At 38.3% G+C, this 72,089-nt stretch overlaps 1 protein-coding gene and 1 pseudogene across 1 annotated transcript; one reads left to right on the top strand and one right to left on the bottom strand.

Moving 5' to 3' along the window:
* Window positions 1–31,057: 31,057 nt before the first annotated feature.
* HNRNPLL (heterogeneous nuclear ribonucleoprotein L-like) lies at window positions 31,058–58,661 on the bottom strand. The gene is made up of 12 exons (XM_008575294.1): window positions 57,512–58,661; window positions 52,325–52,562; window positions 50,368–50,453; window positions 48,885–48,981; window positions 48,726–48,798; window positions 44,234–44,305; window positions 39,306–39,523; window positions 36,507–36,628; window positions 35,897–36,098; window positions 34,985–35,042; window positions 34,796–34,894; window positions 31,058–31,791 (listed from the first exon to the last, which is right to left on the bottom strand). Exons 2-12 carry the CDS (start codon window positions 52,553–52,555, stop codon window positions 31,736–31,738), a joined length of 1,314 nt encoding a protein of 437 aa, XP_008573516.1. The 5' UTR covers window positions 52,556–52,562; window positions 57,512–58,661; the 3' UTR covers window positions 31,058–31,735.
* A 3,285-nt stretch (window positions 58,662–61,946) lies between these two features.
* Window positions 61,947–63,708, top strand: LOC103592538 (annotated as a pseudogene).
* Window positions 63,709–72,089: the final 8,381 nt, after the last annotated feature.

Raw genomic sequence — 72,089 nt, 5'->3', positions numbered from 1 at the left:
CACTCGGTAGTGAACACAGTAGTGGGGAGAGCGCACACAATAGATCGGGCCACCCGCTGCCTCTTCTGCAATAGTGCGCCCTCTTCTGGCAGGCTCCAGATGGTGACCACTGGGGTCCGAGGAGTGGAGCAGCACAAGGCTGGCCTGAGGACAGACCTGGCCAGGTGCTAAATGACCTCCGGACCACCTCCTCCAGGAAGACCTCCGGTTACAGGGCACACTCAGCTCCTGGCTAAGGATCCCCCAAACAGATACCAAACTCACAGGTCTAGCTGCCTGCCCCCAAACAAAAGCAAACCAGTCAAATGTTGGTGAGAACAAAAGCTGGCTTTTATTCAGGAACACCAGTGACCTGAGGAGAGAGGTTAGGCTGGTCCACCTCCCACAGTAAACCTGAAGGAGACTGCCCAGGCTCAAGCCATCTCAAGGACTAAGGTTTACTGAGGGATTTTTTAAGAGGGGGATGAAGGAATAGAATGTGGGAAGTGAAAAGGAGGAGAGAAGGAGACAGGAGCTACGAGGGGTCCATGTCTACGGCTCAAGTACAAGGTCTCACCAAGGCCTCGTCTCATCTGTTCTGTTCTCATCTTTGCTGTTATCTCAGGACCCAGCAAGATTTTGACGTGGCTGGTGCCCAAGGTCAGCTTCCAGTCATGTGGCCTTGATCACTTCTCAAAACTCTACAAGTCTCAAAGAAAGAACTGTTAGCTTTGCAAAGAACTGATTAGCTTCTCAGCCTTGTTTTCCTATTTAGCAAGCAAGATAAGAAAGTCAGGAGGTGGGAAGAAAGAGAGAAAAAAAACTGTCCTTTTAAAATCACCACCACCTGCAGCCCAGGTGGTTTTAGGTCTCAGCATGGCCTCAGTCCTGCTCACTCCAACATTCCGGGCTCCCTTGTCCAGGTTAGATGCTCTTCTTTGCCTTCTTTCCTACTGTGGTTACTATTACCCAAGGACATACTCATCACATTAAACTGAAATTCCCACTGTTTTTCTCTCCCCTGCAGGATGGTACATGTTGAGGGTGGGGTTTTTGTCTCACTCTCCTTTGTAACCCCCAGCACAGCGCCTGGCAACCGGCAGTGTTTGATAACCACTTGATAGACCAAACTGAACTGGGTCACCCAGGAGAAGGCCTGTATGTGAGAGACCCACTTAGAGGACCTAGTGCTGGAGCAGAGAGGTACAGATGGAAGGAGAGGGCGGGAGGGTAAAGAGAGCCTGGGCACTCTCCTGGTCGGCATTTCTACTTGGAGGCCACCTCACCCATCAAAACTTAGATACCACTTCATCAAAAATGTGCTTGCCTAAGCATCCTCAGAGTATGTCCTCTGCTTCATTTCACAATCATTTACTGAGAGCCCCCTGAAATACAATTCTTCTCCCCCAAAACTTCAGACTGGTAAAAGAGATAAGCCCTTGTCAAAGGACACGATCGACAGACTGAAATGCAACCTATGCAATGGGAGAAAATATTTGCAAATCATATACCTGCTAAGGGGTTAATATCAAGGATATATAAAGAACTTCTACAACTCAACAACAGCAACAACAAAAACTTGAATAGGCATTCCTTCAAAGAGGATACATATAGAAACGACCAACAAGCACATAAAAAGATGTTCAACATCACTAATCACTAGGGAAATGCAAATCTAAACCACAATGAGATATCACCTCACACCCATCAGTATGGCTGCTATCGAAAACAACAGAAAACAACAAGTGTTGGTGAGGATGTGGGGAAATAAGAACCCTTGTGCACTCTTGGTGGGAATGTTAAATGGTGCAGCTGGTATGGAAAAAAGTTTGGAGTTTCCTCAAAAAATTAAAAACAGAATTACCATATGATCCAGCAATTTCACTTATGGGTCTATATTCAAAAGAATTGAAAGTGGGATCTCAAACAGATATTTGCACACCCACATGCATAGCAGCACTAGTCACAAGGGCCAAGAGGTGGAAGCAACCAAGTGTCCATCCACAAACAAATGGGTAAATGAAACGTTGGTATATAGGCGTACTTAAAAAAAGTTCATGGAAAGATTAGTATTGTATTTTAACTCTATTTTTCCACAAACCTGTTGAAGTACTCTCATATATATACAATGGAATGTTATTCAGCCTTAAAAAAGAAGGAAATTGTGACACAGGCTACAGCATAGATGAACCTTCAGGACATTATGCTAAGTGATATAAGCCAGCATAAAAAGACAAATACTACGTGATTCCACTTACATGAAGTATCTCAGACTAGTCAAATTCATAAGAACAGAAAGTACAATGGAGGTTGTTAACAAGTGGGAGGAGGGAGAAATAAGCAATTATTAACAGGTACAGAGTTTCAGTTTTGCAAGATGAAAAAATTTTGGAGATCAGTTGCCAACAATGTGAATATACCTAATACTACTGAACTGCACACTTAGAAATGTTTAAGATCATAAGTTTCATGTTACGTATTTTTTACCACAATTTTTTAAAAAGAGAGATAAGCCAGGTGCGAAAATAATTCTATACTGTTTATTGAATAACCTCAACTAGTCAGTAGATAAAACATAATTTTTGTTTTATAATTACCTGCAACTAGCCCAGATTGATCCATCCCTCTTTTTCCCCATAGAGGGTCTCTTAAATTAAACACATCTTTGCCGTATTTCATAGCTTTCCAGTCACCTTTGATTATTTCAGATTAAAGACTCAGTCCTGTGCATGCTAAAACTTTAAGTCCCATTACCTCCCCTACCACCCGTGTAGATGGGATCTGTCTGTGACTCTAGCTTTGACTCAATCGTCTTCCTACCCATCACCACCCATCCGCCTTGGGCTAGCCCTCCAGAGTAAGTTGGAGCAGGAGGAGGAAGAGAGGGAGAGGCAAAGGGCAGGTGTTTCCTGACTTAGCAGAATGAGGCTGCACGAAGCCATCTTTCACACCTGCAGGAGCTGAGAACTCAGAGCAGCAGTTCTGGGCCCTCTCCGCCTGACAGTATATCCCTTCCCCACCTTCCTCCCATGATCTTGCTCCACACCCCAAAGGCAGACCAAAAAGGCCAAGTCTAAGTGAACAACTATTGGGGAGCACAACTCCCCTCTTGCAAACACCTCTGGGTTTTTTCTTATGATTCTCTTAGATCTCCAGCCCATTCCTTGGCTTCAAGGGGGGGCATGAATAAGCCCTCTCCCAAAAACCAGTCCACCCTCTCCTTTGTCTGTCCTCTTATATCTACTGATAGAGGTGGGGAAAGAGTATAGATTGGTGGTCATGGGGGCAGTTCTGACTCCCTCTATAAAAGGAGAGGAGCTTGGCCCAACTTCTGGAGGCTTTCTGGTGGCCCTCTGGATGCAGAGACGTTTGGTCCTCACCATTAGACCCTTGCTCCACCTAGTGGTGTCATAGGCAGTCAGCGGAGGGATAGATCACTTTCAACTTTCAATAATAGAGGAAACTTTTGCGAGGAGGAAACACTTGAACTGGGCCTCAAAGGACAGGTCAGATTTGACAAGATGGAGATTAAAGGGCAGGTGAGAGGGAGAGGGAAGTAGAGGCAAGGCCCAGAGACAAGAAGTTGCAGGACATAGAGCTAGTCCTGTTTAGCAGCAACAGACATGAATGAAGGGAGGTCACAGAAATGAGGTGGGAACAGGCCCAAACATGCCCGGAATTCTATTTCACATTGCATTGGGCTCAGTCTGAGCTCAGTCAGTTCCATAATGCCTTGAGAAGGGCAAAGATGGCCGTGCAGCCATTCTCAGGACCCGTGTTCAGGTTAGCAACGGCAGATGAGCCTTAGAGTGCTGATGTTAAGGGACGCCCCAACCCCTACTGACCTTAACATATGCATTCTGCTTCTGTACAAATCGCTTGCTAAAATAAATGGGGGAATAAACAGAGTAGCATGGCCAACGCCATTTTAGGTGGCTCTGCCATTTTAGCCTGGAAAGTCCCTATGGGGAATCCAGGGTGGGGAGGGGCTACAGGGCTACCCACAAAATTAGCTTATGTATCGCTGGCTTGCTTGCATTGGCTAGATTGTGTCAGGTGTGAGAAATTCCCGCCTAGCTAAAAATAAAAGCTGCAACAGGTTTCAACTCGGGCTCGATTGGCCTGCGTAGCCCTGGCTGCCAGAAATAAACTTTTTTCCCTTTCCTATGACCTGGTTCTCGTGGGCAAATTTCTTTTACCCGTCGGACGTTGGCCATAACACTGAGGTTCACTGGTACTGGAGAGAAGCTGTTTGGAACAGCTGTCAGTCTTGAAAGCAGAGCACATTTATGACTTACATTTTTCTTTGTCTCAAGACATAAATTAGCAAAATCCATCTGCAGCCGATCCCATTTTCCTGTGGGTTTCATGCAGAAGTACCAGCTGTTTCCCTGGGCACTCAGATCACTCCTCACAACTCATTCTAACCAGAATGATACTTCCCAAAATGCACTGGGTATCAGCCCAAACCCCCTGGAATTCCAATGACTGCACAGCCCAGTCATGGTTAGCCTCCAGGAAACAGGGAGCCACAGTTTAGCTCTGGCCACTCAGTCACTGCTAATGGATTGGATGTCCCCCCAAAGCTCATTGAGACTTAATCCCCCCTGTGACAGTGTTAAGAAGGTGGGAAATCCTATTATGGTAATTGAAAGGTGGGGCCTTGAAGAGGTGAGTAGATTGTGATATTATGGTAAGTGAAAGGTGGGGCCTTGAAGAGATGATTAGATTGTGAAGACCATGTGCTAGTGCGTGGATTAATCTATTGATGGTTTAATGGAGGTCATGGGCATGGTTCTGATGCTTTAAAAGGAGAGTGTGCAAGAAGCTCTGTCTGCTCGCCATTCCTGCATGTGACACCTTGCACTGCAATGAAGAAGAATCATCACCCAAGAACAAGGCCTCACGAGATGTGTGCCCTGGACTTCGGACTTCCCAGCCTCCAGAACTGTAAGCAATAAATGTTGTTTCTTTATGAATCACCCAGTTTCAGGGATTTCTGTTAGAAGCAACAGAAATGGACTAATACACTTGCCATGTGACTTTGGACAAGTCATTCAGTCTCTAAACCTCAAATTCATCAGAACAACAGGGGTGAATACTAGCTGCCTTAAATGAGGCAGGTCATGTGCATGAACATGCTTTGGTGGCACACACATGTAAGAAGTAGTGACAGCAATGTATGTGTTAACATGCTGGAAGCAGCATTTCTATTCCTCTCAAGACCCCAAGAGTATAAGTGCCTAAGGAAGCAGAAAGCCTTTATGTTCCCAGGGGGAGAAAGGCTGTGCAGGGAGGACATGATAAATAATACTGCCAACTTAAAATAAACATCAGTGTCACAAAAACTCTGCTTCCCGACCCCTGATGTTTTGGGTCCGCCCTTTCTCTGTTCCACCTCCCTGCTCTTTCTCTTTATTTCTATGGCACCTATCACCATGGTATCAAGGTACTCAAATCAACCCATTAAGTTTAAAACAGAACCATATGTGGGAAGACACATTCCTCTTCCAAAGCCTTATTTCTGAAGCTGAGCTTGGAGGAGGAGTGACAAGGTGGAACTGACTCCTTGGATGATGGAATCTTGAGATTTTATGTGGGAGAATAAGAAGCAGGCACCAAATATCTATCAAATGCCCACAGGGTGAAACACCTTATTAGCTGCCGGGAGATTCAGAGTAATGAGTCCCTGGCTCCTTCTCCTCAAGGACTTACAGCCTCTAAGGCAATCGCAGATGCTCCAAATATACAACCAGCAGAGGGACATTAATTAAACCAGGGCTTGTCCTTGCAGGGTAGATATACACACAGCTGAGAGTTCATCTCCAAAAAAACATCAGCTCAACCCAGGAGCAAACTCTGTCTTATCTCACACCATACGGGGGCATCCCGAGCTAACAGATAAAAGTCAGCTGCATGGGAGGTGAGGACCAGTAGGACAGACAGAACTGAACAAGGTCGTTCTAAACCAAGAGAAGGGTCTTGTCCCTCATCACTGGAAGTCAGCCCCGTTGGAGCCAGAATTCACAAGTCTCGAATGACATCCAGAGAGAAGTCAGATCCTGGGTCCTCGCTCCCCTTCTGCCATTACTTCACTAGGTAATCTAAAATGATTACTTCATCTCGCCTGATAAATGGGAAGCTGAGGATCTTCCGGAGCAGTGTGAACTTGGCCCCGGCCAAGGCCCAGAGATCCTCTCCTGTCTCTGCAGTCGTGCCGCGTCCCTCCAGCACCAGGGACAGGCGCTGGTCCGCCAGCTCCGGGGTCTCAGACGAGTGGGGAAGGTCTCGAGACGCTGCCCACGATGTCGCTCCACACGCTCTGGTGGGCATCGCTCCCTCGGCAGGACCGGGCTCTGCGGGCATCACACTTGTGTTCTCTAAGCCCGAGATGGATGTTGTGATGAAAAAATAACATTATCTGAAGTAATTCCAGCTTTAATACCCTTTCTGCAAAGAGGTGAGGATACAAAGAAATTCACATATACCATATGCATAAGTACATGCATCTTCAGTACTTGGAAACGTTAAGGAGCTCGTGTTAAAAGTCCTTAGGTAACACCACCCCCTTCTCAACTTAATTCCCGCTTCAGCTCCGGACGCAGAGGGAGGCACCGTCGGGGCGGGAGCCCGCCCGGCCCGGGCCCAGCCGCCCTCTGTGGCCCGCTCCGTGGAGAGACCCTCCAGGCAAAGGCTGGAGGCCCGTCTGCCTTGGGCGTGTAACCGCGAGGACTCGAGGGCTTGGGACACCTGTGCTTCGTCCCCGCGGGAGGGCCAGGCCCGCGGGCCGCGTTCCCGCCGCGGAGGCCCGGGCGCGCGCAGTCCGAGATCCGGCGCCGGGGCTCCCGGCCAGTAGGTGGCGCCACACGCCGCCCGCGCGCCGGTCCCAGAAGGCCAGGGCTCTGCCATCAGAGCCCCGGGACCGGGGAGAACAGACCCCCAGAGCAGACCCAGCGGCCCGCCCTCCCCGCAGCAGGCTCGGGCACACCGGCTCTGTGCCCGGAATGCCCGGCCCCGGGGCCGAGGTGCACAGGCAGCTTCAGCAAAAGTGCTGGAGAGCCTCGTAAAAACCACTTTCCACCCCACCCACCACTCAAAGCAATTCAAAAATAAAAAATACACGGTGAGGCGGGTATTTGTTGCGACAATAGCACAGAACAGCAAGGATACAGACGGCAACAGAGGGCGCTGTTTAAGAAGCAGCGTGCGTTCTGGAGTCTAAATGGCCGAGTCCCAATCCTGTGGAATGACCTCCTGTGAGTTACCTTCCATATGACTCCGTTGCCTCATCGGCAAATTCAGCCGAGTTCCTCAGAATTGACGTTATGAGTTGTTCACAGGAGTTAAACGACTTGATACTCCATAGATATGTATATGTGTTTTTAAATATATAATACATGTACCTATAAAATTACATATGCATATAAAGTTATATGTATATATAATTATGTGTAAATAATATATAAAAGTATGTATATCAAATGTATATGCCTACGACATAGTAAACACCAATAACGTTAGCTATATTTTATATTTCATTATGCGACTTCTTTCATTATTAATTTTTAGAAACATTTCTTTCATTCGAACAAAAGAAAGTCACACTGTTGGGGTTTTTTTTAACTTTTTCATGGAAATTTTCAAACGTTTACGAAAATCGAGAAAAATGGTATAATAAACCCCTGTGGGACCTTCACCCAGTTTCAATCATTACCAACACATGGCCAATTCTGTTTCATCTATACCCCACGGTCCCCTCTCCTAGTCAGCTAGATTATTTTAAAGCAAATCCCAGATCACATGTAATTTCATTCATAAATACTTGACTATTACACAGTATTTTTTTCAAGCTCAACATTTATTTCACATGGCCTCTATGCACAATCTGTTATATTCATCAGTCCATAGATTTCCCGTGACATTTGAAATCTTGTCCACACCAGCATTTGTCACAGAAATTAAAACTGAATATTGAATCAGTTGTGAAAAATTGGGGGCAGCAGTCTCTTTGCCTGAAAAGTATTTTCACTTCTCAATAGATGTGTTCTCTCTAAGAAAGGAAACATTAGTTCAGCCAAGGACTCCCTTCTAGAAAGAATCTAGAGGGTGCTCTTTCCTGGGCTGAGTTATGTCATCCAGGGTAGGGGACTTCTCTTTAGAGTCCTGCCCTCAGAGCAGGGTATCACCCATTTTAAGGAGGAAACCACTTCTCCAGACACTTTAAGGTTTTAGTATTTACATCCAATACTTCAGGGGTAAATCATTGTCTGTCTAAAGTGTCCTTACACAGTACCTATGTCCCTTTCACGCTAAAAATTTAACCAAACTCTTTTTCTCGAAGAATTTTGGAACAATGTTAACATTTTTAATTATTGACTTAAGATACACAAACACACACACACACTCACACACACATCCCTGCCTGATGTTCCCTCCATTAAGAGCCCTTTGAGACAGAAGACAGAAACCAGACAAATAACGTTTTCATTCAAATTCATGTTTTTAAAATTCAGCACAACTGCTCTGTCACTACACACTGCCTGACAGACAATGCTAATGTGCTGGGAGGCAGGATCAAGCTTCTCTGGGATATTTTTGAGCTTCTTACTTCCTGGTATAATAACAGTAGCAGATAATATTTATATTGCTGTTAATAATACACTTTAACAAAAAAGACTGTATTTAATTCTCACAACCCTGTGATGTTGGTATTATACCTGTTTTACAAAGGAGGACACTAAAACTAAAATTCAACAGAGCCCAGAAATACACACACACACACACACACACACACACACACACACACACACACAATATCCAACAGGCTGAGTGGATTCTCTCACTGAATCAACAGTGCTATATTAATCTTGGTGCTATTCTCTTATTATATTCATTAATTTGGTTTTGGCACCTGGCCGGTATGGGGATCCAAACCCTTGACCTAGGTGTTATAACACTACGCTCTAACCAACTGAGCTAACTGGCCAGCTCTCTCATTATATTTATAAAGCAGGCATTTGTATTCCTCTCATTCTCAAAACAGAAAAAATTGTGATGATGTGATATCATGCAGACAGACTATCTAGGTCTATCACACAACTCCCCATATCCTCCTTTCTCTTTTAGCATGCTTAATGAGTTATCTAGCACAATTATGCTCTTGATGCTAGTGACCCTTTTTCCTGATCATTATTATCCAATGTCTGGGTTAGGATTCTGATGACAGGTTTCCAATTCCTACAGCCTATGTACCTTGGAGATGAGAACCCTAAAAGATCAATAGAGCTGAGCACTGGTTGACTCTCTCCTGAGTTCTTCCTTCTCTTAGTCCATAGGAATGCAAGCCAGAAACACAAAGTTCTAGTAGAAGATGAATCTTTTAGGGACCAGAATTCTCGCACACTTCCAGGAGAGAGGCAAGGAGGTAACCATTATGTCTATAGCTCTTGACCAATGATCTGAAGCCCAGAACAAGAACTCCTCAAAATCCTTTTCTTCCTTTAAAACCTTGATCCTTCTGGTAAAATGTAATCACCTCCTCCTTCACTTTACGTTGAGGATTTGGGAACATTTGCTATGTCCTTGCATAAGAATTGCTGATATACTCATCAGCCTCTCCACTAGATGACGAGCTCTACAAAGACAGAGATCAGCCTGTTCAGTTCCTCACTGCCCAGCCTTGTAGAAAGCAGGTGCCCAATAAATGTTGACGGATGATTCATATCACTGAGGGAACTTACTATTGCCATGACTTTGCTATCTCTTATCCCATCTGCCAAAACCAACTTACATGGTTTTGTTTTTGTTTTTTACATGATTCACAAATCCTCTGGGGTTTTGTTTGTCTCTGTAATACACATGCTTCAGATCCAAAGGTTCCTTTCTAAGTGAAGCTCTTTGAAGACGCAATGAGGTACTAATAACTGTAGAATTTAGGAATTACAGAACTGAATGGTGAGGAAAGAGTGGCTGCAAAATGAAACTCCTGACATCATCACCATCTATTTTCTCCTCCTTGGAGTCATCTGCCCTCTGGCTGTAGTGAAACGGCCTGCCCTGCTCACTTGCCTTGAAGAAAACATAAGCTGACCTTCTAAGTTCAGTGTCATCTTTCCTATTTGAAGCAGACCTTGTCTGTGTGACTGCAAAACCTTGGCAACAATCCACAAGTGGAAGATGTTATGGCCCATGGACTCATTTATTTAAAACGGGCATTCCTTAGCTGACTGCTGCACTCTGAGGGGACCTGTTTTCTCTTGCTGCCCCAACCAGCCCAGAGTTTGGCTGCATTTCTAAAAGTGTCCCTATCTTTAGGATTTCTTCTTTCTATGCTGTTGCATTAAGGCTTGCTGTATAGGTCCTGCTGCCACGGCATGTACCATTGTTCATTCTTCGTCCATGTCCAGCCAGGACAACTGTGTTGTTTTGTGAGGATGTGAAGCAATCTAGTGGTCAGTGCATGCCACATGAGCTGTATTGTCCCAGCATCTCCCAGGTCTGTCTACCTTCTCCCCACTTAGGTTCTCTTGCACACCACCATCAAGTCTCTCTCTCTACAATGCCCACTCTCCTTGGGCCCCTTCTTTTATAGAATCAACAGTGGCTGTCCACTGCCTGGGAAACTGGGAAGGAAAGAGATGGCACGTAACTTGTTGAGTATCCACTACTCTGTGTACCAGGGAGTGCTGGATGATTTTACATATTCTATTCCAGCCTGTGGGGTAAGTGATATTATCATTATTCCTCAGATGCAGGCCGGGCACCTCAGAGAGGATAATAAACTTGCTCCAAGTCATACAGCATGTAAGCTGAAGAGCTAGGACTGATCTTAAGGTCCACGTTTTTCCTCACACCATTGCCTATAGTGTTGAATACAGATTGGAAAGGCATTCTGGAACTCAAACATTTCCTCGTTTGTCCCCACCTCACCAACACGCCCTCACCTTCCAGGACTTTCCAAAAACACAGTCTGCCACAGTCAGTTCACTCTCCGAAAGGCCCTCACACACCTGGCTCATTCAGGCAATGAATAAATCCTTGCCTACCACCGAGTAGAAGAGGTGCAAATGTAAATGACTTTCTCACAACAACTGGGAAAGTCAATGGCAGTGTAAAGACTACTCTGCCTTCAGCCCCACTCCACCTGTGCATCTCAGTCACTGCCCTCTAGCCAAAACCCACCATGAACACACCTGTAGTCAAACAAAGTTGGGTTTATGGGCTTGTTGCAATGAGGGAGTTGCACAAAATGATCTTAAAATTTGTATGGAGCCACAAAAGACCCCATATAGCTAAAGCAATCTTGAACAAAAAGAACAAAGTTTGAGGCATCACACTACTTGACTTCAAAATACACTATTAAACTATACTAACTAAAACAGCATGGTGCTGGCAAAAAACAGAACTAACAATAGATCTACCTTAGGACCCAGCAATCCCACTACTGGGTATATACCCAAAGGAAATGAAATCAATGTATTGAAAAGACATCTGCACTTCCATGTTCATTGTAACACTATTCAAGTAGCCAAGAGATGGAATCAACCTAAATTACCATCAACAGATGAATGAATTTTTAAGAACAGTGGTATATATACACAATGGAATACTATTCAGCTAAAAAAAAAAAAAAAGACATAAATCCTATCATTGGCAGCAACATGGATTGAACTAGAAACCATCACGTTAAGTGAAGTAAGCCAGCTACAGGAAGACAAATAGCACATGATCTCAGTCATATGAAGAAGCTAAAAAAAAAAAAAAAGAAAGAAAGAAAGAAAGAAAAGAAAAGAAAAAGTGGTCCTCATAGCAGTAGAGTAGAATAATGGTTACCAGAGGTTGGGACAGAAGGGGAGGTGGAGAAGTGGTGGGCTAACAAGTACAAAACTGTGCTATCTCCCCTAAGTGAATCATTGTGCGGTATAGCTATGTATTGAAACAACACACTGTATCCCACAGATACGTACAAGTAAAGTTAAAAAAATTTTTTTAAGAGGTTATTGAAAAGGGTTTATTATAGGGCTTGTGTTAAGTGATTGTGGGAAGGGGAAGAAAGGTATTCCTCCTTCCGGAAGAACTGAGGTGCTGCCAGAACCTCAGGAGTCTAAGGGAACACAGCACCATTTTGTGGCTCGAGCAGAGCCCCCGCACAAACAGCGCCCCCTTCAGGGAGGGCACTGCCTCCTGCACTGCCAGGTCCCACCCTGCAGCAGCTTCTCCAGCAGGAGTCCAGCCAGGGAGAAAACATGGCAAAGGGCTGGCTCTAAAATGACCGGGTGAGTTTCAGAGGGGACCTGAAGGGACTACAGAGCAAAGTATGGTCTATATGATCCGTGTACATACATTATATTGTCCATACATTATATGATCTAAAATACATCCAGACTGTGAAGTGGAGGAAACAGAGATGCATTTCTTTGTTTTACAAAAGCACTTTAAAAAATTATAATTCACACTGATTGTAACAATTTAAACAAATTTAATTACAGAAAGTGTGTATATATTTATTTATTTATTCTCTCCTCCTCCGTCTATCCTACCCTTTTAAAGTAACTGGTATTAGCCTATTAGTGTGTATCATTCCATAATTTTTCTATGCTTCTACAAACACAGAATTATCTATTTAGGGTCTCATTTTCCCTTTTTACTAAAACATGATCAAACTTTTCATATTATTCTACCACTTGCACTTAACAGTCTGTCTTCAGCACCTTTCCATCACATATGACCGTGATTCGTTCTATTTGATGGTTGCATAGTGTTCCTTAGAACAGACAGATGTACTATAATTTATTAAATCAAGCCATTGTTAATCATGGGTTACGGCTACATCTTATCAGTTTTGTTTTGTTAATTGTTTCATCTAGGCTAGTCCTGTTTTAGTTGTAATCTCCTAAATAACACAGACCATGTCTTAAATACAAATTTCCTTCCTAGAACCTAACACGTCGCTGCCTACACACATCATGCATTTGACATGGCATGAATATCCTTTTAATTTTAGAAACGCTCATGTCTACTTCTCATTTGCTAAAAGGAAGACAGCTCTTAAGATGAGAGGCTCACATTTGGCATGTTTACTGAGCAGGAGGAGATCATTTTTTAAATATCCTGATCCCATATGGTCCGATTTTTCTCCATATGTCAACCTCCATCCCAACATATGCATCATATTTCCCACAGCAATACCCTTGTATCACTACAGAAATTATGTAAATTCTACCTCCATACCGTAAAAACATTTAAGTTTTGAGTGAAACTGACTAATCCAACACCTTCATTTTAAAGATGAATAAAATGAAGTTTGGAGGGATTAATAACTTGGCCAAAGTCATAAGAGCTGGGGCTAGGACCGATCCAGTCTCTTTACTATAGGACACAGCCTCCCCAGGATTTGGGAGTGGCTGGAACACGGCACATAGGCAATGATTTGTTTCAGGAGAATTTGTTTGAGGAGGATTTAAAAGTAGGTCATTAATTTTTCTCAAAGACTTTAAAAGGGGTAACTGATTAGTGTTGCTTACTACCGACCCCTCTGAAGAAGAAATGTTTTCCGCCAGTCCATAACTTGTGCCCAGAGGTCTGTTCTTGCTCCAGCTTGCAGTTTTCTCTGCATCCAACAGCTACTTGAATTGTGAGTGCTCCTCTTTCCTTGTGTTTCCACACAATCCTTAGCATTCCAGTATGCTCTGGCTTCGTGTTGAGGCTGCTGTGTGGTTACGTAAAGGTGAAATCCATCAGGCATATCCAGAGAAGCCCTTGTCAGGGGTAGACCTAGATTGGTAGGGCCTAAAACTTATAAAATTGAGGCCATCTTTAATGGAAAACAATACGGTAAAGGTGAAATCCATCAGGCATATCCAGAGAAGCCCTTGTCAGGGGTGGACCTAGATTGGTAGGGCCTAAAACTTATAAAATTGAGGCCATCTTTAATGGAAAACAATACAAAAATATCTTATTTTTGCCATTTATACAAAAACATATGAACACATTGATAGGTCCCCTCCCCGTGTCTTACCAGACCCTAACAAGGAGGTGTGCTGAAGCTTAACTTCCTTTAACTTCAGGGTATAATTTCCCCTGGGCCTTATATTGAGTAAAGTAGGACATATCTGAGATCCCTCACATGTAGATAGACAGAGCTGCTGTACATAAACATTCAGTTTCCCGTCAACCATCCACCTAATGTTTTCAACACCATTGGTCATTGTTTTCTGAGTTCAGGATGTTACCAGATGTTGATTCTGTCAATCCTTCTACATGATTGGCAGACATTCTTCAGTAGAATAGAGATTTTTCCTCATGGTCTGGGGCCATTTGGTTACCATAAAAAACAGTTCCTATTGGAAAGGTAAGTTAAATGTTTATTTCTTTCGCTTTTATTACCATTTTCAAATTAAGGAGCTAGTTTAATAGCCACATGAACTCAATTTCTGGGATGCATCTGTAATATCTCCATCAAAAAAGAGAGTGCTTTCTATATAAGTCTAGTGGTTATAAGAGAACTAAACAATGCCAAAAAGTTTGGCCACACTGTGCACAGATGTAATTGGCAGCCAGAAATATTCCACTGGAAACAGTCACCATGATGAGAAGTAGTGGCCTAAGCTACAGTTTTCACATCTGATCCTCATGTCACATCTTGTACTGCATTTCCTTGAGCTCAAGCAGTTCTTGAAAAACACTTAGCTTATGATAGAACACACTCTGTTGCCTCTCAGAAAAGAGCTTTTATTAAGCAGAAGAAGAGCTGTTCTAGTTAATGGACTCTCAACAAACAGGAGTACTGTACCAAGATATGAGACAATGATTCATTGTGTTCTAAGTTTGATATGTGGTTAGTATTTTTTTCAAAATGGTTAGTATTTCCAAGGGAACGTACATTGTACACTGTAGCATTTTTATTTTTCAAAGATGGTCACAACAATCTCTCTCATCCCACATGCTCTTCTAACAATGTGATTTTGACACTCCTCCCATTGGGAGGTGGGATGCCCTTGAATCTGGGCAGACTCATGGAATGGAAGTGACACTGTGTGTGGATTTGCCACAATTTATTAATTTATTCATTTGTTGACAAACATTTAGTTGTTTCCACTTTGGGGCTGATAGAGTTTGGATGTGTTGTCCCCTCCAAAACTCATGTGGAAACTTGATCCCCAATGTAGCAGTGTTGGAAACTAATTGAATCATGGGGGCAGATCCCTCAAGAATGGATTAGTGCTCTCCCTAGGTGGGGGTATTAATTAGTGAGTTCTCGCTCTATTAGTTCTCTCGAGAGCTGGTTGTTTAATAGACCCTGGCACCTCCCCTCTCTCTCTTGCTTCCTTTCACCGTGTGATCTGCTTGTACCTGCCAGCTGCCTGCCACTTCCCGCCATGAGTAGAAGCAGCCTGAGACCCGTGCCAGATGCAGCTGTCCCAGGATCATAAGCCAGATAAACCTCTGTTCTTTATAAATTATTCAGTCTCAGGTATTTCTGTCATAGCAACACAAAATGGACTAAAACAGGGGCTATTATAAATAAAGCTTCTGTGAACATTTGTGTACAGGTCATCGTATGGACATTTACTTTCTCTTCTCTAGCAGTGAATGGCTAGATCATAGGGTAGGTGTATAGTTTACCTTTTAGGAAACTGCCAAATTGTTTTTGCAAAGTGGCTGTACCATTGTACATACTACCAGAGATATGTAAGATTTTCAGTTCCTCCACATCCTTACCATCACTTAGTATGTCAATCTTCTTAATTTTAGCCATTCTAATAAGTATGTAGTGGTATCTCACTGTGGTATTCATTTCCATTTCCCTAATAATGAGTGACAACTGGTTACGCACACATAAAAATTTATATTAGATCCTTATGTTACAACACATAAAAATTTAAATTACATCCTTATGTTACATTAAAATAAATTTCCGGGCCGGCCCGGTGGCGCACTCGGTAGAGTGCGGCACTTGGGAGTGCGGCAGTGCTTCCGCCGAGGGTTCGGATCCCATATACAGACCGGTCCGCTCACTGGTTGAGCGCGGTGCGGGCACGACACTGAGGGTTGCGATCCCGTTGCCGGTTGCAGTACGTGCGCAACACTGAGGGTTGCGATCCCGTTACCAGTCACGAAAAAAGACAAAAAGGAAAAAAAATAAATAAATAAATTTCCAGGTGGACCAAAAATCTGAATTAAAAAAAAACCCATTAAAGTATAGGAAAATATTTGTAGAATCTTGGGACAGGTTTTGTCTTTCAAGTCATGATTCATAATCTATAAACCTTAAGATCTGGTTTTTATTCCAAAAATTACACCCACATACACACCATGTCGATAGGTTAACATACATACAAACAAAAGAGCTGGAGGAAGATTCTGCAGACTATGACAGTAGTGAGGAGTTGGGATTACAGTGGACTTCCATCTGTTTTGTATTTTGGACACCTTAAAATTTTGTCTCATCTTTGAAATAAAAAAAAAAACAACAAAAAATCTCTATCACATACCCTGAGGAAATACATCTACCAATACTCTCAGAAGATATTGATACTGAACAAAGCTAGGGATGTACAAAATTCAGCAATTTCTGAAGTATTAAAATTTTGTGAACCCTAGGCCCATCATTACATTGACCTTATGCTTGATTCACTTTAATTTGCTGATGGCTGTCAAAAATGGCATTCAAAATTGACCCAATATTCCAGAAATAGTCTGACCAATCTACAAAATGTAAAATATGATCAGAAAATTAATGTTTCCCTATCCTTATTTTGTTATTTTTGTTTTGGCCTCATCACGAAGTGGTTTCAGATTTAGACTATGGACAATAAAAGCCCCCAGCTGCCCAACCAGGTTTCTACTGGAAAATGAATGTGAGTGTATTAGTATCCTATTCCTGCCATAACAAATTACACAAACTTAGTGGCTTAAACAACACAAATTTATTATCATACAGTTCAGTAGATCAGAAGTCTGATCCTGGTCTCATGGCTAAAGTCAAGGTGTTGGTTCCTTTCTGGGGGCTCTAGGGGAGAACCTGTGTCCTTGATCATTCAGGATGTCGGCAGAATTTAGATCCTTGCAGTTGTAGGACTGAGATCCTCATTTCCTTTCTGGCTGTCAGCTGAAGCTGTTTTTAACTTCTAGAAACTGCCCACATTCCTTGGCTTATGGCCCCCTTCCTCCATCTTCAAAGCCAGCATCAGCAGGTTGAGTTCTCCTTATGTTTCAGATCTCTCCTTCTGTCTCCTCTCTTCTATTTCACCAAAGATATGAAAGTTCCTCACTTTTAAAGACTCATATGATTAGACTGGGTCCACCTGAATAACCCAGGATATATAGTCCCTATCTAAAGAGCTGTAACCTTTCTCACACCTGCAAAGTTTCTTTTGCCATGGAAGGTAACACTCACAGCTTCCAAGGATTAGTACGTGGACATCTTGTTGGGGGGGGCATTATTGTGGGGGGCCATAGTGGTTAAGAGTGTGTGCTTTGGAACCAAACTTCAGGAATTAGAATCCTGGTTCCACCACTTACATGGCTGAGCAATGTTGAAGTGGTTACTCTAAATTTCCCCATCTTTATAATAATGGCCTCCACCTCATCCAACCATCATAAGAATTATATAACATGTATATTTACCAGGATGCCTAACATATATAAAAGCTCAATAAATGTTAGCTATCATTATTAATATTAAACTTAAATGAGGAACCTTTTCTTATCTTGGCTAGGTTTCATCTTATTGTTTCCAACCCAGGGATGTAGCCCATCAAGATAGTTTTTTATCTTGATTCTATAGTCATCAGCATTATAACTTCCTTTTAGATTTGTGTTATATTCCCTTTGATAAGCATGCTTGCTCTTTCATCTCAGTCACAAAATTAGGCAAGGTGAAGCTGTGGCTTCGGCACCAATGGAGACAGCTGTTATCTGTGAAAACAACTTCACGTAGGAGATACTCACAATATGGGTGAGGTACTGAGAGGAAGGGGAGAGAAAATACAAAGTTCCTTGCCCTTACAGAGTTCATAGTCTAATAGCCATTTTCACAAATGAGAAAAGATTAGGGGCACTGCAATAGTACCCAAGGCCTACTCTATGCCACCCAATGTGAGTTTAAATGGATAAATGAGATAAATAAGGGAGACAGTAACATTTCTATTTTATAGATTAAAAAACTGAAGCTCAGACCATTTTAAAGTACTGGCACTCAGGCTTATAGCTAATAAAGGGCTGAGCAAAGACACCAATCCAGGATTTCTGACTCCAACTCCTACACTTCTTCCCCCTCAGCACTCTCCCTTCTAAGGATATGAAAACCAAAATGGAAAATGGTTTCCTATGCTTATCTAAAAATGGAGTGGGGTCTGCCACTGGGATACAAATTTGCCTGCCACATCTCAGAACCTGAAAAGCTCTAGAAAGTGAACAACTAAATGATGAAAGACATTTTGGGGCTTTGATGAAAGAACTACTTACTTAGAAAAAACTAAAGAATATTGGGACTCTTCAGCCAAGAAATGTTACAGGTTGAGAAAAAAAAAAAAAAAAACTTTCTAATCCGGACTGACAGAAATAATGTTAATAGTGAATGTTAACTGTAATCTAGTTGGCACCTTTCAGACCCCTGTTAAAGTACTTCTTCACAGAGCAGAAAACAAATTTATCAAACTCTGTACTTCCATAAAATAGTGCTGACCAGAAATATTCAGGCAGGCAGTCTTCATGCCCATGAGTTCCTGGAAAAATTTCTAAGTGGAATCATTAGAAATTAAATTGTTTTCCCATATGAACAGCAGTATGAGGGGTCCTGACCAAAGGGGTATCATGTCAAATATACCATAGATATGGACAACATAATAATAAAACCTAGTACTGTGACTGGAAAATTCCACATGAAGGTTAATTCGAGGTGTCAACTTGATTAAAGAATGCCAAGGAACCTGGAAAAGCTTTTTTTTTTTTTTTTAAAGATGACCGGTACGGGGATCTTAACCCTTGACTTGGTGTTGTCAGCACCACGCTCACCCAGTGAGCTAACCGGCCATCCCTATATGGGATCCGAACCCGGGGCCTTGGTGTTATCAGCACCACACTCTCCCGAGTGAGCCACGGGCCGGCCCTGGAAAAGCTATTTTTTAGGTATGTCCATGAGGGTGTTTCCAGAAGAGATCAGCATAAGAGCCTGAGTGGACTCAGTGGGAAAGTTCCACCCTCAATATGGGCAGGAACCATCCAATCCGTTGGGGGCTCAAAGAGATCAAAAAATGGGGAAAAAAGGTAAATTTCACTCTATCCGCTGGAACTGGTATACATTCTTCTCTCTTGTCCATGGACACCAGAGCTCGAGATTCGTCAGCTTTTGGGTTCCAGGAGTTACACCAACGACACCATCAGCTTCCCTGGTTCTGAGGCCTTCAGACTTGGACTGAGACACGCTGCTGGCATCCAGTTTGCAGACGGCCTATCATGGGACTTCTTTTCACAATCACATAAGCTAATTTCCCTAATAAATCCTCTTTCATATGTGTATTAGTCAGTGTTCTCCAAGACAGAATCAACAGGATATGTTATAAATATATGAGAGGGAATTTACTAGGGGAATTAGCTCACATGATTATAAAGAAAAGTCCTACGATAGGTCGTCTGCAAACTGGATGATGGCAGCGTGGCTCAGTCCAAGTCCGAAGGTCTCAGAAACAGGGAAGCTGATGGTGTCCTTAGTTTTAAGTTCTGGAACCCAAAAGCTGAAGTCTCGAGCTCTGATGTCCACAGACAGAAGAGTGTATCCCAACTCCAGCAGATAGAGAAAACTTCACCTTTTTTCTCTGTCTTTTGTTCTCTCCAGGCCCCTAGCAGATTGGATGGCTCCTGCCCACATTGAAGGTGGGGTCTTTTCCACCCAGTCCATTCAAGCTATTATGCTAATCTCTGCTGGAAACACCCTCATGGACACACCTAAAAAGATAGCTTTACCAGGTTTCTCAGCATTCCTTAATCTAATCAAGTTGACACCTAGAATTAATCTTCACAATATATTTATAACATATCCTATTGATTCTCTCTGGAGAACCCTAATACACTCCATATTCATTAAAAATAAAAGGATCTTGGGCCGGCCCGGTGGCGCACTGCGATAGTGCGCCGCTTGGGAAGTGTGGTGGCGCTCCCGCCGAGGGTTCGGATCCCACATACAGACCGGTTCCCGCTCACTGGCTGAGCGAGGCGCGGGAGCAACACCGAGGGTTGCGATCCTGTTGCCGGTCCCGGTCCGGTACGGGGGCGACACTGAGGGTTGCGATCCGTTGCCGGACATGGAAAAAAAGACAAAAAAAAAATAAAATAAAATAAAAGGATCTATACGTACCATATCCTGATTATATAAGGGATCTCCATTTACTATAAACTCTGCATAGAAATATAATTGTATATATACAATACTAAAAGGTCTATCAAAAATGTCTATTATACCTAATAGTTAAAATGAATATTAACGTCACCTTTCTTTAGAATTTAGGAGGACTTTTATTGGCATTATATGAATGAGGCAAGTCTTTTTTTAAAAAGCTGTCCACATAGATTGAAATAATTTGAATTGCCAATTGCTATTATTTTCTAGTACCTGTAAAGTATCTATAAAATCATTTGTATTGCTGAAAAAAAAATCTTAGAAGAGCAGCTGACCATGGATTCACAATGGCAATAACTGCGTTGTGGAAGCTGACATTTTCTTCCCAAGTGTCAATCCCATGGTAGTGTGAGGACCCTCTGGAATTGAAGCACCCTTACCTCTCCTGGAGATTCATAATCACCCAAAGTACTTTTCTATGTATTATTTCATAAGTAGATCAGGTATTATTATTGGTCCCATTTTGCTCAAAAAGAATCTAAGGTTTAAAAAATAACCTTAAATGATTTGCTCAAGGTCACATAGTTCATAAGTGGCAAAGCCGAGATAAGAAGCTAGGTCTTACGAAGCCTTAACCCAATGCTCTACTACACAATGCTATCTAAAAGTTTTGGGGGTTTTTTTTTTTTTTTTGACTCGACAAAAATGACCAGAAGGTAATGAGTTCTGTTTCTTTCCCTTCTTAACTCCAACAGTTTATCTTGGGATACGTATAAACTGTGCCTTAATGAAAAAATACCACTCTTTCTTGCAGTATATCTAGTCACCTTCTGCCAGCACAAAGAGATTTCTTCCAAAAATCTTTGGGAACTGGCAAGACATATACATGATCAAAGCAGGATTTTTAGTTGATATAGTATGATTATAGTCCAGATAGTATACTATAACCCAGCTCTTCCTAGCAAGGTCTCTATTTCATGGAGCTGTTTGTTTTTTTTAATTAAAACATAGATTGTACATATCTGTGGGATACCGCATTGAACATCAATACCTGTGTGTAATACATGATGCTCAAGTCAGGATAATTAGCATGGTCAACATTAAACAAATGTGATCATTTTTTGTGGCCCTTTACCAATTTCTCACTAACATTTCCTCCCCCTCCTCCTTTCTCACCTCTAGTAACTTCAGTTCTGTTCTCTCCTTTTCAAAGTTCAATGAGTTTCATTGTATCTTTTTCTAATTTGTTTATATTTTTTAGCTCGCACGTATGAGTGACGACGTGGTATTTCTCTTTCTGTGCCTGACTTATTTCACTTAACATAATTTTCTCTAAGTTCATCCATATTTCTGCAAATGGCAGAATTTCATTTTTTACGACTTTTTTACGACAGAGTAGAATTCCATTGAGTATATATACCTTATCCAGTCGTCCATCAATGTATATTTAGCTTGGTTCCAACTCTTGGCTATTGTAAATAGAGCTGCAATAAATATGGGGGTGCAGGTATCCCTTCGATATGATTTCCATTCCTTTGGGTACATACCCAGCAATAGGATTGCTGGATTGTATAGAAGTTCTATCTGTAGTTGTCTGAGGAAGCTCCATACTGTTTTCCATAATGTCTGCAGTAATTTACAGTTCCACCAACAGTGTAGAAAGGTTCCCCTTTATAGAGCTGTTTTTGGGACCAGCCCGTGGCTCACTCGGGAGAGTGCGGTGCTGATAACACCAAGACCCCGGGTTCGGATCCCATATAGCAATGGCCGGTTTGCTCACTGGGTGAGCGTGGTGCTGACAACACCAAGCCAAGGGTTAAGATCCCCTTACCGGTCATTGTTATTAAAAAAAAAAAAAAAAAAGATAGAGCTGTTTTTAAAATGCCTATGATCACTCCCTCTCACCGCTAGATGGCCTATGGCACAGTGAGATTTTCTTGTGACCACAAATGTTCAGTTTAGATTTTTCTTAAAGCCACTTGACTTCACAGGGAAAAAAATCAAAGTTCTAGCTACTGTGTTTCTTTTTTCCAAGTCTGAGTTAGGATCTGGTATACCTTGGACATTTCTTCAAGTTCAGAAAGGCTAGTCCTCAAAGAACACAGCTTTCAAGATATCCAGTTCCAATGCCTAGGTGTGCCAACTCTTTTATTCCCCTCCTCCCATCAGGGCAATCCAGTCCATATCCTGGCCCTATCCACCTTACCTACAACCTGAGTAAAACCAGGTAAGTTGGTGTCATTTGGGGATCCCATGGGATGGAAACACTGCTGCTTAACCATCTCCTCAGTTAAAATCTAATATGCTGGGATAGAAAGTTCCCAGTCCAAGCACCCTCTCTGACCTATACCTGCTTTAAGATCCTCACATGAGCACTTTTTTTCATAATGCAGGGAATTGACAGGCAGCCTGACCCTTTCCTTTATTCACTAAAACTTTTGCTACAAAAGCAAAATTACTAGGGAACAAAAATGGTAATTAAATTAACTTGATCAATTTAAGAAACCTATCTGGATAATTTAAGCAAGAATAAAACTTTTATTCAGTCAGTTTTACCTATTGTATCTAAATAGTTTCAGCAGCCCCATCCCACAAGTGGTAACTGCTGAGCTAGAAAAGAATTAGAAAAAAATACCATCAAACAGAACTGTATTCTTAAAAAAACCACACCATCTAGCCTAAACCCTACATTGTATAGAAAAGGAACTTGGCCTAGAAACTGAGTTGCCCAAGACCAACAGACTCAGTGACAAAGATTACTATAAACCAGGTCTTTCTTCACACTCTGCCTTTCCCCTGTACAGTCTTTCTTTCCCCTGTACAGTCACCTGTTGTTCATTGGAAAAGCATCACGACCCATCACACAGCTCTGGGTTACAGCTCCATCCAATGTGTCACAGTAGGTAGAGGATGGCAAGACGTTTCTCTGTGCGTTTTCAGTGTCCTTTGCTCTACCACCTATAAAGCATGTGGTCTTCAATCACACATAATAGTCCTACCTTCCTCAGAAACATAAATAAACTAACAAAAATAACAGATTTTTACTGATCCTGACACTAGTGTTTAGAGTAGAAACTGCAGAGAGCAAAGGGTTATCACACAGCAGGAGGAAGTACAACAGGCTGTGACCTATTTTAATCTTTTTGGTCAAGTGGTAGAAATTTCAGCTTAAACACTAGTGCCTTACTGAGAAATAGTGTGGCATTAAATATCAGATCATATTAGGCTTTTGTATGACAAGCTTGGATTTGTAATGGCAACAGTCCTGTAAATGTTACTTATCCTTATAACAGGCTAACAAGAAAAGCTCTACCATGATTGAGGATGTTGATATTGGCACCTATCCTATTTTCTGTTAGGCAGAAAAATCTCAGGTTTCATCATGTATCATACAGATTCATAAAACAAAGTGCATTAGCTATTTCATTCTAGATTTTTCAAAAAGACTCCTAAAACTCTATGATTTATAAATACATTACATACATAAATGTTTGTTTTTATGCATTTTTATCTATATAAATCAGTCTCCTATAGAATTCCTTTTCAAGACTTTGAAGTGGCTGTGTTAGCATATGGGTCAAAGTCTAAGTGAAAATGAGTAGACCGGATAAAATAGTTTCCTAATTTTTCAAAATAATTTGAGTACATTCATGCATATGTCCTCCTGCAGGCTGAAGCTCAGTGAGGGAAGCTCAAAACTAGTTAGTGTAGAATCCCACCAGAACCTAAACTGAGCAACTAGTGCAGTACTCCAGTTTAGGAACACAAGAAAAATTCTAGTTTTCTACTCATGGAATCATTCCTCCTCGCCCTCAAATCCTCTTTCCTAACTGTTCACTGTGCACAAGTCTCCAGTGGGCTCTCTTCCCTGGCTCCAATTCTCTTGTCCCATCACCCAGGATGATAGAATTAACCAGCCACCAAAGCAATACAACTATAAACCAGACTTAAATAGCATCTCCCGCTGGAATGGGGGTGAACTAAATCACAGATTCCCCCAACACCCTTCCTTAATGTATCTAATAAGTTACATTAAAGCCCTGAAGCACTGTATTAACCCGTTTAAACTGAAGTTTTGCTGGGCTAGACTATTATAAATTTTTATTACGGTAGTAAAATACACATAACATACAATTACCATTTAACCATCTTAAAGTGTACAATACAGTGGCATTTAGTACATCTGCAATGTGTACAACCATCACCACTATCTAGTTCCAGAACATTTTCATCACTCCATTAGCAGTAACACTCCCATTTCCCCCACCTGCAACAATTATTTACCAACACAATTAAATAGTTTGGGCTAATACAACTAATCCTTGCAGTCACTGAGAAGAACCAATTACTTCCATGACTCAAAGGGCTTTTTGTATATGAATTCTGAGGATTAACATCTGGATTCTAAGTCAAATTTAATTTTAAGTCATTATATCCCTATAGGTTTTTTGTTGTTGTTGTTAAACTTGAGCTGATAACAAAATCTGGGTCTCTCATCCCCAATTTATGGATCAACACTCCTTGACCTCACTTTCTCATTTTATAGTGGAACTCATAAAAACCAAAACAGGTTTAGATTATATTTCTTAAAAATTAGAGATTCATGGGGCCGGCCCGGTGGCGCACTGCGCTAGTGCACCGCTTGGGAAGCGCAGCGGCGCTCCCGTTGAGGGTTCGGATCCCACATGCAGGCCGGTTCCCACTCACTGGCTGAGCGAGGCGCGGGGGCAACACCGAGGGTTGCGATTCCGTTGCCGGTCCCAGTCCCGTACGGGGGCGACATGAGGGTTGCGAACCGTTGCCGGACACGGAAAAAGACACACACACACAAAAAAAAAAATTAGAGATTCACTAATCAATTTTTCAGTTCCTCTTAAGTATATAAGAAATAGTCGCCGGTCCCAGTCCCGTACGGGGGCGACATGAGGGTTGCGAACCGTTGCCGGACACGGAAAAAGACACACACACACACAAAAAAAAATTAGAGATTCACTAATCAATTTTTCAGTTCCTCTTAAGTATATAAGAAATAGTGTTTTGCCTCATATCTAGAAAGATGCCTTATATCCATTTTTCTGTTGTTTCCCTTCTAAGTCCAAATTAACCTACTGACTTTTTAACTTAGGACATCTGGCACATTGTGTGCACTTGATAGATGTTAGAAAAACAAACAAGTTAAATGTCCAAGAAGCCAAATGGTTCCAAGTGACACTTCTGAAATGGTTTTTGTAGAAACTGAAGGCTTTTTGGTTCAAACTTTCACTTTTTCTTTACACCTCTAAATTATAACATAAAAAAACTTATCTACTTTACATTCACACTTTGTGACATCATATAATCACAAAGATAAACTTTAAATGGAAATCAATGGATAATACAATTTGCTCTGAATATGTGTGCGTGTACACACCCATACACACACACACACACACACACACACATATACAGACACAGTCCAATTAAGTCAGAATCTGCCAAAATGTTAGCAACTGGTGAGTCTGGTGAAAGACACATCGATGATCCAGGATATCAATATTTCTCTAAAAGTTCCCCACGATTCTAGTTTCTACTCATGAAATCATCCCCCCACCACACAAAAAACATCTTTCCCCCAACTGTTAAGAGCCACTAATTATTACTGTGTAATACAGGCACTATCTATCTTGTCTTCTTCCCCTATTCTCCGAGAAAAAGGTATTTCAAGCATACAAAATCACATCCAAAAGTCATCTTAACAACCTAAGTTTCACAATCATAAAGTCTAATCAAGTTTCACAGCTCCAAAGCTATCCCTCTGGTATTCAGTTACCTAATAAAACTATGATAACAATCATAATCTTCCAGGCCATTTACTGCTTTATTTTCCAGGTTCTCAATAAACCGTGACTGCTACCAAGAAAGAATTAATATTGCTTCTTAATTTCTCTTGGTATTACTGGGGAGGAAAAAAAAAAAAATGGAAATAACCAAATCATCAGATTGACTCAAAGCAAACATGTCAGGCTGTTCAGTAGTTTAGCCAAACTGATTACTGTATCACAACCGCAAGGAAGGTCTAAGTTTCCAAATCAGGAATTGCCACTAATTCCATGCTTTTACTTTAGTTCAATTAAGTTTTATATAACTTAAAGGACTTAAGGTACTGCTATGTTTTGAATGTGTCCTCCAAATTTCATGTGTTGGAAACTTAACCCCCAAATTCATATGTTCATAGTGTTTGGAAGTGGGGCCGTTGGGAGGTAATTAGAATTAGATAGGGTCATCAGGGCGGGGCCTCCATGATGGGACTGGTGGCTTTATAAGAAGAGGGAAGGGAGACCTGAGCTGGCATGCTCTTCCACTACTCTCACCATGTGCTGACACAGCAAGAAGGCCCTCACCAGATGTCAACACCATGCTCTTGGACTTCCCAGCTTCCAGAACTATAAACTTCTTTTCTAAAATAAGTATCACAAAAAAAATAAGTATGTGAAGTAATGGTGAGGTTAATTAGCTTGATTTAAGCCATTCCATGGTGCATACATATCAAAACATCATGAAGTATGCCATATATATAATTTTTGCCAATTAAATTTTTAAGACCCTAAAAAGAAATTCATTAACAAATTTACAGTTGATACTTTCAATATAGGAGTGCCCTGAAATATCACACCTAAATTTAAACTTTATGCTAGCATGTATGACAAAAAAATTTTAAAAACAGTAAGATGGGCTATAGGTCTACGACTGGAAAAAGACTAAGATATTTCAAGTTTAAAATAGGGCCCTCTAACAAACAGTTCTCAGTGCTTTCTTTCATTCAATTGTGCGTTCTTCATATATTAGAATAAACTGCTAGTTAAAAGTGAGACCTAGGCAACTAGAGATCTTTAAAATATAGAGTTGTGGTTTCAAACTAAAAAGACAACTCTGAAGACAGGGGTGTACTGAGCACAAGATGATCAAATTAGACTATGCTCAAGATGGTTTCCACATGCTCAAGTCTCATGCAGGGTCCTTTTAGTACCAGGCCTAACTTTATACATGCAGACCACACTCCTTAGGGAGAACATCTCATCCATTCTTCAACAAAACCTAGGGTTCACTCTCCGAATCAACCAGGATTACCTGTTTAATGCAGAACCAGATTGCCTTGTTTAAAACAATCATTCCCGACCCAATCTGATACCTTTTTATAATGCTGATATAAAATTCCTAGATAATACCTACCTACCTATACACAGACACACACATGACCAGACACACACACACACACACACACACACACACACACAATTTGAAGAAAAAACAAAACTCTAATTGTAACATAAGGGAGAAATAAATTTATAATAAATGTATGTTGTGATACATAAATGTTCAAGTGTGGCTACAACGGAAGACAAAGTACTGAATGTGACAGCAACAAATGAAAACTGACCCTAGTGTGCTGTAATGGCAACTCCAATACCACTTCAATGACATAATTTTCCAAAATGAACTCTTGGAAACATTGCAAACAAAACAATCCATTTTCCTTGATTTATAAGGTTACATTACTACAAAATTCGGTGTACTGTATATTAAAACCACACAAAAATATGTTGTTTATATATACAGAACAGAGTTAGATTCTAGGATCAGATCGTTATAAATAGGTTCTGTACCTATATGAATATCTGATGGGATAATGGAAAGTCAAGTAGGACAAGGGATAATTCTTCTTAGTGCCAGCCCATCAAATGTTCCTGGTGTCCCCCAAACACTGAAAAAATACCCCTACAAATTATCAAAATGCCACCCTAGGATGTCGCACCTCCTTTCTTAAGAGCCATTGAGCTAAAGACAATGGAACTAAGTTAATCAGGCTCACTGAAACCTTGATTACTGCTACAAAATCAAGGGTGGAATGAAGGATGGAGAAATAACAATATCCACCATTACTAAATTCCTCATCATAATTTCAAGTGTTCCCTCAGATGAAGCAAAATTTACTAGTAAAGCAAAGTCCATTATATTTGCTCAAGTTCAAAGCATGTTACAACTGAGATCCCTAGAAAGGTGATTAGCTAAACAACAACACATTAGGGTTTAATCAACACCTGAATCCATCTGGTGGAAATGCTAGGTTTTAGGAAAAAGCAATGACATCAGGGTAAATACCCACTAGATTTAAAATCCCAAATAACTTCTTTGGCTTAAACAGGAATCATGTTTGCACGTTCACTTACTTTTTGGTTGACACTAGAAATCACCACAGTAAAAAAAAAATTCTGAAGGAATAAAACATGTGGAGGGATAGGACCTACAAACCTTAATTTTTTGTTTCATCTAATGTCACACTTGTTTTTTAAGGCTTAACTCTACGAGCAGACCAGCATACTATGATAAAAGACTTCCTACTCTTCACATGGACCCTCAATGGCATAAAAGTCTCTTGAGCCAAACAGCCATATGAGATAGGAAGGTTATTGCAGTTATCTTTCCCACAAAAACCTCTGTCACCTGCGGAACTTTTTAAGTAAAGAAAAGCTCCTTGTGAGTTAGATTCCTAATTATGGAAGAAAGTTCTATACTCAAAATTTCTTTATTCTAGAAAGAAATAGAGTATCACTAATAGCTACTAAAAAGCATTTACCTAGCAACCTATCTGACCCTGCAAATAGCAATATAAAGAAAACATGAAACATAACTGAGCACTTCTAGTCATTTTTTTCCTCTTCTCTTAGTTCTGTTCCAGAAAATATATAGTTTAGATAACCAAATCACTACCATGCTGCAAAGTCTCATATCAGCTGCAGTTGCAATTTCTTTTTATTTGGTAGGGTTACACCCTCAACAGGAGAGTGGGTATTTAAAAAGGCAGCTCATCTTCCATAATTCAGTTTGGCAGATATATTATCAAATATACAATGGGATTTGAATTTCAATATTAAAAAAAAATTCAAAGCTAGTATTATTTCTTTACAGCTCTAAAACCTGCTCTTTCACATTCTCCTAAAAGCAGAAAGATAGCACAGGGAAGAACATTGTTGTCAAGGCTAACAAAAGCAGCAGTGTTCATAAAGCAAACTCCATTAATGACAGTGATGCCCAAGTAATCTATGAAAGACATTAGTGACAGCAGCAGTACAGGGCTTACACACCAGTACACATATCAGCAAGGCCCAACTTACCAATTAGCTTACTCCTAAAGAATTTACTTTGGTGGGGAGAGAGTACTAAAGATAGAGATTATAACTGAAAGTCAGAGCACAGCCTTACAACACCAAGGTCATGGGCTCAGATCCCCATACAGGCCAGCCACCAAATCATTTTTTTTTTTCTAAAGTCAATACCACTTAAAACAAATCTGAAGTAAGCCCCGACAGTATTCATAGGTTTATTTCCTAAAATCTTAGGCACAAAAAAAATCTACAACACTGATGACCCATATTAGTTTCAGAAGAGGGGAAGGGAAGGAGACAACTATTACATAAGCCCACAAGTTATCTTTCAAGATCAAGACATTTCAATTTTGCAAAGGTAGAAAAGTATTTATAAGAGAAAAAAAGCTTTGCTTATTGTAAAGTCAGCTAAACTTAGGTATTAAATTGGCAATGAACAAGGAACATAATACATAGCCCTGTATCATACATTTATAATTCACAAATAAGTTATCCTTGGCATAACTTAATGGGTTCCATGATAGGGATCTAAAATACTTCTAGATTGGGGCTGGCCCGGTGGCGCACTGCTACAGTGCGCTGGTTGGGAAGTGCGGCGGCGCTCCCGCCGAGGGTTCGGATCCCACATACAGACAGGTTCCCGCTCACTGGCTGAGCGAGATGCGGGAGCAACACCGAGGGTTGCAATCCCGTTGCCGGTCCCGGTCCAGTACGGGCGCGACACTGAGGGTTGCGATCCGTTGCCGGTCACGAAAAAAGACAAAAAGGGAAAAAATAAAATAAAATAAAATACTTCTAGATTGAATTTAAATTTTTCTAGATTTTTAGAAGGCTAAAGAAATACTGGTCCACTGCCATCAAAATTCAAGGAGAAATAAATGTTCATGTGTGTTTAGTTTCCATCTAAATTCTCTATTCAACAGTTCTTAAATTTTTTAAAACCCATGCCTCATTCCTAAAAGGATTAATTGTTTAAACATTAAAATTCAAAATAAAGTCCTTACAGAAGATCTACATGGAACTTCTATTTGCAAATTTGTTTAGAAGTCTCAAGATCACAAAACTGCTATTGCCAACTATGGACTTCACAGTTATTCTAGGTAGGTGACACGTATTCTCTCTTCTTTTAAAGATGAAAATAAAATGGCTACATCAGTTTTCTATTATAAAAAAGCTGTGAACTTGATAAGTGTGCTATAGTCTCTTAATACCATGTTTAGTCCTTAAATTTTACTTGCCTACATATGAGATATATTATTTTCAAATAAAAAAAACAGATCCAGTGAAAGAATGTTTAATAAATGGTGCTGAGACAACCCATCTGATTAGAATAAAAATAAAATTAGATCCTTAAATCATGTACCATATAGAAAAATACATATATTACTGACGGATCCAAGAATTTTAAAAAAAAGCAAATACCCAAAATTCTACATACAATTTTAGGGGGTTCACAGACTCTCTAAAGTCCATCCATGGATCCCAGACTATTACCTAGAAGAAGAACTGTTAATCATAACTTCTATTGAAATCTCAGTGCCAAATATCAGATGTATTTTCAAGATTAAGTCACATGCAACAAATAAGAATGAACACATTAACCCATTGCTATAACTTTATAAAATCTCCAAACTGGAACTAGAAACAGAGGCATGTCAATACAAATGAACAATGACTTAAAACAAAATACACCAATTTAAATAAGTTTGAGTGCATACTGTACAAATGTATCCATATGTCTCTTAGCCTTTCAGAAATATAAAATCAGCTAAATTTGTAGTACTTAAAATTCAACATGTGCAATGTTATTCTCAAATTTGATTAAAATAATAAATATAAGTTATGTTTAATATGAGTTATGGTAACATACTTAAACATCTAAACATAATAGGAATTCTATAATATTAAAATGCAATACTTTCACCTGCATTAATCTCATACACAATGGAAAAATACTTGCAGATAATTAGCATTAAGAATGCAAATATATGTTTACTATGGAAGAAAAATTATAGTAATAAGGTTAGAAATCATATATTTGAATAATCTACAACAAAGATGTAGATAGTCTACATTAAGATACTATATCTTAAAATGAAAACAATTCAATATTTAAGTTTACAACAAATTTACTCAAGGCAAAATATGTTTACTACAGAACAGGATCTTAAAGTAAGCAAGGCAACATTAGATCAACCATTTGATTATTTTAAATGAAGTGTAGCTTTAAAATTGTAATAAAGGTGAACATAAATTCTAACATGCTCTTCTCTTCTTATAAATGGGACGATGTAGAAAAGCAAAGCTTCAATGTATAGGGATTGGAACCATCTGCAAAAATTAAAAAACAAAGTTAATAGTCTACATTTCAACAAACTTTCAAGATCACCTTGAATTGCCAGAGTAAATTATTTCACCTTTTTATAATACTAGAAGCAGGAATATGAAGAAGGAAAATTTCTATGTAAGATAAGGGGAAGATTACTTTTGTTCATATTTACTAAAACGTAAGCTCCATGAGGGCAGGGACTTTCTTCATTGCTACATTCCTACTTTTCTAAATGATATCTGGCAAACAGAAGTACTCAACATTTTTTTAGTGAATTAATTAATCATTAAAGATAAATAGTTTTAGGATTAAGCATATGTCTATCAGCAAAGCTCAATTTGCAGAAAATATTGCCAATGGTAACTCTGTATAAAAGCCAATTGAAATACAGGTTGGGAAGTGGAGCAAAACTGGGAATGTACATGAAGATATCTATAATCCCAAAATGTTCCATGAGAACTAGTATTAAATCTCTGGTCATCCATGGGGTATATAAGCTCTGAAATTACTCAAAAAATTTTGGGTAAATCTGCAAAAATATTCCTATTTTATAAGTTTTTCTTTAATTTTTAAGACCAAGCAGAAATAACTCTTAATCAGTAGCTTATATAAGAAATCAGGGGCCGGCCCAGTGGCGCACTGCAATAGTGCGCCGCTTGGGAAGCGCGGCGGCGCTCCCGCCGAGGGTTCGGATCCCACATGCAGACCGGTTCCCGCTCACTGGCTGAGCGAGGCGCGGGAACAACACCAAGGGTTGCGATCCCGTTGCCGGTCCCGGTCCGGTACGGGGGCGACACTGAGGGTTGCGATCCGTTGCCGGACACGGAAAAAGACAGAAAAAAAAAAAAAAGAAAAGAAATCAAAGCAAAAAACCAATTCTGGTATCTTCCTTTAGGGAAAAAAATTCCTAGATGGGAAAAAGCATATACATTAACAAGTATTTGCAAGACACTGCAGAGGATAAAAAAATAAATAATTGTACCTGTCTCCAACGAGTTTACAATCCATACACTATCTTGAATATACCTTACATAACTTTCAAGCCTTTTAAAACATTAAAAATTAAGCCTGACTCACTACTTAAAATTTACTTTGTGACAAAATGTAAAATGAGAGGAGATACTCCTCTTATTTATTCTTTGAGTTTATTAAGGAAATTTTTAAACATACATTAAAATATAGACTAGTTTGATGAATCCTCACATACCTAACACCCAGCTTTAATAACTGTCAACATTTAGCAGTCTTATTTCATGCATTTGGGGGCCTAGAATATTTTAAAGCAAATTCTAGATATGTTATTCCACTCATAAATCCTTCAGTGTGTATTTTTCTCTTTCTTCTTAACCACCATTTATCACCACACTCAATAAAATAATAATTTTTCTGCTACTATTTAAAAAATTAAGTTTCAGTACCCTTTAGATACAGGATCAAAATAAATTATAAAGCACAAAGTTTTAAAAGTTAAATCTGAGTGTTCTTTGTACAGGTTAAAAAAAAAAAGAGGCCATTTACCATAATAAAGACAATACACAAAGAAGGTGATAATTTCACTTTATACAAATTAAAACAATAGAATACCATCGTTCATCTATCATATTGGTAAAAATTGAAGATGTGACAACATTCAGTGTTGCTAAGAGTGTTAGGCAATGGGCATTTTCACATACTACAGATGGCAATGTAAACTAGTACAACCTTTCTAAAGGGGAATTCAGCAACATTTTACCAAAATGTAAAGCTTTATGCCCTTACTATTAGGATCCATTAAAAAGCGCAACTATAAGGATGTTTACATTATACATTAAAGTATACTTAAAAAGTATAACTATAGGGCCGGCCCGGTGGCGCACTGCTACAGTGCGCCGCTTGGGAGCGCAGCGGCACTCCCGCCGAGGGTTTGGATCCCACATACAGACCGGTTCCCGCTCACTGGCTGAGCGAGGTGCGGGTGCAACACTGAGGGTTGCGATCCCGTTGCCAGTCCTGGTCCGGTACGGGCGCGACACTGAGGGTTGTGATCCGTTGCCGGACACGAAAAAAGACAAAAAGGAAAAAAAAAAAAAAAAGTATAACTATAAGGATGTTTATTGCAAAAATAGAAAAGAGCAAACAGAAACAACCAGAATGCTCATCAGTGCAGAGATGGGTAAATAAAACTGTGGTACATCTCTGTTAGGAATAGCTACTTTGAAAATGCTCTAAAAAGAAAAAAAGAAAAAAGATAAAGAAGTATGCATAGAAGAACCATTCTAAGTTTTAAAAATGTATGCACACAAACATAGAGGGAAGAAAGTAGGAGACAAAAAAGGTTAAAGGTTGTAGAAAGCTTTAACTTTTCACTTTGTACCTTTATGTACTTTTTTGAATTTTCTAACCATACACACATTTATTGCTTTCCTCTAAAATGATCAACAAGGATTGTGGAATCCAGACTCCAAGATGACCCCAATGATCCCTACTTTCCTGGTATTCACATCCATGTATTGTTCCTTCTTACACTGTACTACAGTTGGTCTGTGTGACCAAAAGAATACAATGTAAGTGATGGTGTATCACTTCCAATATTAGGTTATAAAAAACACTGTTGCTCTTATTTCTACCACAAAAACACCAATGTGGCTTAACTGGGCCTGCAAACAACCACAAGTGAGCTAGGAAGGGGATTTTCCAGCCCCAGTCAAGCCTTGAGATGACTGCAACCTCATGAGAGATCCAGAGCCAGAACCACCCAGCTGAATTGCCTCCAAATTACTGACCTTCGAATACAGTAAGATAATAAAGGTTTGCTGTTTTAAGATGCTAAATTTTATGATAATTTGTTACACGCAACAGATTACTAATACAGGGATTAATGTGGGTTGTAGAATTATATGCAGTTTTTTTTCTTTATTTTTCTCTGTATTTAAAAAAAACTAATAAGCATTACTTTAAAATTATTGTCAGTGTTTCTGAAGGTAACTCCCACTGAATAATTATGACACAAATAAAACATTTACTTACTTGGGACTCTTATCTGGTAGTGATTAAGTGCTGTAAGGGCTTCTACTGCATCAGTTTTGCATTCCCATTCTAATAGCCCAGAAAGTGTTTTGGCAGAAGCTAAAACAAAACAAAGACACACAAACCCAGTTGTTATTTGCTTGTCATCCATTTAATAAGATAACTTTAAAAGAGGGAATGTTCACTTACGTTTTGCATCAAACACTTTATATTTGATGAATGTAAGAACTTCATGGTCATTACACAACTGCCAAAGAAAGGTGAAATTTCATTAAAACTATGGCCAAAATAATATTCCCACCTTTTTTTTTTTTTTTTTTTTTTTTTGGTAAAAAGTAAACTTAATGGCAGCATTTGAGTCTGGTATGAATGAATTAAATCAAATGTTTTAGTTTACTATCAAGCTATATGAGGAAAATCAATTAAAAATAGTAAAATTCTGGGCCGGCCGGCCCGTGGCTCACTTGGGAGAGTGTGGTGCTGATAACACCAAGGCCACAGGTTTGGATTCTATATAGAGATGGCTGGTTAGCTCGATGGCTGAGCGTGGTGCTGACAACACCAAGCCAAGGGTTAAGATCCCCTTACCAGTCATCTTTAAAAAAAATAAAAAATAGTAAAATTCTATAATCTATGTAGATAACTTAGTGCTATACAATAAAACCACAGATTTTTAACAAAAATATATATTCTCAGGGCTGACCAGGATTTATTTAGTACCTAAGGTAAGGGAGTAGTGTTCTAGAAAATCAGTTTTTTCCTGAAACATTTCCTACAGTTAGGTAAAAAGGGATACATAAAATTTTGTTATGAGTGAGATTTAAGGGGGTGGTAAAATAGCTTTCTGAATATAGGAGTAAGGGTATCATTCTAATTCCAACTCTCAAAAGGACTGAACCATAAACCAACAAAAGACCACTGAAGAATGGAGGCCAGCAAAGTACAATGGTCAAAGAAATAACTACAAAGGACCAAACAAATAACAAAATACTAATAACATCAAAAGCAGAAGACAAAGCGAGACAACTTCAAAATGAGGCTAAAATTATTTTATAATAGGAAATGGCAACACTCTACACACATTTACATTTCAATGCCTACCTTTGTGAAGGTCTCTTCTGTGACACACAATGGAACATTATAATAATGCAGCACACAAGAGGGTGGCTGGATTATATTCTTAGACGCTTGGCCAGCACTTGTAAAGCGATTATTTTTGCTCATTGCAAAATCTTTGTAGCTACTTGTGCCATCCTCCAGCTCAAATATTTGACTTGGAACAACTGAATGTTGTTTAGACACACTGAAGATTGGAAAGGAAAAACATACAGAACATACCTTGTTAGATAAAAAGCAGCAAATAGTCTCAAATGCTAACATATTTTGCTTAATGATCAATCCCTCTTATAGTTTAGGCATCGATTAGAAAATCTGTTCAATACATTCTCATATCAGAAAATGTTAACATAAATATTTGCCCATTTTAACATGCAGTTTTATAACCATGAAACTAAAAATAGGTACAGATAAGCAAAATCTGAATTTCATTAGGACCTTAAAACTTGCGTAAAATGACAATTCTACAGATACCTAGTTTCAGATGTGCCCTCAGTTACATTAAAATATTCTGAAGTTGAAATTAATGTCTCTAATAAAAAAGACAATGATTTTGAAATACTTTTAGAATTTATCATTTGAGATAAATAATTACCAAACATTAAGTCTTTTCCCAAATAATTTGACATTATTAAGGTGTGTGACAGCTCTTTCTACAGCATATTCATCACCCATTTCTACCAGTGCTGTGCCAGGAATGGTCTTCATAAATTTTACCTGTAAATACAAAATCAAAAAAAGTTCACCATTTAATTCCCTTTCACAGTAGCAAAATTTTTGAAAAACAGTATGATCTAAGTGGTGTTAAAGTCAAAAACAAAAGATTACACCTAGAATCTTAACTTCATTCTGCTGTGTTATGAGATACCCTTAATACTTACCAAAATTCAATAAAGTTAAAAAGGAAGACTATAATTCTATTGTATAGCACATTGAAGAAGAGCACAGACTTATCCTGGCTCTGTTACTTATTAACCATGTGATTTGGGGACAATTTACTTAACTTCTCTGAGACATGGACCATCCCTATAAAATGGAGATAATGATAACATCTGGCAGGACTCATCAATAGTTATTCATTCAACAAATATTTAATAGATATCTAATATATTTTGATAAGCACTGTGCTAGATACTGGGGATTTAATGGTGAACATAACTGACATTATCTTCTTGAATCTTATATTCTAGTAGGTAGGTCAGAAATTTAAAAGTAAACAAATAATAATTATGAACTGTACAGAGTTCTGTTAAGGCAATAAACAAGATGCTGTGTAAGAAATAATACAAAATCACCTTGAAATAGTATGGTCAGTAGGAAGGCTTGTGCAACATAGGGGCAATTTAAAAAATAAATACAAGTTTTCATGACATCTTGGGCAGAGGCCATACTTATCCTCTCATATTATGCTAATTTTAATATGTAATGCTGTAAGAGTTAGATGGGATAAAGTATGATAATCATTCAGCACAGTGCCCAGCCCTTGGAAAGTCCATAAATAGCTATTAAGTACCACTAACATACATGACACCTCATACTTCTTTCTTATCTGTCAATCTCAAAGAAATACTGAGAAAGTATTTGCACAACAAATGCAACATGGCATTTATTTCCATCGCTTAAACTATCAATTTTAATGGAATATCCTAGCATTTTTATATTACACTTGTACTTGAACAAAACTCAGTTGTAGCAAGATTTTTCAGCTTTCTGTGAAATCACTTGTCTTCTTGTGGGCAAAATTTCTCTCTCTCTTGACTAAATCCAATAACATACTAAAAGTCTAATAGTAACTAAATATATTTGCTAAACATATAGTTCTTATACTGGGGTAAATCTCTAAAAAGAAGTTAGGAAAAATGAACTATATAGAGATCTTTAAAGATTATGATGGCTTGAATTTAATGTATCATAATGTATCATCATAAATGTTTAAAAACTTTTGAGAAGATATGGAATGAAAGGGATTAGAATTAGTCAAATAACATACAGAAAACTTAAGTTTTATTAGAAAAAGTGATTTGATTTTCTAAATCATGAGACAATTAGTTCATAACGCAAAAGACAAAGAGCTACTAAAGATGTTGATTAAACTGCCTAATTCTGGTTGTCTACATATGTGAAAAGCACAAACAGAAAAGTAACACTATGTAAAGAAAGTTAAAATATACATTAAAGCCCATTTAGTTATCAAACATGGAGTTCCTAAAGCTTTAACTAAATACCTGGGTCTAAATAATTATGAGAAAAAACCCTGAAATTCTTTTCCTAATGTTGCTAAATCTATCCCAGGGCTAGTTATATAAACAGAAATATCTCATTATCACATCCCCAATCAAATGTGGAGTTTTCTTTCTTTTTTCTTTTAGTGTGATCAAATAGTTAAGCAAACATGTTTCAGAATTCAGAAGAGTTGTTTCCTCAGATTAAGCAGGCTTAAGAATTAATGAGCTAAGAACTAAGAATACCAACTTTTCAAACAATGCCCCCCCCCACTTGTGACTCACATGCTTGTACTTTCATATTGTTGTGAAAAGAATACTAAAATCACTTAAAATAACAGGGTAAAATAACATTACTCCCGTATTGAAATTCAAATTAGTGAGTATATCAAACATAAGTAATTTGACTCCCATTCATTTCCCCAGTTAAATTTTCTATGATTCTTCCAAATATAAGTTAGTACCTACTTTATGTCAGGCACTTTTCTAAGTATTTGTGAGATATCAATGAACAAAATGTCACAGATTTGGAGAAAAACACAGTGTTACTAGGTGAAAATAAAGTTGTAACTCTTAAAGGCCTTCAATTTTAGTTTTGCTACTTTTTGGAGTTTAAGCCTCTAGACAGAAAGATTTGAACACACTGATTTATCAAAGTGGGTCAGTTTCAAATACCGATTGAGCTTAAAAGCACATCGTTCCTCAGACAATACTAGAATCTAGAACACTAGCATTTGGGAGGCAAGTATATAAATCCTAGAACTCTCCTAAAATTCACAACTTCTGACCAAGCCCTGAGACATGATCATGTATACCTCACTCCATGAAGGTAAAGTCTTTCAAATTCTACAGTTCAACATGTCAAATGCTAGAATCTCTTTGAAATAATCAAAAATATAGGCTTTATGTCTATAATACTCTAGCAGTTGATTAAACTACTACTTAGAACTGCTTTTTATATTACTTTTAAATTTTTTTAATATCAACAACCTTCACTTATCACTCACCAACAAAAAATTTCTGGAGTTCCTACATATGGATTTTTAGCTTATGTGTGTCACTACCAAAAGAATCTGGATGTTCCTAATACAGGGAGCAGACACATATTTGCAGTCTTTTCAGAATTACTACTAGATAGCCTAACAAAAGAAACTAATAAAAGTGAAACTTACCTTTTCAATATTTCCATATAAGCAGAATAGGTTGAAGACTCTTGAACAATTCATTTTTAGTTGATGTAATCCACTAACCATTACAACTGAACCAGATGGATTTCCTCCATGCATGTAAGAGGAAGAAGCCTGTGGTAATGGATAGGCAACAAGCTCAGGTGTATCTCGAGAGCCCATTCTGTAACGACTTGGTAAAGGCAATAATGGGCCATGAGATCCTATAGAAATGATCAAAATAAATAAATAAATAAAACACATACTTGTACATATAGTTCCATTTGTAAATGCTTTAGTAGATACACTTCACCACATGAAAAATAAACTCTTAATATTAGCTAGTTTGATGTATAGCCAAAGAAAACTCAAATGTATGAATATTTAAATATAACCTGTGGGAAATTAATAAAATCTATATTTATTTATACTAGATCCAATATACATTGGCCTGTACCTGCATAAACCAGGCTATAAGTTTGTATTTTTAAAAACTAGTAGTTTAACAAGAAAGTATATAAGATTTGGGGGACCAGTGTAAAACTTTGGGCCACTGCATATAAATTACACTTCAAATTTTTTTTAAAAACCTCCTGCCAATGTCATTTAGAGAAGTAATAAATAATATAATAAAATATACAGTGAAATCTAGAAAGCTATCTCTATACAGATATAACAAAATATATATATATATCTTTAGTTCCACCAAAAAAGATGTCTCCTTAAAAATATTTTACTATAGGGCCGGCCCGGTGGCGCACTGGATAGTGCGCCGCTTGGGAAGCGCGGCGGCGCTCCCGTCCGAGGGTTCGGATCCCACGTACAGACCGGCTCCCGCTCACTGGCTGAGTGAGGCGCGGGAGCAACGCCAAGGCTTGCGATCCCGTCGCCGGTCCCCGGTCCGGTACGGGGGCAACACTGAGGGTTGCGATCCGTTGCCGGACACGGAAAAAAGACAAAAAAATATATATATATTTTACTATAATGTACTTTGGGGTTAGTATTTTATTCCCCTAATTATAATTCAGGAAACTAAAACCCTAGGTTTAGTTAATACCTCATCTACACACAGGTGTCTTATTATTCTGCCACCAGAAAGAAATGACTGAGTATCTAAAAGTGTTGTCACAGAAACACACACACTTACATCTCTTACATAGAGAATCCTAATTAAGAATCAACTTGCTAAGTTTACAGTAAATCTAAACAACTTTATCTAGTTTTCCCCCCATAACAGATTAGATGTAACAAGAAAAATAAAGCTAGAATGTGGAATGGAAAGAAATGAAATGATACTAAAAGTAGACCTAGGGCACATTTACAGCAATAAAAAGAGGCAGAAGAATTCAGAAGCAGCAACTGAGATGAAGACATGTACCTCAGAAACATAAACCCTACTCATCTCAGGTGCTCCTGAGTTAGTGATTACAGAAACATAGTCTGGGGCACATGCAAAGGTCCTCTTGATGTGCAATTAAATAAAAAAAAAACCAAAAAAACCCAAAACCCAATTCTTTTCCTTGTTTCTCAAAAAGTAAAGAGTATGTAATGCCACTGACTTTCATTTTTATGTAGGACTAAGGGACAACTGTCATCTACTAAGTGAGGTACTAAGAGCTTATAAGTTTATGTATTCATAATATGCTATTAGAAATTATGGCAGACTTCAATTTTCAGTATTCTAAATACAGTTGCCACTCATAACAACAGAGTAACACTAGCACTGAGCACATGCAAACAGTGTGAATCTCTGCAATTTTAGGAAGAAATACTTTATTAATGCATCATCAGTGTTGCCGTAAGTTGGTGTGTTTTTCAATTGCTCTTCTCACTGATAATTGGTAGTTTATCAAAACAATCAATATAGCTCATTGTGAGTTGTTAGTAACTATACATATGTTGGCCTCTAATTTAGACTGTTATGCATACACCAATGTTCAAAGAACAATCATTCTTATCCCTACTGCAAAAGTACAAATACATATTATACTGCCTCCCCATCACTACCATTTGCTTATACAGTAATGATACTTCACTATTATCACTAAGTTTTCATTTTCATGCGAAGTGGAAAGACATGTGGTAGGCAGATGGGCAGTGGCAACTCACTCTGCTTAAGTTGGCTAAGGTCCAAAAATGTTGAGCTCCACTGCCCCAGGTAACAATGAAAATTAGGACAAGAGAATAAGTGATGTTTGTAATTATGACTTTGAGCTATCAGGATTAAATTGTTATCTATACTATTTAAATTGTTAGCTATACTATTTAAGATTTTAAAAATTAAGTCTTTTAAAAGCTTTCTATACTAAATAGTTAATACAAGAAGTTTTGGTGTGTAAAAAACTAATGCTTCATATAGTTGAAAAATTCACTTATATGGGAAAAAGCTACGTAAATGGCACTATTAACATTTTGAAGGCATCTCCCTTCTTTAAAACTTTAAAATCCTTGGCCCAGGAACTATAACCCAAAATGCTAGCAATTAATACACATACTTTTCTTGGGCTCACAGCAAATAAATCTCTATTTTCATTTTTTCCCCAAGTATGAGAGCTTCTACCAGTTCACCTCATACAGCTGGGCTTCCACATTAAGTTTTAAAGAACTGTGACAACTAGCATCAATTTTATACTTGTATAATAAATTAATAAACAGATTTAATCTAATGGAATCTATGGATTCTAAACCATAATTAACTTTTTCTTTTTTTTTGTTTTATTTTTTTTTAATATTTTACTTTTTTTTTTTTCCTTTTTGTCTTTTTTACTGACCGGTAACGGGATTGCAACCCTCGGTGTCACGCCCGTACCGAGGACCGGCAACGGGCTCGCAACCCTCAGTGTTGTGCCCGCACCGCGCTCAGCCAGTGAGCGGGAACTGGTCTCCACGTGGGATCCGCCGCTCCACATGGGATCCGAACCCTCGGCGAGAGCACCGCCACACTCCCAAGCAGCGCACTCTCCAGTGAGCCACCGGGCTGGCCCATAATTAACTTTTTCTATTCCCTCTTCCTTCTAGACCATCGCACAGGAAAACCCACCCCAAAATACAAATAAACCTGTTTTGTTGAACTGTTGATGTGAAAGGATAGTTGTAATTTGCAATATTTGCGAAAAGCTTAATATCACTAGCATACATTCCCACCTTCTTTGCTTTTATCCCCCATTTTCTCATCTAAGTTCCCCATCTCTTTTTATTCACTCTCTGTCTTGCTATACTCCATTCTGCTTACTTCCCTAGGAAAGCAGAGCTAATCAACCTCAAAGTCTTAATGAGCATTGCTCAGAATGGATACCCCTACACAACCCCACCACAACCATTCCTCCTCAGCAGGATTCTCCAGAACCTCAATGGTCCCTAGTTAACAACTGTCACTCCCAAGAATTTTGCACTTCTCCTTACATAAGTTTACATTTAAAACTAAACTTTACACATACACCACACAATAAATTAGGGCACAAAAGTGTCAAACAACTTCACAAGAGGCTTTTTTAAAATAAAAAGTTCTCGTAGGACATATAACATATTTTTGTTAATACAATTTTTCAGTAAAATATATTTTATAAAAGGAAGGCAAATCTGAAAACCTATACTAAGAATGTTTCAACACTACTACAGTTGAGCTCCTTGTCCTTCATTTATTATTTCACAGATCAGATTTGTCTAGTCTCATTTGGCAAAACATTTAACCAGTTTTCAGCCTTTAGCTGACTGCCATGACATATTTAACTCCAGAACTATATTATAAACTTGTAATTAGCAATGTTTTTGTAACCCTCAAAGCATAAAAGGCTCCCAATGTTTTTTTATTGCAGAATCAGAACTACCCATTCAACCATATTTAATACATACTCTCTTACAGGAACTAAGAAAAATGGTCAAGGAAAACACTAACTAAACGACTATTGCAAGCTTTTCATTCTATACCACACTTACTGTTTTGACATAACAAATCATTTCAATCTTTTCTGCCATACAGATTACTATGAAACAAACAAATACAAATACACACACACACACACAGAGGAGATTTTTTTAAAAAAAGACAATAGGGAATTAACTAAAATTCATAGTTAAGAATGGTTATTAAAGTAAATACTTAGGCGATTTGAAAACATTTAGGACAATAGGCAACACCAGGAGCTTTCTGACAATAAAACCCAAGAGTACAATATAGCAATTTCTATTTTCTAACACTTCTAATAGTATTATACTTCAACTTTAAAGCACAGAATAGGTAAAGGGTCAATAACTACCACTAAAAACTAAAAAATATTTCAAAACAATTTATAGCAAAAGTCTTATCAACAGCAATTCTCAACATCTACTTACAAGAACAAAAGTCTAATAGCCTAACTTTTTCCTGGGGAAGATTATTATTCTAAGTTTCGGAATCATAACATATCAATAGAGCAAACAGTAAAAGCTGAGAAGTTTTAAAAGGGGAATAAATACAAACAAACTTAACCAAAACCAAAATACCAACTGTAGAACTAAACACTAAGAGTCTAACCAGAAACTTTTTGACAAATACCCCATTCTTTCCACCTTTATTACTCAAAATTCCTCTTTGCTCATAATTGCTGGAATGAAAGAAAATACATTTACTGAGCATTAGTTCTGGTTTTTGGTCCTTTTACTAGCCAGAGCCCATTACAAAACAAAACCAAAACAAAACAGAATGGCAAAAAAGTTTTCAATCCCCAGCCAATAGCTCTCATTTATCTCAAGGATTATTTGATATATCAATACCATAAGAAAACAAGGGATTTTGGACACCTCCTGAGGAGTGCATTATAAGAGACTGAGCCCATATAAGGCAAATCAGGTGAGCAGGAAAAATACAGAGACAAGAAATGTGCCTTTCTTCATCAGAAATGCAAAAATTCTAATAGTTCATCTGTACTACCTTCCTTCTGCCTTGACAAACTTACCATAGCCATCATGTCTAAACGAAGAAGGGTGTTCTCCCAAAATCGCTTGTCTCTGGCGACCCTTTCCTCTATCTGACACAAAAGTAGAAACATGGTTTTAACAATTTTGACCCAAGTACTTAACAGAGTACTCACATGGGAAACACCCATTCAAAACATCCATTACAATTCATAAAAGAAATATGATTCCTGGTTAACTTTAAACATCCATTCATATCCAATTTAAATACAAACACCAAAAGTTTAAGAAAATAATTCTATCTAACAAATTCCACTTAACTTGAAAATATCTTTCTGGCAAATGCCAATACAATCACGCTTTCAATTTTAAAGGAAGAATGAATACTTTTCAGAAACTGAACATACACAATGCTAAAGTTTGACACTGTACAGAAGTTTTTACCAATACATGTCTTTAAAACAAGCTTTAAGTGCAGTACTTTTGAAAGACAGTACCTGAATCATACTATTAGCTTCAACAGCAACACATTTTCAAAGTGGGCTTCTTTCAAGAAGTTTCAGCATAAGCCAACAACAACCTGTATTACATGGTTTCACAATCAGTAAACACAGAGTATTTTATATGTATATATACATATTTACAAACACCTACTGACTTGAAAATTTGCACATCACTGGCTCATATTATATCATGTTTAGGTCATTTGTCTATAGACCTTAACACCGGGCAGGACTATGAGCAACCCCCAAGTTTAAATATGCCAAGATAAAGCTAACCAAGGGGGCTACACTATTGGATGAGAATACTACAATACTCTAAAGGATAATTTTTATTCTAGCTACATTTTCAGGAAAGGCATGCCAATTTTCTCAAATCTAATTTGAAATTAACTAAAAAATTACTTGTAGGTTTCAAAAATTGCACTACCTATGTTGGTTAGTAAATTTTAAAAATCATTGTACAATAAGTTTAGAAAATTTGCCAATCAAATAATAGTGTCTAATAAGATTTTTTAATATGTATCTTAAGACACTGGTCATTCTAATCTTTGAAAATTCAGAGAGACTTTCCATATATCCTTAGTCACCTAAACAAATGAGGTTTATGGGAGATGAGAAATACTTTAATTTTCACTTCATTCTAGAAAAGTGTAGTTTTAGTTACCTATTCCAAGTTACAGCATTGAAGGGACTGAGGAGGTCTTTAGTTCAATTTTTATTCAATGTAAAAGTTCTCTTTACCATCTAGCCTCTGCTTACCCAAAAGCAGTAACAAGATACTTACTACCTTCTCTTACATTTTCAGACAGTCCTAATTTATGAGAAAAATTTTTATACTGTATAGAAATTGATCCTCTACCAATATTCTACCCCATTTGGGGCCTCACAGACTTAGTCTTTGTTTAAGCACTCTTCCAAATGCTTCAAAACTTACTATGACCTTCCACCCATTTCCCCAAAGTCATTTCACCTCCATTCTAAACATTCACAGTTACCTCTTTCTATTACAAGGTTTCCAACATCTCTCATCAGTTAAGTCTCACTCCTCTTGAATCCATCCAATCTGCTAATTCATTTTGTTAATGTTCCTCTGCTTAAGTATATGCCATGAAACACTAAATACAATTAAATCCTTGTCTGATCTAGAAATCTTAAAACCAAAACCACCATAATGTCTTCACGGCTCAGGTTTTTTTTTTTTTTTTTTTTTTTCCTAAAAAGATGACCGGTAAGGGGATCTTAACCCTTGACTTGGTGTTGTCAGCACCACGCTCAGCCAGTGAGCGAATTGGCCATCCCTATATGGGATCCAAACCCGGGGCCTTGGTGTTATCAGCACCACACTCTCCCGAGTGAGCCACGAGCCGGCCCATTCACGGCTCAGTTTTATTGATATTTTTAACAGTGTGCTACAAAGGAAAGAGAAACCAGGTTGGGAATCAGAAGATTCCAACTTAACTGTTAATTAGCTGTATAGTTACAGAAACTCACAATCTTCATTCATAAAATGAAGGAGTTAGAGTAGATGATCTCCAAGGTATCTTTCAGCCAAACACTGTCATTATTAATAATTTATCTGAAGCATTCACTACCTTATATAAGGTCACATAAAACAGAAGAAGTGAGTAGAAAAGTCAAACACTGAATATATCATCTCTAAATAGTGGTTTGCAATTTTTCATAGATTCCAAGGAAATCGGATAGAAGTTGTGGAACTTCTCCCCAAAAAGATGCACATATATACGAGTTTTGCTTAACATTTCAGGAGGGGTTCCCCAGAGTCTAGAATCCAGAAGCTAAGGATTCTTTGCGCTAAAATGTAATTAGTGCTGAATAGGACCTTTTAAAATGCAGTTATGTTTTTAAAAGGGCTCTTTTTTTGGTAGAAAAAGTTGCAGGGAGGTCTTTATTTGGGAGATAGCAGCTAATAGAATAGTATATACCTACTTTAGTGCAAGCTAAGATCACTACAGAAAGAAAAACGTCAACTACTATAGTCTTGCCAGATAAATATCTCTCCGTAAGAAATCAGAAAACAAGAATTTCTTCCTTGAAAGCATAAATTGTTTTACTTCCTTTAAATTTATTTCACTATTAAATATCTACCTTACATATCTCTAAACTGTTCAAATTGTATGAAAAACTAACCTAGGCTGGCTTTGTGTAAACTTCAGACCTTTCAAAAGAATACATATAAATGCTGTTAAAATAAGCATACCTATAAATATCTTAAGAGACATTAAGAAAAATGCAACAAAAACTCAATATTACAAGTGAGTTGGAAAAAAAAAAAACTGAATGTTCTATTACTGACTATAAATTGACAGAAGTGAGAGATTTCTCATCAGCCACTTGTCCTGTTGTTTCAGTACTAAGGCTTTTTTTCTAATATTGGATTCAACTGCACCAAGAATAGACCAAGCAGATTTCTGCAAAAAGTGAAAAATGTGGGGTCTAGCCAAAACTGCATTACAAAACAAACCTATCTGCAACCCCATGCATAAGGTAAGATGATCTCTTGGAATTGAGAGTTTTAAAAGCCAATCATTCCAAAATCCTAAATATATGAACATGCAAAGGATCACGGCATTATCTTTTATTTTTTCTTTTGCTAGAGTACATGCACTATAGACCCACTGCTCAAGACATTGGGTGTCATAAAATTTTTTTCTAGTTATTAACTTTCACAGACATACTCATCTTGAGTTTTTCCAATACATGGTCCAAACACCAATATTGTAGTTGAGATGTAGCCAATACTGCAGCCCCCTTGTTTTTACAAGATCCACATTTTAATCTGTATATTCCAGAATTGCCACACAGTTAGTTGAACAATTTTATCAGTCAAATCTATCCTCATGAAATCTAGCCTTTATAGGTTATAGGTGAAAATGCATCTCAAAATGAGATGTGCTTATTTCCAGATTTACCAAATTTAAATATATTCTACCTTGAACACACGTTACTCTCACCTACATTTGAAATGTCAAAATTTCTAGTTACAGAAATTAACATAAGTGATAATCTTAAATTGTTACAAAAAGTGATGACTTATAAACAGCCACTTGACAAAATCAAACCACACAGAAAAATGTTTTTTACATATTATGCACCTTTTCATTACGTTAGAATTTGTTTAATGTCCACAATTGAGGGGAAAAAAAGTAAACTTAGGTGCAACAAGTATGCACCTTTCTAATCCTTTTATCTTTAATATCTGTGTGGATTGGTTGAGTATTATCAATTCCCAAGATCTGCAGATAAATCGGCCCTGGTTATTTGCCAATTAACAATTTGAGTCTAAGCTGCAAACAGTTACAATAATGGGCATTAAGATTTACAACATTGTAGATAAAGTCTAGATTCCGTTAGTGAAAAGTCTTAAAATCTACAAGTGAAATTTTAAGGGAAATCAGACCAATATATACATACAACTTGAATAAATGGGCACAGTCTATCATGGTGTTCATCCCATGCAAGTCTGAAGTACTGTTAAGTGTCCTCCTTTAAAAACTTGGGGTGATGGTGCATGCAGTATGCAGTCAAGGTGAATTGCGAGTCTGAGTTTTTCAGAGGGCTTTTTGTTGATGCCGATGTTGTGCATGATGAAGTGTAGAGTCAGCCTGTTGGAGTCCTCTATCCTTCTTAATGCCTCGTCCAGCTTGGGGGAAAAGTCCTTTCCATAGAGAAGCAGTGTGCAAGTTTGCAGTTTGTAAGGAATATTCTGAATCAGTTTCCTCTCCTCCAAAGAGAGAGAGCTGCTTGGAGAAATGCAAGTCCTTGAACTGCGGGCGTGCCTGTCATGTGTGGGCTCCTTGTTGAACTAAATATAAATAGCTCAGTACATACCAGTAGGGGGCACTAATGTTCAAGGTTATTTTCCAGCATTACATGGCTTTTTGCAACAAAAGCATTTACCAACAAGATTTTCATTTGAATTAACTAGCTCATCTCAGGAAAAAGGAATCTAACTGCATGTTAAAATTTGTCAGCAGATACATGTACATTATAAAATAAATAAAATACCTACCTCTTCTTCCCAAATATGGTTTAGTGTAGTCCCAACTGTCATTGTCATTCCTAATAACATTTAGACGAGTTGGCTGTTAGGATTGAAAATAAAGTAAGTTCAAATCATATATCCAAAGCATAAATATTTCTTTGGTAAAGTGTTGAAAAAAATATTTACCCTTGCATATTCAATCTTTAGTGTGCAACATCCAGCATATATATCTGCTCCATTGAGTGCTGCTTTAGCTTTCTGGGCACAAAGGACTGATTCAAACATAAGCTTTATTAAGGAAATCTGATTTAAGGTATCTGATTTTTTTTTTTTTTTTTTGTCTTTTTCCGTGTCCGGCAACAGATCGCAACCCTCAGTGTCGCCCCTGTACCGGACCGGGACCAGCAACGGGATCGCAACCCTCGGCGTTGTTCCCGCGCCTCGCTCAGCCAGTGAGCGGGAACCGGTCTGCATGTGGGATCTGAACCCTCGGCGGGAGCGCCGCCACACTTCCCAAGCGGCGCACTACAGCAGTGCGCCACCGGGCCGGCCCCAAGGTATCTGATTTTTAATCATTATTTATTCCCAAAGAAAAAGACCAAATATAATCAGAAATAACTCTTTCACTTCTGGAAATGTTTTAACAAATCAAATTTCTAGGTAAATTTTAGTAGGAGAATTATTTTTAAGATCAAGGGAACCAAAGAAAACATAATACAACCAAACTATATACATCAATCCCTCTAAGTCATCAGAAGTACTTTATAAATTGGGAGGGATGGGGATTAGAGCATGGTCCCATTCCCTAGTAAAGGACAACTTGCAACCCTGAAACAGGAAATATTTTACTCTTAAAGAAGGAAGAACATTACAAAGAACCAAAATAGTACAAAACAAATATATAATTTTTATGTATTTCTGAGAAGGCAGTATTTTATAATCATTAAACTATCTTAATTTTATTTTTTTTTTAAAGAATTGTTTAAGTCCATAATAACATAGAAAAAAAAAAATCAACTCACAGAAGTATAAAAAGTAAAAAAACAAAAAACAAAAAACACCTTGCCAGAAGCAAGCACTGTTAAAGAGTTTGCTATATATCCCTAACTTTTCCAATGCATGCATATGCACAGATAGGTCAGGGTTCTTTCATTAGGGTTTTTTCTTATTATTATTATTAATTTTTAATGGACTACTTGTACTATGTATACTGTTTTGCAACCTGCTCTTTTTATTTAACATATAAAAAATTTAACACAGAGAAGCAGTTCTTACATAAACCATGACCATTTAGAAGTTTCAATAAAGAAAGGAAAGAAAGATTCCGCTGACGGAAGTTCTGATACTTCCAAACTATTTTAAAGGGAGAGTCAGAAAAGTTCATTTGGGATAAAGTTCAAAAAGGTATAAGTGTTTATTATCAAATAGTGTTATTTTTACACTGTAAGATGAAGTAGTGAACTGTTTCATGGTAATATGTTATTCTTATAAATAGTAAAATTCTGTATCGGTACTGCAGTTTCATTTTTAAAATCTAAGCTGAGTAGATTTTTGTAGGAGAAAAGAGTAAACACCACTTGTCTAGAAATGCTTAAAGAGGAAAAACTAAGATCCATATGAATTATACAGCATTCATACATATCAAAAAATATTTACAAATAAAGGATATTCAACCATTGCTTGTATCCCATTCCTCTTGAATATAACAATCCGTTGCACTTTTCCAACAGGGTTGCATACAGTATACAAAACATCCTATGAAGGAAAAAAAAAGATTTCTTCACATTTTACATTTAGAAAAACATTAAAGCTATACTCTATTTTATTTTACCTAAAAACCAACTAGTCAATATGTTAATTTTATTAATTACTAATTAAACCAATTTTTTAAATTGTTATACTTTAATAATTCTAAAGGTATTTCTTCACCTCCATAATATACCCACATTAGAGAAGTTCCAATTAAACATTTGAGAAGCACTGTTAACTATTTTATCTCCTAAATGAATCCTTAATTTTTATTTTCTTAGGTGATTAAAATAACCTGACAATATACAATTAATAAACCAAACTGTAATTGGTTAATGTTTTTTCCAAATGTGACTCTGAAATGTTAGTTATATATTTATCTTTATTTTTGACATGTTTAATATTATAATCACCTGAATTACAGTAATGAATATTTATAAAAGTATAGTATTACAAACAACTCTGGTATTCATTTTTCAAGGGGCAATGGCTTTATAGAGAAAAGACCCAAGGAAGATCATTCACACAATGTTAGATGTCCCCAAACAAGATGCCTGAATCTAAGAGAGAATCTAAATACCCACTTCATTATTCAACTGTCAAGAAATTTCTTGATCACCTACAATTATACAGTTGCATTGTTAGGCAACTAGGGATATAACCAAAAACAAACCACAGTACCCATATTAGATTATATTCTTTTGCCCAAAACACCAAATATTATAAATATATCAATACTTTCTACTAATAAGTCCATAAACATTACAAAAGTAAATAGGTACATAATGTTTAATTAAATCTAAAGAGTATCTCACACTTTGCTTTAAGTTTATGTCCCAATATCATATGCCTATACTAGAAATCATACCAACTGAAGCTTCTCTTATTGTGATATTCTATTTATTACAAAAATCAATGTCTTTTGGCCGGCCCGGTGGCGCACTGCTACAGTACGCCGCTTGGGAAGCGCGGCGGCGCTCCCGCCGAGGGTTCGGATCCCACATACAGACCGGTTCCCGCTCACTGGCTGAGCGAGGTGCAGGGAGCAACACCGAGGGTTGCGATCCCGTTGCCGGTCCCGGGCCGGTACAGGCGCGACACTGAGGGTTGCGATCCATTGCCGGTCATGAAAAAAGACAAAAAGAAAAAAAAAAAAAATCAATGTCTTTGTCACTAGCTTATTATGAAACAGCATGAGATTATGAAACAGAAAATTCAACTGGCTCAGGACATAAGTCCTCTTTAAAACTTTTCTACTATGGGCCGAGCCCGTGGCGCACTCGGGAGAGTGCGCTGGGAGCACAGGATCCTATATAGGGATGGCCAGTGTGCTCACTGGTTGAGCGCAGTGCGGCCAGTCTCAAAAAGGACAAAAAAAAAAAAAAAAACTTTTCTACTATCACTTTTTAAATGGGTAAAGAAGCAGGGAGTTTTAAATAAATCAAAGACAAGTTTTTAACAACCTAACTCAAAACAGTTTATAATGATATGTGCATCTTACTATACTATGGGATTCTGTCACTACCTAGTAGATTCACTTATACGTATGCTGGCATATGAGTGAGAGATTTCTTGGACCGTTTCCAACAAATCTGTCTATAATCCTTTATTATCAGTAACAGAATTGATACTAATGGTAAATAAAAAATTTTTATGTGCTATTTAATTATGACAACTATGCTTCTAATCTTTTTAGCTTCAGTACTCTCACCACTTTTTCTTTGTTCATTAAACTTGATAGTCAAAATTAAGATTAATTTTAACACCTAAAAAAACAATTTTCAAATATCTAGATAGCAGTGAAAAAAACTTGTTAGTCACTCCAGAAGCTAACTGCAAAATCATTTTAATGTAATTTGTCATATTGAAATACATACCACCGTAATTGGATAAAGAGGATTCTGAATTGATAGCAGAAGAACTTTGTTGCCTCCTGATGGATCATCAGTATTTCCTGGTCGAGTGATCCTTTTGCTTGTAGAGTAGTTAAAAAAGGCCTGTTGACCAGCAATGTACACGGGTTCATCCGCAGCAAACGTCACACATTCTTTGGCACTATCTATGTTTTCAAATTCCACTAAAGCCTGCCGTTTAAATGGCATCATCATCACATAGCTGGAAAGTGAGAGTAGGAGGAATACCCAAATATAACAAGTTCAATTAACATTATTTGTTCTCAATCAAGTAAAAGCAGACTAATGAAAATGTGTCAAATCATACAGATTAGTATTCTTCACTGCCTACATCCAATGGAAGTCAACTCTTAAATCATATAAAATTAAACAGACTGTGGTTTACCAGGTAGACAGTAAACATTGGAAAGCTTATTTCCCTGTGATTTAAAGCTTATCCGCCTCATGCCCTCCTCAAACACAATTTCCTGTTATCAGTCACTAATGATACCACCTAGTTTATTTTTCAGGCTGCTACTCCCAAGCTGTATTAGAAAATATCAAAATACAAAAACCAACAGAGATAAAACTCAACAAAAGATTGGCAGACAGAACCCCTACTTAAACAGCAGAAATTACTACCTCTCTTGAATTTTCCAAATATGTGCCCATACTAATAACTAAGAACTGACTATACTTTTATTTATCTTATTAAAAATAAACAACCAAAAGATAAATAGAAGCAACTATAGACTGACCAAAATTCATATAAATAATCTCCAAAATTTTTTTCTTTTTTGGTGGCTGGCTGGTATGACAATCTGAACCCTTGACTTTGGTGTTATCAACACCACGCTCTAACCAACTAAGGTAACCGGCTAGCCCTCCAAAATATTTTTAAATATTAAGGAATTCATATTCACTAGACTAGATAATCATGGTTGCCTATGGGAAGGAGGGTGAGGTGTTTACTTTTCACAATATACTCTTTTTAGGGGAAATATATTTTAATACACAAAATGAAAAAAAAAGAAGGGAGAGAAGAGAGAAATCAATCATGGCACGTGGATCACAACAGAGGAAACAAAATGTCTGTTATTTTTAAGAACCTTAAAAATGTTTTAAAAATACAATTAACATGGTTTTTATGATAGCAGAAGGCCGGAGAAATCACAACAGGTCAGGTACTCAGTGACATTACTGTTTCTCAATCAGGCTTCCACAATCTACTGCTACACGTTAGAAACTGACAAAATGGTACAGTATTAGTAAGAAACAGACTAACTTACAGCCTGGCAAATTATTATACTTATAAAATTTGGAGAATTATTGTCAAGACCAGAGTTACTAAACACAAACTGCTTAGCAGAGTGCCTGGCTGCAGGCACACTACAGGCCCTCAATAAAAAGTAACTATTACTGTATTTTCTGTAGGCCTTAACTCATTCATCTTCATACTTTCAGGAGCTAGAAACAGAGTCTGTCTAGCACATAGCCAGATACTCAACATTTGTTGGTCTAGGAGGCTTGGTAGCTCTTCCCACCCAAAATTAAAGAAGTAAATATAGAAATAATAAAGGCTTGGATTTAAAGATTTACCAACTGTAAATGCAAGACATAAATCCCAGGAGAGAAAACATCTTTTTTGGAGACAGAGACTCCTCACTGAAGTTGTAGTCTTTCATATAAAAAACAGAAAACTTCCACTCGTGTCTATCCTAACGAAATTCAAGAAGAATGAATGATCTCTCACAAAACAAAAACGTTGATTCAATATCTAAATGATATTATCAAGTAGGTATGTCAACAATACCTTTTGGAAACAGAAAAATTACAAAAGTACAAAAATTATTTATTGGCCTATTATGGGCTTGGTCATGGTAAAATTGCTTCCTATACTAAAATAAGTAAGCTAGAAGCACAAACTTAAAAGTGAAAAAGGTTACTCAGGGCCGGCCCAGTGGCGCACTGGATAGTGCGCCGCTTGGGAAGTGCGGCAGCGCTCCCACCCGAGGGTTCGGATCCCACATACAGACCGGTTCCCGCTCACTGGCTGAGCGAGGCGCGGGAGCAACACTGAGGGTTGCGATCCGTTGCCGGACACGGAAAAAGACAAAAGACAAAAAAAAAAAAAAAGGTTACTCAGGGCCGGCCCAGTGGCGCACTGGATAGTGCGCCGCTTGGGAAGTGCGGCAGCACTCCCACCCGAGGGTTCGGATCCCACATACAGACCGGTTCCCGCTCACTGGCTGAGCGAGGCGCGGGAGCAACACTGAGGGTTGCGATCCGTTGCCGGACACGGAAAAAGACAAAAGACAAAAAAAAAAAAAAAGGTTACTCAGGGCCGGCCCAGTGGCGCACTGGATAGTGCGCCGCTTGGGAAGTGCGGCAGCACTCCCACCCGAGGGTTCGGATCCCACATACAGACCGGTTCCCGCTCACTGGCTGAGCGAGGCGCGGGAGCAACACTGAGGGTTGCGATCCGTTGCCAGACACGGAAAAAGACAAAAGACAAAAAAAAAAAAAAAAAAGAAAAAGGTTACTCAGAAAAGGGGCATTATATGAAAATAAGAGAAGGGAAAAATTTAAATGTCGCAGACATTTTAGCATGTGCTTAAACTGATGCATGTTTTTTTTTTTTTAATCTTTAAAAAGCATTAATATGAGAATGGAAGATGAAAGACAGAAAAAAGACTGAGGAATGTGGTAGGGTCATTGCTTTCAACTCCATAGCTTAAAAAATGTTTACCAATTTTAAAATAAAAACAAAGCAGAAGACAGCAAATTTAGTGCACAAACTGGGTCCCGAAAGTTTTGTTTTAAAACTAGTATCGCTAATCATCACCTAATATCTCCTTTAATGGGAGGGGAGAAGGGAGACAAAGATACAATATATATTTTTAAATATTCTTTTGATTATAATATATAAATATACTACAGAATAAAGACAAAAAGGCAAAAAACAGCAATTTTATTATCCTGACACAATCATTCTTAACATCATGTTATATTTTCTGCTGAACTTCTGTCCTATGCATTTAGTTTTCAGGTATAAACTTACTATACACCTGAACTTGGTGATACACTGTTAATATGAGCAGTTTCTGTGATCTTTACAATCTCACACATACCACTAAAAAGATAAATACATGAAAGAAACAAACAGAGAAAGGTTCCATAAATGTAACATTTTGAAGCAAAACTTCTACTCCTGATTGGAGGCTGTTCCACGTTCTTTCAGCTTTGACAGCAGCCACCTCTTATTCAAGATCATTTCATACAACTGAAACTCCTATTATACTTATTTATGCAAACTAAGCTCTTAATTATTCACTAATTTGTTCCAATCATTTCATGACTTTTCTATACCTGTAACTACCAATCTTGGTAGCAGAATGATATACTTTGCAAATTAACTGAACAACATTCATATATGGAAGACCTCACCATGGACTAAGTATCAAACAGTCTAAAGTCTAAAAATGTGCGGGCCACCCAGGAGTAATTCAAATTACTAACCAACTTACATAGTTCTATTTCTTTAACCCCCAATATTCAGGTCATAGTACTAGTTAATACCAAACTATCAAAATAGTTATTGTTTCTCTAAAGCTTCCAACTACATTTGCTCATCAACTTGTTTCCTGACATTTGCCTCAGTATTTCTTCACTATAAGAAAAAATAATTTTAAAAGCTCTAAATATATAAGAACAGAGGAAAAATAAACCAAGACAGACATCTCTTTATAGATCCATGGAACAATGCACCATTTATATAACATTAGAAGGCCCTTACACAGACTGGGGTTAGTCTAGGGCCAACACATAAGACAACAGTCTGCTTCAATATATAACTCTCCAGACAACTTCCAATATTCACTCCAAATGACTGAGAACTGATATAGTCCTCTTAGTGATACTTCAACATATGAGCTTTACCATGCCCATGTGATTTCTCAATTTGTACCTCCAAAGATAAACAATGTGTAACAGTGGTTTATGAAGAACATAAGTTGAGCCTAACAGGTTTAAGTAATCCACCTCTCAATGAGGTTACCAAAGAAATTAATAAAATGATGGCATGATGGTAGGTGTCACCAAACACTATTTCTACTCTGTTGAAAGAATGATCCATTTCTGTTAGGCATCTCTGATCATTTCCTCACTATTTATGCATTAGCCTTTCAATACTTAAAAATTTAACATGAATTTTTATACAATTGAAGCAATCAAGCTATCTCAGCAAATACACTGAATTTTCTCTCCTATTTTTATTTTTATTTATTTTTATTTATTTTTATTTTTTTGTCTTTTGTCTTTTTTCCGTGTCCGGCAACGGATCGCAACCCTCCCGCGCTTCCCAAGCGGTGCACTATCCAGCGTGCCACCGGGCCGGCCCTCTCCTATTTTTATTTTTGAACCTGGTCTCTGTCTTGGATGCCTATAACAAAAAATCCCAAATATATTCATCAAGAAAACGATAATAATAAAATCAACTCTAGATTACCCATACATCTAATCTGTTGAAGAGAACAGCTAGGTATAGTTCAAAGTAATTTAGAATTTTTGAATATCTACTTTTGGCAGCAGAATCACTTTTATAATTATATTTTAACTTAAGTTCATATTCTCAAGCATACACCAGCTGTACAAAGAGAAAGGAGGAGCCTGAGAAAATACAAATCACAAAAAAGACAAGATAGAATAAAACAATGATTGCTTGAGATCTGCATTAAGAATTCTTAGCAATACACACCTAAGCAAGTAAGTCTGCCTTTAATCTACCCACTTTTAGTTGCCAATAATTCCTAAATATTCCAAAATAAACAAAAAAAAATCAGTATTTAAGTACCACTACTTGAAATTCTGAAGATGAAGGGTATAATCAACTCACTTGGTTTAAAGTAGTATTTGAAAGGAATCATCCATTTGAAAAGCAGATGAAAAATGCACATAATTTTACATACAACTTTGAGAGTGAGAGGTGATAATTATAGAGCCACAAAAATACATACATGCATCACCCCAGGAAGGTTAAAAATAACAGTCTTAAAAGGTTCCAAAGAAATACAGTCATAGGCAAACTTAATATACACTATGTTAAACATCAATGCTTGTGGCAAGCAATCAAGGCTTGTTCTACCAAACTTTCTTCAAGCTGCATGTCCTTACCATATTGTCCCAAATTTTTCCAGAGCCTCCACAAGGTCTGCCTCTACTACAGATTCACAGAGTCCTCGAACATGGACAACGGGTGAAACAGAAACTTTATGATGACTTCCGCCTGCCTCCTAGCAGGAGAAAATAATTTCTTGTTAAAAACTTTAAAAGTCTAAATTGCATCTTTTAGTAAATTCAACTCTGCATTAAAAAGCAAATATTTTTTAAAAATCCCAAACCAAACTACAATTCACAAATTGGCAAAAGGACCTGAGAATAAAATAAATCAATTAAATGTTTGGCTTGAGAATCTTAATTTCTAAAAAGGGAACATTCTATTTCAATAAGTACAAAAAAGTTATTTATAACTTATTTCAACTTCAAGGAAATCTCAGGAAAAATTCAGCAGATACACAGGGCATGCTATGATTGGAAATATATTTAATATTCATAATTTCATAGTGTTACCTCCATAAAATAAAATCTCAAGCAGTCAAAATGAGCAAAATTCCCACTTAAAATTTTTTCCTTAATATAAATATTATATAGTTAACTTTTCCTGTTACATAGTAAGTAAATTTATATCATCTTTTGTTCTTGTTTAATTGCTTTTCTAGCCCCTCTATAACTTAAACTTACACATGGCAACTTAAATTTATACAAAGTACCAATTTTGCTGACTCAAAAATGCAAGCCCTCCAAGGGCTCCTATGGAGTGTTGTGTATCTTTGACTATGCCCAGCAGGATGTCTCAAAATATATGTTCTTAACGTTTATTTTAAAATATAATATCTATTAAAATTACTTTGAAAATGCAAATAGCTCTCATTTACTTGTTCAAGTTCTATTAAGACAAAGATCTACATTTACAAATGCCACTGGGCACTTCTCTTGCATCACCACTTCAGACACGACTTCCATGAACAATCCATACACAAAAGGAAATTTATTAAATAAAAATTTTTCTCCTACAAACAAACTAATTGGAAAGCAATAATGTTTTACCATTAAAGTTAACAATCATTCTAAGAAAACTATATTTCTTTAAGGCTATTTTAAAAGACTCACCAATTTTTATTATAAATACTGTCGGGAAAATATAACAAATAGACTGCCCTGCCAATAAAAAATTACGTCAGAATTTAAAGAAAGAAACTGATTTAAGTATATAAAGTAACCAAGAGTACTCTTATATTATTGTCAAATCCAACAAATTCAGTCCTTTGCAAATACTAATCAATCCTTGGACTCTCATTTGAATTGCTTATGCTTAGTCTTTTCTACAGTTAAATAGATATTCATTACATGCCAATAAGTTTTAAATGAATCATTCTCACTGTACACTATGTAAACCAGCACTCTCTTAAGATACATTAATAAATGAGATTGTGTAAGTGAAACTCAACAAATGTACATTATCATCATTAAACCCTTAAGTATAACTGGAGGGTAGAAAGAGAGCTCTAAATAATATCTAAATACCTAATTTAGAGCATACATTTAAAGTATAACATGTTTAATTCTCAAAATAATTAGACAATAATAAACTGCAAGATATAATTAAGATAGTTGTTTCAGTTGATTCTTAGAAATCAGCTGGCAAAAGTAAAATAAAGGGCAACAAGAAAACTGCATTGATCTGGACTCTTCAAAAAGTTAGTGTCAAAAAATAGTGGAAGGAAGATTCTAGACTGAGACTAAAAAGACACAACAACCAAATGCAATATGTAAGACTTCGTTTTATTATAGACAATAATTGCTGTAGAAAACTTACCAGGGACAATTGTAGAAATTTTAATACAGCCAGGATATTAGATTTACATAACAGAATTATTGCCTAAAATATGAAAATGGTAATGTTTTTGTGAAAGAATATCTTTATTCTTAGGAATGCTGAGACATTTAGGGATGAAGTGCCATGATGTCTCAATTTACCTTCAAATGGTTTAGGGGGAAAAAGTATGTATAAATATACAGACATAGATAAAAACCTAAATGGCAAAACATTAAAAACAGCTGAATCTAGGTCGAAGATACATGTAACCAAACATTTTATGTAATAAAAGTTATGAAATTCTTTTATTATATAATATTTAAGACCTACTATCCTGAATATGGTGCTAAAAAAAAATAACTATTTTTCAAATTGGTCTTCTCAAAGACAAAGAAATTGATTACAGGACCAATTTTAAAATCTCTCAAAAGTCTCATTTTAACAGATTGTTATTTAATTATGTTTCCTAAATAGAAGAGATTAAGACCAAAGTCATTCCCTAAAAGCTGGAAGATGTTAAATACAATCAATATGGTACTCAAGAGAAGATACAGTTATCTCAACCTCAAGGTAGAAAATATATCTTGCACCGCTTGTATTTCCCTTATTCCCAACTCAATGAATCTGCCACTCGCGAGTTTATCTATCTTGATATTTCTCCATCTTTAAATTATGTCCCCTTTTCTTTAGCATAAAATTTTCTCATCCTTTCTGTAGTTTATTTAAAAAGGAAAATAACCCTGGGTTGTTTCCAAATATAAAACTAATATAAAGACATATTTTCAAACTATACAAAGGTACTTCAAAAAGTTCAGATTCCTATTATCTTTCCATTTTTCTATGAACTTTTTGAAGTACCCTCATATTTCTACCCGCCCCTCCACAGCTTAGTTTTCTGACCTCTTTTTCCCCAAAAAATACTAATACTCTTAAATCACTATTTTTTCCTCTACCTGTACTTATATTGGTGACAAAAAATCTGAAATCACCTGTACAGCTTCTTTGACTTACCCTAAAATTACCTCTTTTGAGCATCATACTATTCGTCTGATTCCTAAACTAGTGGATAAATTATTGATTACCCTCATCCATGTTAATATTTTAGTCATGTCTTCCCCAACTTAAGAAGTCTTTTTTTAATCCTTTCTCACACAGAAGCCCAAGTTCTGTCCATTTCAAATTTTTATTTATCCAAGCTCTCTCCTATCTATCATATTAATTACTTACCAGACTATAAACAATATTCCAGGTACATACCCAGCCAATGAAGGGATATTTGTAATGTATGGATACTGTATTTTTTTTAAATTACATAATCACTTCATTAATTGGGTCAACTATAATGGAGGCATCATTTGGTCCCCACTACAGCCTCTAGACCAGTTTCACCATAACCATTCCAAACTCCCAGTCCCTCAAAGGCCATCCCAAAAACAAAGTCTAGCAATACCATTCTTTAGTGCTAATTTTGACACAGATTGAAAACCAGATTCTACTGAAGAGAAATTCAGAAGACTATAATAAATGAAGCTTCTATCTGAGAGAAATGAAAAATTGATATCTTTCTATAGTAAAAAGCAACAACTAAACTGTAAACTCACACAGGCTAGGCACCATGTCTTTAAAGCTTTTGTTTTCCCAGCTTCTCCATGCACAACACAACATGCTCAACAGCCATTGAACAACTTTTTCTGCCCTCCTATAATTATAGGATTTTAAAAGACCAACCTTAAATTCAATACTTCCTTTCCTGACAACACACACACACAGACCCACTGCCAAGTGATAATCCAGCCTCTCCTTAAATACCTCCAAATGACAGGAAACATACTACCTCATGAGAAAATCCATTATATTTTTAGAAAATTCTTCATAACATGCATCCAAATCTGTCTTCTGTTGTTTCCTAAACAAAATGGCTTTGGAGTCAGACCAAGTGTTTGAATATTTGGACACTTACTGGCTCAGTGATCTTCGGCTAGTTACTTTACCTTTCTGAGCTTGTTCCTCTGTTGAACACACACACAAATTCCTTACCATGTAAGACTACAACAAATAAATGAAACATACAGAAAACGTCAAGCACAATGCTAGATGTAGTATTGAACAAGGTTCAATAAATGTTAGTTGGCATCTTCTACCCTCATCTACACTTTTCTATATGATAACCTTCCAATTGTTTATAATGATTTCTTAAATCACATCTAAGCTTACCCATCAGGCTAAATATCTCCCAGGTTTTTCTGTCACTCCTCTTATAATTTTAAGTGCCTTCTCCATCCTGATAATGTTTCTCTGGATACATCACAATTTATCAAAATAGTGCCAAATAATGAGTACAGTATTTCCAGATATATGATTATCCTCTCCCTTATTTTGGACACCTCACATAGACCAAAGACAAAGCTTTTAAGGGGCAGCTGTAAATATTATTTTAACTCATGTTTAGAGTTAGCCTACGTGTTTTTTTATTACTAAATTAAACAATTACATCTCTATATTTGTCCTTTTTCTCCTTTTAAAAAAACAGTATAGTAGATCCATAATACAGAAAACTCTCTAAGTTTCCTACCCAAAGTTTTTAGGTACTTTTGATCACACCATAGAGCAAAGATTAAAAAGAACCACCACCCATATTGAACTCGAGTTGGAAGAGGCGAGTCCAGTCTCAAAATGGAGGTAAAACTGCTGCCTGGTCGCCCCCAGCCTGACTCCAGCCGCCACCACCGATGCCACCGCCGCCACCGCCACCACAGTGAGGAGGGAGGTGAGGGCCATAATCCAAAGGAACCAGAGCAGTTGAGAAAACTGTTTATTGGTGGTCTGAGCTTTGAAGTTACAGATAGTTTAAGAGAACATTTTGAGAAATGGGGCACACTCACACACTGTGTGGTAATGAGAGACCCTCAAACAAAGCATTCCAGGGGCTTTGGTTCTGTGACTTATTCTTGTGTTAAAGAGATGGATGCAGCAATGTGTGCTCAACCACACAAGGTTGATGGGTGCGTAGTGAAACAAAAGAGAGCTGTTTCTAGAGAGGATTCTGGAAAGCCTGGCACCCATCTAACAGTGAAGAAAATTTTTGTTGGTGATATTAAAGAAGATATAAAAGAATATAATTTGAGAGACTACTTTGAAAAGTATGGCAACATTGCGGGCCAGCCCAGTTGCGCACTGGATAGTGCGCCACTTGGGAAGCGCGGCGGCGCTCCCGCCCGAGGGTTCAGATCCCACATACAGACCGGTTCCCGCTCACTGGCTGAGCGAGGCGCGGGAGCAACACCGAGGGTTGCAATCCCGTTGCCGGTCCCCGGTCCGGTACGGGGGCAACACTGAGGGTTGCGATCCGTTGCCAGACACGGAAAAAAGACAAAAGACAAAAAAAAAAAAAGAAAAGAAAAGTATGGCAACATTGAAACCATAGAAGTTATGGAAGACAGGCAGAATGGAAAAGAGAGAATTTACTTTTGTAACTTTTGATGATCATGATACAGTTGATAAAATTGTTGTTCAGAAACACCACATTATTAATGGGCATAATTGTGAAGTGAAAAAAGCTTTTTCTAAACAAGAGATGCAGTCTGCTGGATCACAAAGATGTCGTGGCGGTGGAGCTGGCAATTTTATGGGTCATGGAGGAAATTTTGGAGGTGGTGGAGATAATTTTGGCCATGGTAGAAACTTTGGTGGAAGAGGAGGCTATGGTGATGGAGGTGGTGGCAGCCGAGGTAGTTATGCAGAAGGTGATGGTGGGTATAATGGATTTGGAGATAAGGGTGGCAACTATGGTGGTGGTCCTGGTTGTAGTAGTAGAGGAAGCTATAGTGGTGGTAGATATGGTAGCAGTGGTGGAGGATATGATGGTTACAATGAAGGAGGAAATTTTGGCGGTAATAACTATGGTGGTGGTAGGAACTATAATGATTTTGGAAATCATAGTGGATAACAGTAGTCAAATTATGGACCCACGAAGGGGGTTAGTTTTGGTGGAAGAAGCTCGGGCAGTCCCTATGGTGGTGGTTATGGATCTAGTGGTAGAAGTGGTGGATATGGTAGAAGATTCTAAAAACAGTGGAAAAGGGCTACAGTTCTTAGCAGGAGAGCGAGGAGTTGTCAGGAAAGCTTCAGGTTACTTTGAGACAGTCATCCCAAGTGCATTAGAGGAACTATAAAAATCTGCCACAGAAGGAACAATGATCCATAGTCAGAAAAGTTACTGCAGCTTAAACAGGAAACTACTTGTTCAGGACTGTCACAGCCACAGTTTGCAAAAAGTGCAGCCACTGATTAATGCAATGTAGTGTCAATTAGATGTACATTCCTGAGGTCTTTTATCTGTTGTAGCCTTGTCTTTTTCTTTTCCTTTTCATTACATCAGGTATATTGCCCTGTAAATTGTGGTAGTGGTACCAGGAATAAAAAATTAAGAAATTTTTAACGTTTCAAAAATAAAAAAAGAAAAAGAAAAAGAAAAATATGATTCAAATAACTTCTTAGAAAATAATCTTTATTTTTTTGCTCATGCAGTAGAAATCATTTGGTTTTGCCTACCCAAAACTGCTCAGCCCTTCTTCTGATTAAAAAACAAAAACAAAAACAAAAAACAACCCTCTCAACTTCGTATTATTCCACTGGTATTTTCAACCACACAGTCATGCCTCCTCAACCTCAGAAGTGGCCCTGTGATTAGTTGGGGGGAGAGAGGAGGATCAAAAATGGTTAATAAGAGGAAATAAATATGGGAATTGAGGGAGAGAAGGTGCTTCTTTATCTGCTATCTATAAGAATATAAACCTAGCTTTTACCACTGTAAAGTGAAAAGCAGAAATGAAACATGGAAAGAGACAAAACCAAGTTCCTATGACATCATCTAAATTCCCTGGATCCAGCCATGCCTGAAACCAGCCCACAATTTAGTTCTCCCAGTAACATGGGCCAATAAATTCCCTACCCCCAACCCCTTTTTGTTTTGCTTAAGTTTGCCTAAGTTGTTGCTGTGCTGCAACTGCAAACCCTGAAAGCTGCATTCAATTTCATGAAGGAAAAAAAGGCAATATATGATGTAGAGTCACAGATTTTCAGATATGGAATATTTTTTCACTGATATCCCCATGACCAACAATGGCATCTGGTACATGGTAGCTCAATTATTATTTTTTAATGAGTTAAAAGATCATAAAGACCACCAAGTGCCAGAGAGGTTAAGTCAAATAGCTTGCTGGGAGCAGTCAAGACACCTCTCTTGTTGGTGCTACTGGATGTATTAACAGCTATCTTCACTACAGGTACTAACATGAAGGAATACAGTCACTTGTCAAAACCAAAAGATAGTAAAACCTACTACTTTTCATTTCTTTCTCAAAACTAGGCCTAAAAACCCTCACTCTACTGTAGCAGTTTAGCTTGAGGAGAGACACAGGACACTACTGCTATGCAAACCTCAAATCACTCACCTCCAGGACACACATCCTCGAACTTTATTTCCAGGAGCACAGTTACTATGCTCACTGTCTTAACTTCTGTGGCAGCTGAACTAAGCTTAGGATAAATGACTTCATCCCATCTCCCTGCCCAAATTCATCCAATAAGCCATCGTAATATTCCTATCGTTTCTGTAATTTATATTATGCAAGCATAATAGTTATCTTGAATGCAAACTGAATTCTCTACATAGTCTATAATCCTTTGTTTGGAAATACTAGGAGTAACAATTTTATCTTGACATTTTGACATTTTGCAAGTCTATTTACTGAAAGTTGAGAATCTTAAGTTTTCATCTCATCAGCAAACAAGCCACTGCAACAATCTTCGTTTACTCACTAGCAAAATAGGGTAAAAGAAACTAAAAAATCTCCAAAATAAATCAGCACTCCATCCTGATTCAATACCTCAACTGGTTTTGCCAAGTGAAGCCCGAATATTTGGAAGTCAAGCTGCTTTCTTAAAAATAAGGAGGTACAGAAACTTGCTATTAATATGATCTTGAAGATCATGGCTACTAAATTTAAGAACACTATTTACTCCACAAGAATAACTGTAGAACACGAAGGGTCTTCCAAAAGATCATGGGAAGGGCCAGCCCCGTGGCTCACTCAGGAGAGTGCAGTGCTGGTAGCACTAAGGCCACAGGTTCGGATCCTATATAGGGATGGCCAGAGCACTCACTGGCTGAGCGTGCGTGGTACAGACAACACCGTGCCAAGGGTTGCGATCCCCTTACCAGTCAGAAAAGGAAAAAAAAAAAAAAAGATCATGAAAAGATTCACATTACCTTTTAGTTCCATTTTCCACAAGCTTTTTGAAGTACCTTCAAACATGGCATGAACCTCTATCATCAAGCCTTGTTCAACAGTGCAGCTCAGTGAATCTGAAAAACCTGGGAGTTCTGCTCTATAAAAAAATAACTGCCAGGGGCTGGCTGGTTAGCTTAGTTGGTGAGAGCATCATGCAGATAACACTAAGGTCCAGAGTTCGATCCCTGTACCAGCCTACTGCCATAAGTAAGTGCCAGAAGACACAAATTTGAAGGGTGTCTTGTTTCTCATATCCAAAAGTACTAACTCTCTCATTTCTCTTTATATGTCCAAATATCATGATCATTCACTATCATCAATCCATCTTTAAGTTAAAGCCTTTGTAGAACCTCTATGTTTTTCTTAAATACTCACTTTCCTCTTTAAATCTAGTTACTATATTAAGGCACTCATGGAAACTTAGTCATAAAAAGCCTAACAATGTACATCTTCAAAGTTTATTTTGTACTTTACAAACTTCCAACTAGAGTTGAAAAGATTGCCCATCATTATACCTAATCTGCATTTACTTTTAACAGTTTGACCACAAAGGTATTTCTTCTCTGGCCTGAAGGACTACTGAGGTTGGGCCAAACCCTTTTCAGTTAGATGAATTACCGTATTTCTTCATGATGAAGCACTAGATAGTAAACTATCCAGGGAATTCCTATCTTAATAACAGAATTTTATTATGTAAAGGTTTCCATAGTTGCAATGATTTCAAAATAGTGCCAAATATTACATGAATAAAAAATGTTTAAAAACAATAAGCTTTCATTAGATTTCATATTACAATATCAGCTCTACTATTAAATAAAAGCAATTCTCCATTTCCTAGGAAACATAACAGCAGTAAGATAAACAAAAATTAGAATTTATAACTCAATCTGCATATATTAGTTCCTGCCTGGGTAACTTAAAAGCTGCATTACATCAGTCAATCACTGAACTACAGCTTCATGTTAAGGAAGGCATGTAGTTCAACTATCATATTTTACAGGCTAAGAGAACTCAGAGTAGTAGTTAACTGACACTCCCTTCAAGCCCGCTCAGTGCTACTTCCACTGCTCCACATAATTCACTTTGAATATATTAATTATATATTATTTTCTTCCCAATATCCACAATAATACTACTGGTTTAACGCTTTAACAATTTTCAAAAACAAATTTTTATAAATTGATTTAAGTATCTTTCCAAGACCCCTGAAGACATTTCATACTGCTGCACAAAAATCCAAGCGAGACTCTGGCAAAAGAGGTACAGTATCAAATACACCTATATATCAGTTACAGTAACCCTTTTCCAACTTGCACAATAGCATTGGCTTTGCATTTCCCTTTATTCACACTTCCAAGTTACATTTTGAATATTTCAAATAGCTAGGCAGAAAAATCAAAAGTAACAGTTAATCATAAAGAAACTATATTATTTAGAAGAAAAGTCCCTTTTTTAAACGTGTTGAACCTTATGTCACATTCTCGTACTTGTAAACTCTAACACTGGGGACTACTGACCAGAATTTTTTACATAAAAATTCCAATAGCTTTCAAAGACTCCTGATTTGCCTCTTATAAAAGGTAAGGTGAAAAACATTTTAATCTAATAGTGGAACATACGTATGCAACTTCGTAAATTGCTATTAAAGTTTGCTGAATTAATCACAATTCAAATGTGTTAAATGTTCAAAGAACATTTAAATTAACACAGTTTAAGTACACCAAAAAAGGTCAATAAACTTCGCTTTGCTTTGTTTCTTGAAAATATCCTTCCAACTGAAGCTATAACTAGTTTCTGCGGTTAAAATGATTTTCACATTCCTTCTGCCTCCAGCTAACATTTCTGAAAGACAAGACTTTAGCAATGTGTGTGTAATGCAGCCCTGATTTCAGTTCCTCCTTTCGTGGGGCAAATTTGGAATATATTGCCAAAGAAAAAGTAAAATAATTTTAAGATTTGTTTTACTTACAAATAGGGGTGTACTAACACTTGCCGACAAACGTTACAAGAGAGAAAAACTGTAGTGAGCAACCACATAACGTAGTAGCAAAGCATGCATGCCATACCAGCAAAGAATAAATTTTTTTATTAAACCTTCATTGGAACTAGGGTGTGAACGCCAGCGTGTAACTCGTCATTTAGTTACGGCTCTCTGAGAACCGAGGCGAAAAGAGCCCTCAGTGGAACCGACGCAGCTATCCCGTGATGGTGACCAGAGCGCGGATGCTGGGGACACAGGGGCTGCGGGGAGCCGGTGGTCCCGACGCCGGCCCCAAGCCGGAGTTAAACTAACAAAGGGCTCATCGTGCCCCGAAGCCCCCCGGAGCGGAAGCAACGCCTCCCCGCAGCCCCAACCCCGCGATCCTCCCTAAATGCAGGGCCCGGCAGCGGACTCAGGCGAGGCCTGCGCCAGGCCAGGCCGGGGGCTGGTTCGCGGTCGGGATGGTGGAAACAGGCAGCAGAAAGAACAGAAGCCCTAAAAAGAACGGCCGGCGCTTCCCAGCCAGGTCAGCGCGGCAGAAAAAAGAACCAGGCGGGCGGGAGGCCAGGGGCCGAGGCGCTGCCGCCGGGCCCTGCTTTCCGGGGAGCGGCCAGGCACAGCGGACTCGGCGCCGCGCTTTGTTACCGGCTGTGAGAAGCTCCGGCCGCCGCCACCGCCGCCATCGCCCCCGCCGCGGGGCGTCGCTTCCCGGCGGTTCTCGCCTTCCTCAGCCGTGTAGTCGATCTCCCCTTCCTCGGTCTTGAGGCGCTTGGCCTGGCTCTCGTACTCCCGGTCCTCCTCGTACGTCTCCCTGGGAGAGGAGGAGGAGGAGGACATGGCGGCGGCCAGAGGGACCGGCGGGCGGGCGGGCAGGCAGGTGGAGGTGGCGGTGGGGAGCGGGCCTCGATGCCGCCGGCCAGTCCCCGCTGCGGGCAGCGCCTCTTCAGCTAAAGTCTCTGCGGCCGGGCCGTCCGCGAGGGCGCGCGCCCGGGAGACGGTGGCTGAGGAGAGCGCGCGGGCTGAGGGGGGCGCTCCGGGAGGAGGCTCCGGAGCTGCTGCTCCCCTTTATTACGGAGCCAACCTTCAGCCTCTCCTTCTTCCTCGGTCTCTGCTCCCAGCCTGGGGGAGCAAATCTAAGGATGGGGACGCGACCGTAGCTTCCGGTCTTCCCTCCTCCCCTAATTCGCTCCCTGCCGCCCAAGCCTCCGCCCCCGCCGTCGCGGCCGCGGCGCAGGATCTAATCCAGCAGCAGCCCTCGGGAAGCGCCCCCCTAACCTGGGCCCCGCTTCCTATTGGCAGGGGGGAAAGTTGACCAGGCTTCCAATTGGCTGTGAGGGCTGTTTGTCAAAAGCCCTCCCGCGGCCCGTTCTCCCCTAGCTCCCTGCTCCTTCTGAACTTGCAGCTGGCCTGCGAGTCCAGGCGGCGCAACGCCTACAGCGCGCTGCCGGGAGCCGTTGCTGCCCCGCGGCCGTTGACGCTGTTAGGCTTCTACCCAGGCGGTGACGAGGCCTTCGGCCAGGCCAGGGCTGCGGGTGTTAACCCGCTAATTTAAATGCTTTTCTTCTCTTCTTCAAAGGACGATGAGAAAAACCTCTAAAATCCCTGCAGACAGACATCGCTCAGCCCTAAAACTGCCAGTGATGTGGGGAGGAAAGGGTTTGGAACCATGAAATTAGCCTTCCTTCTGTGCGTGCAAAATCTGACACAAGTGGGTGGACTCTCTCCCTGCCCCTCATTAGATATTCGGGAACAGCTGTCAGCATTTAACTGAATGCCAGCGAGGTGCAAGGAGACGCTCCACACGGGCGAACGTCAGTTTGATCGGTTACCACTCATTTCTAATCTGGCAATATAGGGGACCTAAGTCCCTGCTCCAGTTAAATATGCTTTAAACCTTACATATACAATCTTATCCTTTATCCCAATTCTTTCTCTTCTGGACAATCTGTTTCACGTTATCATTTATTTCGAAAGACATGAAAACCTATATCAAAATTTTGTTTGTCCTTAGGACCACAGCTAACTTCCTTGGTGGAACCCTGAGGACTCTTCCAAGGTTTTAGTTGCTTCTTTCTCTTTTTGCGACAGGGCCCTTTATACCTCTTTAAATGTTCTGTTTTAAATACTAGGAGCTCTTGAGGACAGGAACTGTGCTCTTTTCATCTTTGTAAACCCAGTTCTTGTACAGTCTGAGGCACAATTCAGATGCTCAACAATGCCAAATAAGTGGTCCTTGGGAAATAAAGGTCCGGTAGATATTTCAGGAGATAAATTGGCAAATCTGAGGCAACCTAACTGCCCTCTGTTGCTTAACCCTTGGAGGATTGCCTGAGATCAGGAGTCTCTTGTGTTTCCGTCGTCCTTGGTGCTAGATGCTTCTTCCTTTCCTGAAGATATGGGTTGCTTTCCCCTCCAGCCTAGTTGTGTCCTTCCCAAAGTTATTTCCTCCTCCCCCCAAGCTATTTTTATTCATTGATGACAATGCTTTAACATACACTGTTTTGTGCTTTATGTTTTACACTGCCTGTCATTTTGAAATTCAGTTGCAAGCTTTTCAACAACACTATACCGCTGTCATCAAATTTATGTGCGGCTGCAGGTGTACATCGACAAAATAGAACTGAAAAACAATTGGAAATTTATTTTTTAAGTTAAGATAAAATGGAAGTGGACAGAAGAAATACCAAAGAGGGAGTTGCAGAGCTGGCTACAGAGAAGAAGATGTCATTGGCAAAAAGTGTTGTAATAGTTTGGGAAAGAAAATAGCAACAAGGGAAACAGTTATACAATTCTGTTTAAAATCGGTTCTGTGTGATTTAAATGTCCCCTAACATGTTCAGAATGCAAAGACATTGCCCTGCCTTCAGAAAGCTGAAGGTAGTGAGGGTCAAAAAACTGAGGTCTAGAAATCTAGGTTATTTGTTATCTTTGGCATCTGTTGACCTTTTTATGGTAGTCTCAGCATCAAAGATCAGGAAAGGATATGAATTAGTAACTTATCAAGGAAACTTTCTTGATGGGGTGAGGTAGGCAGTTCCCCCATCATATTTTTTAAAAAGATATTTTTAATTTGCTCAAAAATGACAGAAAAGAATTGCGAGCTTAAATCTTGGAATTATTTCTCTTTAGGAAAAAAATATTCTGTGAAATAGTTGGGAATGATCAGTAGCACTTTTTAAGTATGAGCAACAACTTGTTAATTTTGTTTTATCTATAGTTTTCTTTGCAAGGTGAATTTATTTTGATAAGTTCCATATCCTCCCAACTGTGGATTTATTAGTTCTTATACAAAATTTCCAAATATTTCTTGTGATAGTGAAAATGTTTTAAATTCTCAAAGCTCTGCATTCACCCTGTGGATTATACCAAGTTAAAATGCAGATCTCACACCAATCAGTAAGGAAACCCAGCCTTGCCAAACCTAGGAGTCAATATGTACCAATATTAAACTATTCTTTTTTCAAATCACTCAAGTCAAATTGTTGAGTAAAAACATACTGAAGGAGTAAAACTTAACATCTTTAAAGAACATCAATAAGTTCATTGACCATGGTGATATTTGAGCTTGTTGCAGATGAGTTTTCCAAACAGTAACAGTAGGCTCTTTAATAAGGAAAATGCTAGCCAGTTCATCACTATGCCTTGAGAAGAGCTAAAGAGGGCAAAAATTATATTCTACGTGACTTAGATGAGATTAAAAAAAAAATTACACACTTCCAATAGCCAAAAATGCCTAAGAAAGTCAGAAATAGCTCCTAAATGCCATGACCATCTGGGACCTCTTGTGCATTACAGCCTCAGACCTTTGGCCAATTTTCTGAGGTCTTGATTGGATTAGCTGCTATTAAGTAGAGCAGGCAGCAGCCAAGAACTCCATTGCCACCACACAAAGGGGATTCAGGAGTTATCCTGGAGTGGGAGAAAGGTCTAGAGCAGGCCTACGGAAGCTGATAATCAAAGTCCTTCATAATCTAGCCCAAATTGCCCTTTGTTTTAATCTCATTACTGACCTATGTAAGTTAATTTATAAGATATATTGCTAAGTGATGAGACTGGAAAACTATGTGAACTGGTCCCTGCCTTCTCAAAGCTTACAATCAAGTTGAGGAAACAAAGCACATATCCAAGAGATAGGCTACCAGGCACATGTATGTAATAACACATATGCAATAATAATAACAACCACTTATAATGTGCCAGTCACTGTGCTAGGGTCATGTCAATAAATTCTGGCAGAAGTCCTCTATCAGAGTCTTTATTATTGCTCTGTCCATGATACAATCAAAGAAAGAGTCAAGGCAAGGTTACAAAACCTGCCCTAGAGCTACAGTTAATAAACTGGAGAGCCAGAATTCCAGAGCCAGTACTCTTCATCAGAAGAACAATTTAATTATTGTGTTATTTACTACCATGGATATGTAGATCTATTTTATAGTTACTTATGGTGGTGCTAAATCATTCACTAATTTCTACCAGGGTTTATGCAGCTGTAAATCTGGGAAGTGGTGAATAGATTATAGTTTTCACAATTTTCATTTGCAT

This window comes from Galeopterus variegatus, unplaced genomic scaffold (assembly GCF_000696425.1).
Source record: "Galeopterus variegatus unplaced genomic scaffold, G_variegatus-3.0.2 Scaffold1169, whole genome shotgun sequence".
Classification (NCBI taxonomy): domain Eukaryota; kingdom Metazoa; phylum Chordata; class Mammalia; order Dermoptera; family Cynocephalidae; genus Galeopterus; species Galeopterus variegatus.
Note: the sequence above shows the minus strand (reverse complement) of the source record. Positions and strands in the feature narration are given on the sequence as shown.

Coding starts and splice junctions, on each gene's coding strand:
- HNRNPLL (XM_008575294.1), bottom strand. CDS start 52,555: ATGATGATGCCATTTAAACGGCAGGCTTTAGTGGAATTTGAAAACATA. Junction 50,454..52,324: donor CTCTTTATCCAATTACGGTG/GTATGTATTTCA, acceptor TTTCCTTCATAG/GATGTTTTGTATACTGTATG. Junction 34,895..34,984: donor TAAAGTGTTTGATGCAAAAC/GTAAGTGAACAT, acceptor GTTTTGTTTTAG/CTTCTGCCAAAACACTTTCT.